This window comes from Primulina tabacum, chromosome 1, assembly GCF_025594145.1.
Source record: "Primulina tabacum isolate GXHZ01 chromosome 1, ASM2559414v2, whole genome shotgun sequence".
In the NCBI taxonomy this organism is placed as follows: domain Eukaryota; kingdom Viridiplantae; phylum Streptophyta; class Magnoliopsida; order Lamiales; family Gesneriaceae; genus Primulina; species Primulina tabacum.
This window is the reverse complement of record NC_134550.1, coordinates 34,248,756-34,320,844: the sequence shown is the minus strand read 5'-3', so window position 1 is coordinate 34,320,844 and position 72,089 is coordinate 34,248,756. Positions and strand designations below refer to the sequence as shown.

At 38.3% G+C, this 72,089-nt stretch overlaps 1 protein-coding gene and 1 pseudogene across 3 annotated transcripts; one reads left to right on the top strand and one right to left on the bottom strand.

Moving 5' to 3' along the window:
- The first annotated feature begins 47,036 nt into the window (after positions 1–47,036).
- LOC142543837 (uncharacterized) lies at positions 47,037–56,348 on the top strand. 3 transcript variants are annotated; one of them, XM_075651158.1, is made up of 11 exons: positions 47,037–47,439; positions 47,862–48,055; positions 48,151–48,333; positions 48,402–48,501; positions 48,587–48,608; positions 49,103–49,133; positions 50,460–50,612; positions 50,861–52,937; positions 53,058–54,441; positions 55,102–55,185; positions 55,937–56,348. In XM_075651158.1, the coding sequence occupies exons 2-11, from the start codon at positions 47,988–47,990 to the stop codon at positions 56,002–56,004; spliced, it is 4,170 nt and encodes a 1,389-aa protein (XP_075507273.1). In that variant the 5' UTR covers positions 47,037–47,439; positions 47,862–47,987; the 3' UTR covers positions 56,005–56,348. The 3 variants fall into 3 exon arrangements, with proteins under 3 accessions (XP_075507273.1, XP_075507274.1, XP_075507275.1); XM_075651159.1 differs by having other exon boundaries at positions 47,845–48,055; XM_075651160.1 differs by lacking the exons at positions 47,037–47,439; positions 47,862–48,055; positions 48,151–48,333; positions 48,402–48,501; positions 48,587–48,608 and having other exon boundaries at positions 48,632–49,133; positions 50,866–52,937.
- A 555-nt stretch (positions 56,349–56,903) lies between these two features.
- On the bottom strand, positions 56,904–58,015 carry LOC142508282 (DNA N(6)-methyladenine demethylase ALKBH1C-like; annotated as a pseudogene).
- Positions 58,016–72,089: the final 14,074 nt, after the last annotated feature.

The window sequence follows — 72,089 nt, the reverse complement described above, 5'->3', positions numbered from 1 at the left end:
GACAATGAAATGCATGAAGAACTTGAACAATTTGTGTGCAATGATGTATGAGATTTAGTTCCTAGACCAAATGAATTTTCAAAAATAAATAAGATGAATCCGGTAACATAATTAGAAACAAGGCTCGGCTGGTAGCTCAATGCCATACACAGGTAGAGGGGGTGGATTTTGATGAAACCTTTGCTCCTGTAGCTAGAATTGAGTCAGTCCGACTGCTTCTTGCTATATTCTGCAACATGCGCATCAAACTATATCAAATGGACGTTAAAAGTGCTTTTGTAAATGTGATCTTGAATGAAGAAGCCTATGTTTGCCAACCGAAAGGATTTGAAGATCCACAACACATGGACCATGTCTATAAGCTCAAGAAGCCCCTTTATGGATTGAAACGGGCTCCTCAGGCATGGTACGGTAGGCTGACTGAATATTTACTTGACTTGGGATTTAATCGAGGTGAAGATGAAAAAACTCTTTCCATTCAAAAATCATCTCATGATATTCTATTTGTCAAGTATATGTTGATGACATTATATTTGGTGCTTTTTCTCAAAAACTTGTTGATAAATTTGTTGGTAACATGTCCCCCCAATTCGAAATGAGCATGGTATGTGAGTTATCTTTTTTCTTTGGATTGCAGATTAAACAATTGCATGATGATATATTCTTGTATCAATCCAAGTATGCTAAGAATCTGATAAAAAAGTTCTCAAATGATAGTTCCAAGCATATGAAAACTCTCATGGGGTCAATTGAAAAGATGTCTAAAGATGATGTTGCCGACAGTGTTGACAACACCATGTACCACATCATCATCGATAATCTTTTTTACTTAAATGCTAGACGTCCCTATATTATGTTTAATGTCTGTTTATGTGCTAGGTTCCAAGCAAATCCAAAAATATCACACTTAAAAGCTGTGAAACGCATTCTTAGACACATTGTACGTACACTAGAGTTAGAGTTATGGTACACACAAGAGACAAACACAAATTTGGTAAATTTTTCTGATGCTGGCTGGGCTGGAAACCTAGATGATAGGAAGAGCACATCGGGTCGGTGTTTCTACCTAGGGAATAATCTTGTGTCTTGGTACAGTAAGAAGAAAAATTGTGTGTCCCTATCCACAACCGAGTCTGAGTATATAGCAGCTGTGAGTTTCTGCTCACAACTTGTCTGGATGAATCAGATGATTGAGGATTATGGTTCTCACAGTGAGGCCTTGACTGTTTATTTTGACAAATCCATTGCTATAGAAATTTCTAAGAATCTTGTTCAATACTCTCGAACAAAACACATAGACATAAGATATCACTTTATTCAATATTTTGTTTAAAAAGCATAATTCGACTGGAATTTGTTAGGACTGAAAACCAGCTGGCTGATATATTCACGAAACCATTGGATTTTGAGAGACTTTCCAACCTTCGAAAGTTTCTCAGCATGTGCTTACAATAATCATGCTCCCATGTTGTCATTGGTGTTGCCAACACCGATGACAACACCACTCATGCATGTCTATTTTTAAGATGCTAGGCATACTGCATAATCATATTCATCATATTTTAGTGTGTAATATGTACAGTGATGGAAATCTCCTAGTGTGGACCCTGACAGAGATCAATCTTCAAATCAAGTTTTGTAGGTGTTTTATGCTCAATATCAATCATCAAGTAATTGAAGAATCTCAAAATCTTCTTGATCGTGTCCAATATGAAAATGATTAATTAAAAACTCGAGCACTTTGGTGAAAAATAGAAAAATGAAGAAAATAAAAATAATCAGATTAGAAGAAATTGAAAAAAGCTACATAGAAAAGTCCAATGAATATCGTTCTTCTAGCGTGAGAGCTACTACTTCTAAGTCAAAATAAAGACGGAAAAAGCTATCTAGAGAAGTCTTTTGAAGACCGTTCTTCTAGTGTGGGAGCTACCATATCTAAACCAAAACTTTTTTGTGGAAGTATTGACTCATAACCAGTGGTGTTGCCAACACCAAGTTCAGACACAACACAATTTATACAATGCCTGACATTTCGATAATTCATCATATTGGAGGCATATTTAGGACATGCATATTTTTTTTGTTTCGTGAATTCATCATGCGAAATGACATATCAGTATTTGACCTATGACGGTTGATGAAAACCTTGATTACCCAGAATTTTAATTTATGTGACTACTTGTGTCAGTAGGTTATAATCGACGCGAGTTTTCACAGTATAATCTTCTGGAATCATCGGCACACGAGTTTGAATCAATTTTACTGTTGGATTTAGGGATAAAACCTTGATTGGTATTTTGGGTAAAAATTTCGGAAATAATTGTAGAGCACAAAATCAGCACACGTAAATCCATGCATTTATTTAGTTGTTAAATTATATAATCAAATTTAAAATGAATTTTGAGATGCATGATTTATGAAATTACATTATTTTAAATTATTTATGTTTATGTGATGCACGTTAAAATGTTTCTTGAGTTTCATGTTTCAAGCGATTATTCGATGCGAGACCGAGGAAAAGAGACTGGCGACGATTTTGACAATTTTTAAAATGTGGTATTTTATTTTAAGTTGGGTTTGGGGCATTTTAAAAGGTTTATCTAATTTTTAGCATTTTAAAAGTCTAATTTAATTATTAGGTGATTTTATGACTTTAAAGTTTTAAAGATTTGTCATTTGTACATTTTATTTTAAATTAAGAGATGTTATTTAAAGTTAGAGGAAGGTTATTATTTTAATTAGTTTTTAATTATTATTTAAGCACAATTTTATCCCTTAATTATTAAAAAAACACGCACACACACTTACACACACATATACACGTTAAAACATACACACACATTTCCTTGCCTCTTCATTTCCATTTGTATTGAAGAAAAGCTAGGGTTCTAAGAACCAAGTGCAGCCGCCCCTCCCTATCCAATTTTCCAGCAATTTTTCGTCATTTTTTTCAAGTTAATCGAGCCACAAATCGTTCCGGATCAACCCTCGCATCTCTCTCGCTTCGGTATTGTCGGTTCGGTAATTTCAATTATCAAAAGGCATGTATAATCATTTGTTTCTGCATCGATCTTGTTATATTATATGTTCTTATGATTATTATGCATAAAAATCCATATATGTTGTAAAAGGTTTGAGCAAAAATTTGTTGGATCGGTTTTGAAACGATTTTAAATCTGAAAACTCAAAATTTGCTGTCATTTTTTATACTGTGACTTTTTGGTCGATTTTCTGGAAAGACTTTCAACATATAAAACGTAAGACTTTTTGTTACCTTTGATTTGATAGTAAATTCGAAATATTTGGATAAGAAATGATTAAGTTATGATTGTTTTTGTGGGACTGCTCAAACTGCGTTTTCTTTTTAAATGCGTTCTTGAAGTTTTTGAGTTGCAGGCTTTGTTGGGCACCGTCAAGCTTGTGCTACTGCATTTAGATATGTTATGGGATGTATTTAGGTGTTATTTGGTGGTTCGTTTGGGTCGGGAATGACTTGGGATGTAATAGAAGTCGTAGGAAGCGAAATGATGTCGAATTACGGGTTATTGTTATATTGAAGTTGCTTGTCGATGCTTGGGGACGTTTGGGGTGTTTGTACGGGTTTGAATCAATGTAATAGCATCCTAGAATGAGTCTCGAGGTGTTAGTTCATGGTCCCTAGGCTTGGATTGGAAGAAGGAATCAATAAGTTAGTGAATGTTCGCGAGTTTGCAAGTCCAGAGGCTACCCGGACCCCGATACGGAGTCAGTGTCCATTTTTCCTTCAAAATGTGAATTTCCAGCATCTCCACGGACCCCAACACAGACCCTTACACAGGGTTCATGTTCTTTTAAAAAAATTTAAAATTTTTTTTTTTAGGGATTGTTTTGGGGTTTTGATGTCATTATTTAGTACGATGATTAAACGAGGTCGAGTCCCGAGAGATTTAGAATGTCATAAGGAAATTTATCATTTTTGGGTGTGAACATGACTATACGTCTAAGTTATGCAAGGTAGGTATTCGAACTCATGTTAGTATGTGCAGCAGTGGCCCCAAGCGAGATCCAACGAATCCCTCAACGTCATGTAAGTATGTTCGACGTGCAAAAAGAAAATATTTTTAAAATTTTGAGGTATGCTAAATGTCTTGTGACCAAATTATTAATGGGTTTGGAAGTCGGTGAACGTGGCCTATGACCTCTCCACCCCGGTAAAGCATGACCGGGTTTAGATCAGGATTGGAAAGCGGTAAAGCATGACCAGGGACCAATCCACCCGTTAAAGCATGAACGGGGGTCTCATGTATATGGTAGTGGACTTTCCCTGCCAGCCCAGTACTGTGATTTGTCTGATCAGGCACTCTTATTAGGGGTCACTTGCTTTGAAACATATCTCTACGCAAAATGATGTTATGTATGCTCAAGTATGTATGATGCAAGTATGTTTAAGAAAAGTCTTATGATGATGGCACGTATAAGTTTATGCTACTACGTTCAAATTTCAAGTATGTTTATGCTATTACGTTCAAGTTTAAAGTATGTATGCCCTATTTTAAAGATGCATGTGGTTTTATTATGTAGTACTTGCTATCTCCAGTTTATACATGTTGAGTGCTTAGACTCACTAGACTTGATCAATGCAGGTGACGATGACTTTGAGGAGACGTGGGGTGGGGACCAATGAGCCAGCTTAGACTGCGCAGGAGGCTAAACCCGAGGACCGCCCATGTTTTAAGATTTTATGCATGACGATTTTTAATACTCTGATTTCATGAAGTGGTTTATGTTGTTTAAACGATTATTACTTTTGGCAAACTTGGTTTTGGTTGTTTTTATTGCAAATGTTTTTAGACGAGCAAGTTATTTTAATGCAAATTTGAAAGTTTATTTTGTATTTAAGAAAATTTTTATTTTTTCGCAAATTTTAAATAGTTTAAAAGTACGGTACGTTACAGTTGGTATCAAAGCGGTGTTCTTGTAAAGTGTTATGCCTACTGCCAGTTGCGAGAAGCTCACGAAGTCACACCTCAAGTCTGTAAGTTTTAAAGTTTTAAATTATTTCATGTAGTAAGCACCAAGTCATTATTTCAGCAAGTACATGTTTTAAGTTTAAATTACATGCATCTTAAGATATTGATATGATGGTCATGCATATTGGGTTTACTTGGTAGGGAAATTTTGGAACAGTATGCCTCCCAGACGTTTGGTTAACCGTGGAGCAGGCGTTGAGAATAGGGAAGCCCAGGATGGGGAGAGGGTCACTCCCCCTCGTCCAACCCCAGATATGCAGGCTCAGATGCTTGCAGGGATGACCTAGTTCTTCGCACAATTTGCGAGGAACCAGACTGCAGTAGACACATGGGCGAGACCCATACCGGAGGCAGTTTACGAGAGGTTTAGGAGGATGGATCCGAAGGAGTTTTCGGAGACTAATGACCCGATGGTAGCTGAAGGATAGATTAAGTCCATTGAATTAATTTTTGTGTTTATGGAGCTGCAAGATGCAGACAGAATTAGATGTGCCACCTTCTTGTTGACTAGAGACGCCAGACTGTGGTGAGAAAGTGCGTCTGTGTCAGTTAATTTGCAGACTTTGACTTGGAACGGTTTCAATGAGGTCTTTTACTCCAAGTACTTCACTGGGGAAGTACGCTCCAGATTGACTAGGGAGTTCATGACACTGCGACAGGGAGACAGCAGCGTGGCAGACTTCGTCAGGAAGTTCGAGAGGGGGTGTCAATTTGTACCCCTGATTGCGAATGATGCCCGGCAGAAGCTGAGGTATTTTTTGGATGGGTTGCGGCCGATCTTGCGTCGTGATGTCAGGGTTACTGGTCCTACTACCTATGCCATTGCCATATCTAGAGCCTTGGCGGCAGAGCAGGACCGAATGGATATCGAGAGTGATAGGCAGGGCAAGAGGCCCTATCAGGCACCTCAGCAGCAGTAGCAGCAAACCCAGTTTAAGAGGCCTTTCCAGGGGCAGCTGGGGAAGAGGCCATTTCAAGGACCGCCGAAAGGTAATGGTCCTATTCCTCAGATGAAGGCTTCTCAGAGACCCGTTGAGTACCCAGTGTGCCCGAAGTGCAACCGCTAGCATCCGGGACAATGTTTATATGGATCGGGCAAGTGCTTTAAATGCGGAGCCAGCAGTCATATGTTGAAGGATTGCCCACAGTGGAGGCATCCAACCCAGGGTAGAGTTTTCGCCATGCAGGCAGAGGAGGTGAACCCAAACACGACCCTTTTGACTGGTAACTAATTTAATTCAGCGCCACATTATTCTTGTTTTGCATGTTTTGAATTTCATTTGGATTTATTAGTGTGCTAGTTAATATTTTGGTGACTTGGGATATAAATTTCTACTATGTTTGAGGTTAATATTAGAATTTTTGGGATATAAGTTTTTGTGCTGTACCCATGTCTCTCAGGAAATATTTTCATAAAGAGAGTAGCCACGAAGGCCTTGATAGATTCAGAGGCCACTCACTCTTTTATTTCGGAGACGTTCTCTAATCATCTGGACGTCAAGTCTATTGAACTCGACGTGAGCTATTCAGTGACAGTCCCATAAGGGGAAGAATTATCAGCTACTAGCGTGGTCAGAGACATCGATCTCGAGCTGCAAGGCCACCTAGTGTATGCCGATCTAATCGTGTTGCCGATGCCAGAATTTGACATTATCTTGGAAATGGACTGGCTAACAAAGAACATAGTTTTTATTGATTTCCAGAAAAGGTCAGTGTTGTTAAGACCTTTGGGCATGGAGCAGTTTCTCTTTGAGCCAGATAGATGGAGAAGTTTCCCTCGCATGATCTCTTGTATGCAGGCACAGAGACTTATTCATTAGGGTGTGAGGCTTTCTTGGCCAGTATTATTTCCGCACCTGATGTACCCACTCCATCGATATCTGATGTGCCAGTGGTCAGAGATTTTCCTCACGTTTTTCCAGATGACGTCACAGGCCTTCCACCAGAGAGAGAGGTGGAGTTCGCTATCGATCTTGTTCCAGGCACTGTGCCAATTTCTAAGGCACCGTATCGACTAGCTCCAGCTGAGATGTTAGAGCTCAAACAGCAAATTCAGGAGCTTCTTGACAAGGAATTCATTTGCCCTAGTTTCTCAACATGGGGCGCACCAGTACTCTTCGTAAAGAAAAAGGATGGGAGCATGAGATTGTGTATCGATTATCGAGAACTGAACAAGGTAACGATCAAGAATAAATACCCACTTTCAAGAATTGATGATTTGTTTGATCAGTTGTAGGGAGCTACAGTGTTCTCTAAGATAGATCTTCGATCAGGGTATCATTAGCTGAAGGTAAATGATGCAGATGTTCATAAGACAGCCTTCAGGACTAGATATGGGCATTACGAGTTCTTAGTGATGTCATTCGGACTGACGAATGCTCCAGCGATTTTTATGGACTTGATGAACCGAGTATTCCGGCCCTACCTAGATCAGTTCGTCATAGTATTCATTGACGACATTCTCATTTACTCAAAGAGCCATGAGGAGCACAGTCAGCATTTGGGTACAGTTTTGCAGGTCTTGCAGAGTCACAAGCTGTTTGCCAAATTCAATAAATGTGAATTTTGGTTGGAGAAGGTAGCGTTTTTGGGTCATGTAATTTCTAGCAGTGGCATTGAGGTGGATCCAGCTAAGGTAGCAGCAGTTAAGGAATGGGTTGAACCGAAGAATGCTTCAGAGTTCCGCAGTTTACTAGGCTATTACAGGAAATTTATTCAGGGATTTTCTTCGATAGCAGTGCCACTCACTTCATTGACTAAGAAAAATGATAAATTCGTATAGAGTGTTGAGTGCCAGAAGATTTTTGATACTTTGAAGCAAGCTCTTATTACAGCACCAGTGTTAGCCATGCCAGCAGGTCAAGGCAATTTTTTGTTGTACACCGATGCTTCTAAGCTCGGGTTAGGCGCAGTTTTGATGTAGCATGGTTGGGTTATAGCTTATGCCTCCAGACAGTTGAAAGTGCATGAGAAGAATTATCTGTATCATGATCTTGAGTTAGTTGCCGTTGTCTTTGTGTTGAAGATATGGAGACATTATTTGCATGGCGAGAAATGCCAGATATTCACTGATCACAAGAGTCTCAAGTGTTTCTTCACGCAGAAGGAGTTGAACATGAGACAAAGACGGTGGTTAGAGTTAGTTAAAGACTAAGATTGTGAGATTTGCTACCATCCAGGGAAAGCTAATGTTGTGGCAGATACTTTACAGATTATGATCTATCTCTTTCTCCACCGCTTTTTGCACTGAGGATGCAGTTTCTAGATGATATCTCTATGCACATAGAGAGTTTATCGAAGAGAGGAATGTCGATATCGAATCCTATGAAAAGCAAAATTTGGTCTTGTTCCTCAGAACTCGAGGTTTACTCGCGACTGTGACTTGTGTCTTGTCCTATCCAAAAGGCCTGTGTGAGAGTTTTACAGCAACCTCACTGCTGATGTTGGAGATGTCAACTCTTTCCGGTTTGGTCGAGTGTTTGTTCGGAATGCTATTTATCAGTTTTCCCCTGACACTATCAATGCATACTACAGAACTCCTTCGGATGCCGAGGAGATTACCCCTGCTGATATTGATGCCATCATGACCGTGCTAACTAGTGATGTCATCACCAAATTTCCAGTTCGACTTCATTGATTGGCTGCTGCAAATATGATGTCCTTCTAATCTGTGCTGCAAAAATCAACCATTCAAAATTGGACTCCCTTTTCCAGCACCACAGTTGTAACTAGGCCGCATGCCTTCATTTAGTTTGATATTGGTGCGGGTCGCTCCTTCGACTTTGGACAGTTGATGTTTAGAAATGTCCTTCAATTTTCTGAAGGTGGATTGAAGTCCACACGACTACCATTTCCATCCCTGATCTACGGGATTTTAGAGTCTCAGGGATTTGCCAGAGAATATGAAGACCTTCTGACAAATGTAGGCGAGTCTCTGAAAATTGCCCCGGCCAATTTCAAGGGAAGCCGCAGATTGGATCTCCCTTGGTCTACAGCTGGTGTTGCCGTTGATGTTGGCAACATCGCTTCCTCCTCCACCACAACATCGCATGATTATGTTCTGTTGTCTCCTTCTGTTTTGCAGGCTCAAATAGATTTTGGATTGAAGCAGATCTAGAACTCTAAGGACTTGATTGCACACTATGAAGACCAGATACCTGAGTATTGGTTGCTCCTAGATGTCGCAGTACATTTTGGACACAAAGAGGGAGTAACAAAAAATGATGACGCAGAAGATGCAGCTGTTACGACTAGTGATTAAAAATGCTATTTTTTTTATAAGATCAACTTTCGAAAATGACTAACTCATGCATGCACGCAATACCATTGAAAATTTTGCCTTTCAAAATAATAGCAATCATTTAACCGATAACATATTGCAATTTAAATAAAAGACAAGTCGACAAACCTAGACTTATGTTTCAAAGTCATGCAAATAATAAACAAGTAAAAATCTTGAGAAAATCCTCAACATGTAAAAACAAGTGTATACAATATTCATGTCCACTCCTAACTCAAAAACATGATGTGCGGAAAATGTGGTCCTCGGGTTCATGTGCGCACATCCAGCCCTGCTTACTCATACTTCGGCACGTCTAGCCTCTTCATCAACATGCTCACCTGCATCATTCACGCCTAGTGAGTCTAAAGACTCAAAATACTTGTATCTGTATAACAACTACATATACATAGCACACAGTAATGAAAAATAACGTAATAAAATGCATGTCATGAACTTAAAAGCATAAACGTAAATGTGTCGTAAAATATCATAACGTGTGAAAACATGTCTCATCATATCATCATATACGTATAAATTTTTTTTAATTGAATTCAGTTTATTAGTTGTGACTTTCGTATCAACTCTATCGTATGAGCTCTATTCGATGGATTCATCTATGTATAACCGCGGTACCCGGCGGCGGGGACATCAGCGACATCATTACCCGTCCACCGAGCCTTGGTCTCATCTCATAATATCTCATACATATATCGTATTAGTTACAACCAACTCCAATATTTCAAAACGTGTCATCATATTCATCACTTAATAAAATCATGCATATACGTAAATTTTTCTTAAAATCAAGTATGCAACGTATTTTCATAATTACGTAAAAATGCATGTACTAAATAAGATAAACATTTAAAACCATGTCAAATTGTGCTCAGGACGCTTCCAGGAGTAAAAACTCGACCCGCATGCAAAATGACCATTTTGCCCCTGGAAACCCAAAATGACCATTTTACCGCTGGACCTCAAAAATTCGACCCAAAGCTTACCAAACTCCTTAAAACACCCCAAAACATATTTAATAATATTTATTAGACGTAAAATCGAGCTCGTTACAAACCTTAATTGTTTCGTTTTAAAACTTGGACCGGGGTCTCGGTTTTTACCCGAATCAACCCGAAACTTAACCAAATTTTTCCCAACTTAAACCGTGACTTAATTCTACATGACCAGCCTAAAAACCACTTATTACAAACCACTTATGACACCCGAAATGTGCCCAAAGGCTGCTGTAATTTTCTGCACATTCTAGCCGAAACCCTACTCGGGACTTTGGACCAAACCACCGACCCTACACCCAACCAGCTTGGAACGGCGTTGAACCAACTCTCCCTTGCCCACCTAGGGACCCTCCTGGACCGACCTAACCCTCGACCTTGGCACCATGCAAGCGGATGTGCACAAAACCCGATAGCACCCAAGAAAGCAAACTCGCGGCACACCTCGACTCCAAGCTTCGACCGGCCCTAAAGACATGACCAGCAGCGTGCGGTCCACTATAGGCCATGTATCAGACCCACCAGGGTCTGGTCCATGACTTGTAACTGCCCCTCATGCCGCCGGCTTCACCCAATCTCTCGATCTACACCAAACGGTGCCAACACTTCAACAAAACACCGGTCGGCCCTCAACTTATCCCCACTAAACCTTGACTCCAGCATATTGACACCATCTTACCACCGTGTACAGCCCTTAGAAACACAAAATAAGCAGCCCCGTGCACATGCACATGAAAACATGAGATTTAAACAAAAAGGATGCACTTTCATGTCAAAGTTTTACATAAAAACGAAACCACAAGTTAGCTGAATAATTTCTCATGCATTCACATATATTTCAGCATAATATTGTCCTGAATGAAGAGAAAAATGGTTACATACATACCTTCGTGTATATACGCTCGAAAACTTGAAGATATTTGCGTAGAACGTGCACGGAAGACGCGGAGAAGATTTTCTTGAAAGAAGCTTGAGGAACTTGAGAGAAAAGCTGCTGTTTTTTTTTTTTTTTTGAAAGTGTGCTGCTGAAGGTTGGGGTGGGACGGCCATGTTGAAGGGGTGGGGTGTTTAGGGTTTTGAAAGTAGGTTTATGTATGATATAATTAGTATAATGGGGCTTTAATTAAAATAAACGACATTAAATAGAATTTTAGGCCCATTATGGATAAAATAATCCCATTAAGCCCAAAAACACTCCCGAAAAATATTTCGTTTAAGTACGTTGTTGAAAATACTGCCCGAGCCCTCAAAAAGTCCCCCAATTCGCTAAAATTTGCATACCGATTAAAAATACGACCCGATGAGTAAAAATATCCACCAAGGACAAATATTCGAAATTCTCCCTTAAACACTTCATATTAATTAATAAAAATTAATTATTCAATACAAAATATTTTTCCTAATTATCCCCGGTCTCCGTTACTCGTTCGAGCGTGAAATGCAACTTGAAACCCTAATACATGAAACTTTAACAAACCAATAATTAAAACTACATATTTATGTCTCAATCATGCATTTAACGCATTAAAATAATTTAATTAAAATACAAAAGAAATTGATAACTTGCATGCATGTGGTTTACGTGGACCTTTAAATTTTTGGGATGTTACAATCTACCCTCCTTAAATTAAATTTCGTCCCCGAAATTCGCTTATCCTCGATCATCAAAAGTTTAGACTCTTAATCCTAATATCCCAATAATCCACGCTTCCGCTGCGCCACTCCGATAATATAAGTTTTAGGTTGTCCTTAAATCTCTTCATTCCTAATTAAATTTGTCTTCAAAATCCTCGTTTGCGAATCACAACTTATAACGACTTATGGTGACTTATTTCTATTTTACTATGACCTCGAATTTTGACTTTTCACGTAATTCCTAGTACTAGAAATGGAGGTTCAAACTTATGGCATCTTACTTTCCTTATACTATACACAAAATGTTCATCGACCTATTATATTTAAATATTAAAATCCTAACAGAATTCTTTCTTAAATTTATTGAACTCAAGATATGCTAATGCTTTAAATCCGAATATCGACATTCATGCAGTTCGAGTTAGGAGATCTTAGCACCAAATGGACTTCTACCCTGGGTAAAACACTTAAAAGTTAAACCTTATCTCAACTCTTTAATAATATTAGCCTAAGATCCTTGAATCAAATCTTTATCTTACGGTACCAAACTAATGTAACTTAACTATTTACAAGCATATCTCAAATATCAAATTGTTGCAAACCTTAAATTCGAGTAGCGTTAATCCATAAAACCCAATTTGTACAACACTGAACTTCTACCTAAATAATAAATCGTTCTAGCATCAATTACATGCTTAAATTATTTTCTTCCCAATAACAATATAGTTGAGGCCTATAACTTTGGAGTTTTCTCATTGAAAAGAATGTCGTATTCTTATGTATCCTTAATGCTTAATTAATACTAGCGTATAAAACTTAATAAGTTATCTCATGGTAGCATTAGGCTAACTCCAGTAATTCAACTTCACTTATAATCTGTAAAATTCTAGAATCCTCATATCAAGATTTTATATTACTTACTCGACTAAAACCTTAATATTTGTTCATTGGTAACTTATGTTGGACACAACTACTTCCTTTTTTTATTTCACCCAAAATTTTTGTATGAATACCTATTTCATAAATTTGAAATTCAAGCTTACGCAACCCAAATTGTAACGTACGAAAAACCAATCTACATAAATCACATGCATGCAAATTATTTGAATTGATTAATTGTTTTATTTAATTGATTTTAAATGCTTGGATGATATTTATTTAATGATTAAAGGCATGATTAAATGATTATATGACATGATTGCATGAGAATTGTAGATTTCATCCGAATATTCGATAATAGGCCGGGGAAAGGAAACCGAGGACGACGAAGATAAAATAATATTTTTCAATAAATATTATCAAGGCTTTTAACTATGATTAAAAATGATTTAATTTTTCTAAAAATGATAGAGTTCATATTATTTTACAAGACGAGCTCGATTTTACCCGCGAAGCCGGTTTTGGGCAAACGAGGAGTTTTTAAAAGATCAAATGTATTATTTATGAAAACTAGATTTAACAAACTTTTATTTTACAATTAAATAAATATTATTGGGCCCAATTTAATTAATTTAAATAGGCCCAATTTCTCCTACACTTAAGCCCAAAACCTAAGCTCATTAACATGTTAATTAAAAATTATAAATAAGTAAACATAGGCTTCTAAACACCATTCAGCAGCCAAAAATCAAACACTTTACACACACTAAATTTGAAAAAAAAGGAGGAGAAGAAAAGCTAGGGTTCTTCGTCGTCCGTTTGTCCATCTTCGCACCCTCGTCGACGATTGAATATTCGAGCGTTTTAAACGCAAAGACATGTTTTCTAAGCTCTTTTAAGCAACATTCAAATCTTAATATGCATGCTTTAATTTTTTTTGCATGAAAAAATTTTTCGTTCGATGGTTTCACATTTTGTCGATTGTTTTCAAAAGTTTTCAACATTTTTACGTATATATGATCGTATTATGATTTCCAACGAGTACACTGCCGACGTAGGATGAAATATGAATAGAACATGAATTATTCAAGGGGAAGACACATGCTGGAATCACGCATAATCAATGGAAGAGGGACCTAGAGTTTTCGCATGGAACCATGGCTTGTAGGGGACGGCTAGCTTGCATGGCTGGGCAGGGCTCGGCTAAGTGGTTGGGCTGGTCGTGGTCAAGGGTGTGGAAGAGTCCTAGGAGGGCTAGGGCTCGATTCTTAGGCTGGGGAAGAGTCCACGTGAAGAGGGACTCCTCCCCATGCTCGCTCAAGGAGGCTGCAGCCAAGGGGGACCGCGACTAGGGCTGGCTGGTGCAGGGTTGGTCCAATAGGGTCTAGGGAGGTTGAACAAGGGTCGGGTCAGGGGCTGGTGTAGTTTGGTTTGCTGATGGCTCGACCACAGCGTGAGGAAGCATCATGCGCGCGACTGATTTTTTTTTTTTTTGAGCAGGTGGTCAAAAATGCTAATTAAATGAGTAAAATTCGAACCAAGGGTCCACGGGGGTGGTTCAAGGCTCGCAAGGGTATTTTAGGTAATAAAAAGTATATGTTTAAAATATGGGAAGAAAATATTAAGTTTTGAATTAATTCAGGAATTAAACGCCTCACGAATTAGTAATTAAGAAATTAAATCTAAGGCCTCCAATTTAAGCTAAATAAAATTATGAAAATTAGATTTAAGCTTAAATAATTATTTGGGATAAGCCCATGTCATTAAAAGTAAGAAAAAGTCAAAATCGAGAAATATTACATCTAGGGGCAAAACAATCATTTTACACTTGGGTAATACGTAAAAAGTTGGTAGCGTCCCAAGGGTTGTAACGCATGTTAAATGATTTATTATGATATTTTGATGAAAATATGATATTTTATGATTTGTGGTAAAGCTGTGCAATTTTATTGTTAAAATACTATTTTTAAAAGTCATGATATTTTATGTTTTAAAAGAAAAAGAAAAATATTTTGAGAAATGTGAATTGACTGTGGCAAATGATAGAGGATATGTGGGGGATCCGTTTTAAGAAAGAACGATGAACTTACAATTTTGTGGGAATGTCGTGAGGAAAAATACCTCAGAGGGAGCCCGTTTAAGGGAAAAGGCCCCAGAGGGAGTATGACGATCGTATTTCCACGGCGGAGCCTAGTGCCCGCCCCCATGGGCTATGTGGAGCTGAAGACTGATCAGTCGACTAGAGGATAAATGATAGCCACTTTCAAGGATAAAACTTTACCTAAAATGATTAAGGATTGAAAGCTTTACGATTAAATTATTTTTCAATTTACGATTTATTTATGCTTAAAATTACTTTACATAAAAGTATGATTTTAATGCTTGTGATTGTTTACATATTATTTTCTACTCATGTTTAGAACGTGCTGAGTGATAAGACTCACTAGGTTTGAATGTTTCAGGATTTGATGATATGAGAAGGCGCTGACGCTTGAGTGGATCGAGTGCGGCAGTGTCCTCCCGATGGAAATTTATTTTCCGCATTAGCTTGATAGACAACAGATTTAAGGGATTATTGTTAATGATTTTACTAGAGATTTTTATGCTTTATTTTGATGTTAGTGGATCTTTTAAAGGTCGAGTAGGATTTTTGGATAGTCGACGATTTAGGGATTTTTATGCACTTGAGATTTTAAATGTTAAATTAGTTTGATTAATGAAAAAGTTAAGTGTGTATATTAGTTAATTTTTGAGTTAAGGATTTAAAAAAAATATTAGTATTGGACGTTTCAGTTGGTGTTTGAGCCAAGGATCCCCAAAAGGTTATGTACTGTCACTCCTGGAAGCTCAAGAAGTCACGCTTCAAGTATGTGAGTTTTTACTGCCTTATATCTTTTAAATGCTTTTATGATACATGATATAAATGTTAGTTGCATGTTGCATGTAAAACGTTAAATGCATGTTGGTTACGTGGTTTGGACGACATGTACAGAGATGCTTCCTAGAAGGATTTTACGTAGGAATGATGAGGATAGACATGAGGAGATTCCACAGCCTATACCTAATCAGGATGCTAGTGCCCGTGTACTAGCCGGTATGGCTCGTTTACTAGAGCAACACGTAGGAAATGGTGCAAGGGTCCAACCGGAGGCTGCATATGAGCGTTTTATGAGGATGAGCCCCCAGGATTTTCATGGCACTACTGATCTATTTGTGGCTGAGGGATGAATTAGATCTTTAGAGGTGATCTTTTGTTATATGGATATGGCGGACGCTGACCGAGTTCGTTGTACCATCTACCTGCTGAAGGGCGACGCTTCCTTATGGTGGGAGGGAGCGGAGCGAGGGGTGAATTTAGCGACACTGACTTGGGAAGATTTCAAGAAGGTATTCTAAGATAAATACTTCACTTCTGATGTCTGTTCTAGGCTTAAGAGAGAGTTTATGAGTTTCCGCCAGGGGGATTGGTCTGTTGCTAAGTTTGTGCAGAAGTTTGATAGGGGCTGTCATTTTGTGCCCTTGATTGCGAATGATTCGGCGGAAAAATTACGACACTTCCTAGATGGTTTGAGACCGTCTATTCGTCGTGATGCTCGGCGATCCTACTGATTATACTACTGCCGTTGCCAAAGCTTTTAGAGTCGAGCAGTCACTCAAAGACATTGATTGGGAGATGCAGTGAAAGAGGAATCGTGCTTAGCAAGCTAGTCAGCAAAATAAGAAACCTTATACGGGACCACCTAGGCAACCAGAACCACCAAAACCACAAGGACAACCACCTAAAGAGAACATTCCAAAGACTACTGAGAAACCACTGTGCAAGGAGTGCAATCATCCACACTATGTCAAGTGCATGTGGGGCACCTACAAGTGATTCAAGTGCGGAGATTTGGGACACAAGGCTGAGGATTACCCAAAGCTCAAGCAACCCTCTGCTGGAAGGGTCTATGTGATGCAAGCTGAGGAGGCTGAGGCAGAGCCGACACAACACAACACTAATTACCGGTAACTTAGTTGTTTAACATTTTTACGATGCTTTACTACATGAAATGGTAAAGGGGATAGATGGGAATTGCTAGGAATAATGAAGAACTTAGAGGATAATAGGTTGCATGCTCTACCAGAACTGGATTTAGGAGTCCACATTGAAAATTTTGGGTACAAACACAATTTTTGAGATTGTGAGGACCGAAATGAAGAGAAAAATTTAAGTTAGAGGGTAAAGTTTGAAGTGGATGAGGGAGCCTAAGCTTTACAATCATCAAGAATAGGCAAATTTCGAGGACGATATTCTATTTAAGGGTGGTGGAGATTTGTAACGTCCGAAAAACCAACCTACGTAAACCACATGCATGCAAATTATTTGAATTGCTTAATTGTTTTATTTAATTAATTTTAAATGCTTGCATGATATTTATTAAATGATTAAAGGTATGATTGCATGATAATGATTATATGGCATGATTGCATGAGAATTGTAGATTTCATCCAAATATTCGATAATAGGTTGGGGAAAAGGGACCGCTGACGATGAAGATAAAATAAATATTTTCAAGGCTTATAAATATGATTAAAAATGATTTATTTTTTTCTAAAAATGGTAGAGTTCGAATTATTTTATGAAACGAGCTCGATTTTACCTGGGAAGCCGGTTTTGGGCAAACGATGAGTTTTTTAAAAGATCAAATGTATTATTTTTGAAAACTAAATTTTATATAATTTTATTTTAGAATTACATAAGTATTATTTGGTCCAATTTAATTATTTTAAGTAGGCCCAATTTCTCCTACACTTGAAGCCCAAAACCTAAGCCCATTAACATGTTAATTAAAAATTATAAATAAGTAAACATAGGCTTCTGAACACCATTCAGTAGCCGAAAATCACATACTTTACACACACTAAATGTCACACCCCGTGTCCGAAGCGTCGGTAACATCCGGCATTGTTTAACAATTTCTTGAAAACAATTAAGCCTCGTATCGAAATGCCAAAAACCAGTCTTTTTCATAAATTAAACATTGTCTTTACATTGACAATAGAAATAAAAATATATCAGAGTAGCAATTGCGGAAACTAAACAAAAGAGAAATAAAGTCTTGATTTCTTGTATACTGCTCGTCGACTACCATCCCCAGAAGGCTTCTTGTTCCTCCTAATTCAGCTGTTCTTCATTTTTATCTGAAATTTGTAAGGGGTGACTGTTTTGGGAAACACTCAACAAGTGGGGGTCGATCGATTCCAAAGATACATATAGAACTTAGTTTTCTTAAAACGTTCTTTTAACAAACTTTCAAAACTTAATATCCTTAACTTATCAGGACAGAGACAAATCGAATAAATGACATAATTCATCAGATGATTCAGAACAATTCAGAAATTGATTAACTCAATTCAGAACAGAACATATCAGAACAGACAGAACACTGTTACTCATCTCATTTCCATGGTCAAATTGTCCCCAATAAGTTTGTCCTCTAAGGGGTGAGGCCAGAACATGGTTTTATACCCACCCACCATTGGGGGCCAGACAGAAATGGTTTTATACCCACCATTGGGGGCCACACAAAAATGGTTTTATACCCACCATTGGGGGCCAGACAGAATCACAATTCTCGTCTCATTTCAAATCAATTTGTAATAGTGCAACACGAAATTCAGATTTACCAGACAGAACGTATCAGAGTTTTCAGATATCAGAGTTTCAGACGGATTCAGCGGAACCAAAGAATTTCGAACAACAAACAGAGCACATAATCGATCGAAATTTTAAAACAGAACATACTGAATTTTCGAAAAAAGGACACAAATAAACGCATGTCATAGCTTATATATTCAAGTTTTAAAATACAAAAAGTATACGTAACAAAAAGCCCGCTTACAGTATTTGCAGATTTTGATACAACACGTCTTCTCAAAAATCGGGCAGCACTTCGGCGCAACTTTGGAAAATGCAGTCTTCAATCACACAGCACCTCGACGTAGGAATTCCGCTCTGGACTGTACGAGCTTTCCTTTCTTCTTTTTCCTTGCTTGAATCGGCCGAAGGCTTGAAGGTGAGGAGAGGGCCAAAATTTTGTAGCTTTTTGAGGGATTATTTGAAGTGCATTTGGCATGAGGATTGTGGTACTATTTATAGAGAAATGCTAGCCCTTTCATCTAGCCCTTGGTCGACCACTTGGGCTCCAAGAAAAGGTTTAATTGTGTTTCAATTCTCCATGCATTCCTCAAGCTCAAGGCTATCCATAATTGTGGTCCAAAATCCCATGCACCCTTAATTGTCATCTTGATTTTCTAAAGGGTCATTCCTTGCATCAATAATGTGTCCTAACCCTTAGCTTAATCCCTTAGCTCCTTTATGGGTTTACTTAAAAGTCTTTTCTTGCATATTTAATTTGTTCAAACCTTTAGCTTAACTTTTAGCTCCCTTTTTGGCCTTGTTAGGACAAGCTTGGTTGAGCTTCTTCGAGCTGAAGGTTCGCGTTCTTGAGCTGGGGTTTCACTCCTCTCGTTAAAATTCTTTGATGGATATGGTTATTTGCAGCTCGGCTTCCGGTTGAGCTCATTCCCGAGCTTTGAAGTTACTTCCACGAGTTACTAGCTGAAAATCTTAGTTCATAATTAAGTTTATAATTAGAATGAAAGTATTTTGATCTTAGATTAAGCTAAGTTTTAAGCTCGTATATTTCTTACCTTATTTACTTGGGATCGTAAAATCTCGGGTTCTCACATCCCTCCTTCCTTATTAAAAGTTTCGTCCTCGAAACTTGCATTAGCTTGATCTTTCGAACAGATGAGGGTATTGTGATCGCATTTTCTCTTCGAGTTCCCAAATTGCTTCCCTTTCGGTATGATTTGACCACTGTACTTTGACATAAGGTATTGTCCTGTGCCTCAATATTTGGTCTTTTGTGTCCACTATTCGAATAGGGACTTCTTCGTATTTGAGTTCTTCGTTGAGGTTTCCTTCAATCATCAGTGGTGCAACTTTGAGTACATGACTCGGGTCTGGGACATACTTCCTCAGTTGTGAGATGTGGAAAACGTTATGTATTCTGGCCATGTCCGGTGGTAACGCTAATCGGTAGGCTAAGGTTCCTACCTTTTCCAGTATCTCGAACGGTCCCACATATCTCGGATTCAACTTTCCGGATTTACTGAATCGAACTACTCCTTTCATAGGGGAGACCTTGACATAAGCTTTCTCATCAATTTCCAACTGTAAGGGTCTTCTCTTCAGGTCGGCCCAGCTCTTTTGCTTATCCTGGGCTGCCTTGAGTCCTTCCTTGATTATTACTACTTTATCAACGGCTAGCTGAATGAGTTCTGGTCCGGTAACAGCTTTTTCTCCGACCTCGTCCCAATATAGGGGCGACCTACACTTTCTTCCATACAAAGCCTCATACGGAGCCATCTCAATGCTACTATGATAGCTGTTGTTATAAGCGAATTCGATCAGGGGTAACTGTTCACTCCAATTTCCAGAAAAGTCCAGTGCACATGCCCTCAGCATATCTTCGAGGGTTTGAATTGGCCTTTCGGTTTGGCCATCAGTCTGGGGATGATAGGCCGTACTGAGAGTGACATTGGTTCCCATAGCCTTTTGGAAACTTTTCCAAAATCTTGATACAAATCTTGGATCTCTGTCACACAGTATACTTGCTGGAACTCCATGTAGCCTCACTATGTTGTCCATATACAAATTTATCCAAATTATAATTCATTTGTACTGGCAAGAAATGGGCGGACTTGGTCAATCTGTCAATGATCACCCAGATCCCATCGTGACCCAGTCTTGATCGTGGTAGTCCTATTACGAAATCCATGGAGATGTTATCCCACTTCCATTCTGGTATCTCCAATGGCTGTAAAAGTACTCCAGGCCTTTGATGTTCCGCCTTGACTTGTTGACAGACTAAACACTTAGCAACAAAGACAACTACATCTTTCTTCATACCGTTCCACCAGTAATTATTTTTCAAATCCCGGTACATCTTGGTGCTTCGTGGATGTACCGAAAATCTCGATTTATGTGCCTCGGCCATCACTTCTTCTCGAATTCCATCGACGTTTGGCACATACAATCGTCCTTTCATCCAGAGTATTCCATTTTCATCAATTTGAAATTCTGGAGCTTTTCTTTCTTGGATTTGTTCTTTAATTTTAAGGATGGAGGTGTCTTGACTCTGCTTCAATTTGATGGTCTCTCGGAGATTTGGTTGCACTGATAGGGAATTTAAGTTCACCTTCCCAGGGTTCCTTCGACTCAACGCATCTGCCACCTTATTTGCCTTACCCGGATGGTAATTAATTGACATGTCATAGTCCTTGAGAAGTTCCATCCACCTTCTTTGCCCCATGTTTAATTCTTTTTGAGTGAAAATGTACTTGAGGCTCTGGTGATCAGTAAAAACTTCGCATTTTACTCCATAAAGGTAGTGCCTCCAGATTTTAAGCGCGAATACTACTGCGGCTAATTCCAAATCATGAGTGGGGTAATTCTGCCCATATGGTTTCAATTGCCGTTAGGCATAAGCGATTACCTGACCCTCTTGCATAAGCACACACCCCAATCCTTCCTTTGAGGCGTCACTGTATACAGTGAAATTCTTACCATCCTCGGGAAGAATGAGTACTGGTGTGGATGCGAGTTTTGTCTTCAGGGTTTCGAAACTCTTTTCACAAGCTTCATTCCAAATGAATTTCGAATTTTTCTGAGTAAGTTTGGTGAGTGGAATGGCTATTGAAGAAAATCCTTCCACAAATTTTCTATAGTAGCCTGCTAATCCCAGAAAACTTCTTACTTCAGTCACTGTCTTTGGTTGTGGCCAATCCTTGATTGCCTCTACCTTCTTAGGATCTAATGACACTCCTAATTCAGAAATTATATGCCCTAAGAACGCCACACTTTTTAACCAAAATTCACATTTCTTGAATTTGGCGTATAGTTCCTTTTCTCGAAGTGTCTGCAAAGTGAGACGCAGATGCTCTTTGTGTTCTTCTTCACTTTGTGAGTACACAAGGATATCATCTATGAAGACAACTACAAACTTATCGAGATATGGTTTGAATACCCAATTCATAAGGTCCATGAATGCTGCAGGAGCATTTGTTAGACCAAAAGGCATTACCGTGAATTCGTAATGTCCATATCTTGTCCTAAAAGCAGTTTTAAGGATGTCTTCCTCTTTGACCTTTAACTGATGGTAACCAGATCTCAGATCTAGTTTTGAGAAGACCTTGGCTCCCTTTAACTGATCGAAAAGATCATCTATTCTTGGGAGTGGGTACTTATTTTTTATGGTGATCTTGTTCAACTCCCGGTAGTCAATACATAGCCTCATGCTTCCGTCTTTTTTCTTTACAAAAAGCACTGGGGCTCCCCACGGGGATGCACTGGGGCGAATCTGCTTCTTGTCTAATAATTCCTGCAGTTGCTCCTTTAGCTCCTTTAATTTAGCTAGAGCCATTCGGTATGGTGCCTTTGATATTGGTGAAGCACCAGGGACCAAATTGATTTCAAACTCTACTTCCCTATCTGGTATCTCTCCCGGTAGTTTCTCTGGGAAAACGTCTGGAAATTCTTGAACAATCGGTATAGCTTCCATCTTTGGAATTTCTTCTCCCTTGACTTCATTGATCATTGCCAGATAAATCTCTTCTCCTCCTTTTATGGCTTTCCAAGCTTGTGAGGCAGATAACAGAGATTTCCTTTCTTTGGACTTCCCATTGTATATGACTTCCTCCTTAGTCGAAGTCTGAAGTCTAATATCTTTCTTTTGACAGTCTACCATGGCATGGTTTTTAGCTAACCAGTCCATTCCAAGGATGATGTCAAACTCAACCATATTGAGTTGAATTAATTCCACTTCAAAAGTTTGATTGCTGATACAAATTTTACAGTTTCGATACACTTTGTGTGTTTCAATTGTTTTGCTGGCAGGTGTTGCTACTCTTAACGGTTCACTAAGAATATCATGCTCAAGTTTAAGCTTTTTAGCAAATCTTCTAGACACAAATGAATGTGTGGCACCACAATCAAACAAAGCATATGCAGGCATTTTATTGAGTAAGATGGTACCTGCCACCACTTCGTTGGTGTTATCAGCTTCTTCTTGGGTTATTGCATAAACCCGAGCATTAGTCTTGTTTTCATGTTGCTTGCTGGGCCCCATCCCTTTGTCCTTGTTGTCAAGACAATCTTTAATTCTATGACCCACCTTTCCGCACTTAAAACAAGCACCTGTCTTCCGATAACATTCTCCAACATGTTTCTGTCGAAATGTATCACACCACTTTCCTTCGGTGTTACCAGCACTGCCAGAATTTCCTTTGAAAAACCCACCTGAATAGTTTGGTTTCTTAAACTTGAGACCATTCTGAGTAGATTGACTGCTCATCGGTCTTTTGTTCTTGATTTCTTCCTCGCGTCGCTTGATATCAGTTTCTGCGCTCATTGCAGCGCCCATCAAATCCGCAAAGTTGTTTGGCTTGAATACTGCCAATGCTGACTGAATTCGACTGTTGAGTCCCTTTTTGAAACGATGCATTTTTAACGTCTCATCCGACATGATCGTTGGGACATAGGTTCCTAGATTGTTGAACCGGGAAGTGTATTCCATTACTGACATGTCCGGAGCCTGTTTGAAATTCTCGAACTCACTCAACTTCTGTAGTCGAAACTCAGCTGGATAATATTGTTTCAAAAATTCTCTCTTAAAAATCTGTCATGTGATTGCTTCCACTTCTGCCAAGGATGGCGACACAGTTTCCCACCATTTCCTAGCTCGGTCTTCAGAAAACGGTGTTACAACCTCCACTCTCAGTTCTTCAGGTATCTCCAGTAAATGTAGTTGTGTTTCGACGTTCTTGAGCCAGTTGTGGCTGACTTCTGGGTCTGGGTTCCTATCGAAAGTTGGAACTCGATTCCTTCTGAGAGATTCGTAATGGTACTTAATCCCACGCGGTTGCGGTTCAGGTGGTGGTTGGATGGCGTTAGCCAATGGGTTGACGAATCCTTGTAACGTTGCAGCTACGATAGAAGCTATTGCCATCATATCCTCTTGACTGAGATTCACTCTGGGTGGTGGTGCATTTTCGTTTTGGTTGGCACCACGGGGGTTACGGTTGTTTCGGGGTGGTCTGCCTGTCATTTCCTATAAACATGTATTTTATTAATTCGTTTGCCACAATATTTAATCAAAGGAATAATTTCATTAAATTGTAAAATTTTTTCTTACAACCAAATATTTTTCAAAACAAATGATTAGTCAAATATTTCTAGGTACAATCGAAGCCTATTCTAGGACTCTCTCTCTCTCTACTCGTCTATTACTTCTCCGTCTCCTACTGCCTCGTTAATTTATTCCTCCACAGGGTCCTCTTCCAGTTTTTCTATGAGTTCTTCCATATTGACCATCTCATTTTGTAGGTGCTCAATGTAATTCTGCAGTTGTGTGTTGTGGTGATCGAGATTGTTTACTTGATCCTGTAGTTCTTGTATTGTTGATTGGCTTACTTTTTCATCGACTTCTTGCTCTTCAATCCGCTCCTGAAGACGACGTTGGGTTTTGAGAAGACTATTATCCCGAATTTCGAGTGTAAAAATCCTATCTTGCGCTTTCTTCAACTCTTGCTTGGTGATCTCGTGCTGACGCTCTGACTCTAGATGATAAGCTGCGTAACGTCTAACGTCTTCGCGTAGTTTCTTCTCTTCCACTCTGGCCTCACGAAGATCCTCCATCATGCACACGTTATTTCCGTCCAACTGATAGTTATCTCTCTCAAGTTTATCATTTTTTTTCTTTCAGTGTTTTAATTTTTGACTCCTTTTCCTGAAGTTGTTTCTGAAGTTCATTTATAATGCTTTGAAAGTCCATGTTGGTTTCCTATAAAAACATTTAAATAAGATACTCATCCATTCTTAAATATGCAATAAGATAATAGAAAGTTTAAAAATAGTTTGGTACACATATTATTTTCTTAGTCACAAGTTTACTACGATCCAGATACTTTATTATAATGCTAATCTAATCGATCATCTCTCCGCCGTCGCTGTCGCTGGCACTGTCGTCTCCGGCCACCTCCATCGGTGCTACCTCCTCTTCCTCCATGTTCTCTATCACCAAATGTAGGTAGTTATTCTGATCCTGAAGTCTGTCCATAGCGCTGTGGAGCTTCGAAATGTACCGATTCTGCCTGGTGTTGTACTCCTCCTTGCGCTGACGGGCCTGAGCAGCACGTCCGCGCTCTATCTCCACTCTCTCCAATAAATCCTTGTTAAGTGCAACTAAGCGTGTGATGCGAACGGAATCGGTCAGTATCTGCAACAGCTGGCTCTCCGCCAAGTCCAGATGATGAGTCAATCGCTGTACATCAGTCTCAAGTATGTGGCTAACCTCGCTAAGCTCTTGTTTCTCCAATCTTTCCTTGGCTAGTTGCGCTTTCAAAGTCGCGATTTCCCTAGTCTGATTATCAATCGTGAGCTGACGCATGCGAAGGGTAGCCTGAGCGCGAGTACGTGGAGCAGCCATTTCCTAGGATAAAAATCGAAAGCAAAGCATCAGAATCGTATCAAGGATAGAAAGGCACAAATAGTAGAAACAAAGTTGTTGTGGAAAATTTTCGATACTCAGAGTTTGTGGAATGATCGAAGGGATAGATTTTTTTGAAGTCTATTCGAAATTTAGGAAACAGATGAAAGTTAGACTTCAAGAACGGGTGAAAGTTGGACTCAAATTGGGATACACTAGGCTTTTGCCAAAAATTGACTTCGCCAAATTTTGTCTATCAAAATCCCAGCGGGATTATGAACCTGGAGACTCTGATATCACTTAAATGTCAAGCCCCATGTCCGAAGCGTCGGTGACATCCGGCATTGTTTAACAATTTCTTGAAAACAATTAAGCCTCGTATCGAAATGCCAAAAACCAGTCTTTTCATAAATTAAACATTGTCTTTACATTGACAATAGAAATAAAAATACATCAGAGTAGCAATTGCGGAAAATAAACAAAAGAGAAATAAAGTCTTGATTTCTTGTATACCGCTCGTCGACTACCATCCCCAGAAGGCTTTTTGTTCCTCCTCATTCAGATGTTCTTCATTTTTATCTGAAATTTGTAAGGTGTGAGTGTTTTGGGAAACACTCAGCAAGTGGGGGTCGATCGATTCCAAAGATACATATAGAACTTAGTTTTCTTAAAACTTTCTTTTAACAGACTTTCAAAACTTAATATTCTTAACTTATCAGGACAGAGACAAATCGAATAAATGACAGAATTCATCAGATGATTCAGAACAATTCAGAAACCGATTAACTCAATTCAGAACAGAACATATCAGAACAAACAAAACAGTGTTACTCATCTCATTTCCATGGTCAAATTGTCCCCAATATGTTAGTCCTCTAAGGGGTGAGGCCAGAACATGGTTTTATACCCACCAATGGGGGCCAGATAGAAATGGTTTTATACCCACCATTGGGGGCCAGACAAAAATAGTTTTATACCCACCATTGGGGGCCAGACAGAATCACAATTCTCGTCTCATTTCAAATCAATTTGTAACAGTGCAACACGAAATTCAGATTTACCAGACAGAACGTATCAGAGTTTTCAGATATCAGAGTTTCAGACGGATTCAGCGGAACCAAAGAATTTCGAACAACAAACAGAGCACATAATCGATCGAAATTTTAAAACAGAACATACTGAATTTTCGAAAAAAGGACACAAATAAACGCATGTCATAGCTTATATATTCAAGTTTTAAAATACAAAAAGTATACGTAACAAAAGCCCACTTACAGTATTTGCAGATTTTGATACAACACGTCTTCTCAAAAATCGGGCAGCACTTCGGCGCAACTTTGGAAAATGCAGTCTTCAATCACACAGCACCTCGACGTAGGAATTCCGCTCTGGACTGTACGAGCTTTCCTTTCTTCTTTTTCCTTGCTTGAATCGGCCGAAGGCTTGAAGGTGAGGAGAGGGCCGAAATTTTGTAGCTTTTTGAGGGATTATTTGAAGTGCATTTGACATGAGGATTGTGAAACTATTTATAGAGAAATGCTAGCCCTTTCATCTAGCCCGTGGTCGACCACTTGGGCTCCAAGAAAAGGTTTAATTGTGTTTCAATTCTCCATGCATTCCTCAAGTTCAAGGCTATCCATAATTGTGGTCCAAAATCCCTTGCACCCTTAATTGTCATCTTGATTTTCTAAAGGGTCATTCCTTGCATCAATAATGTGTCCTAACCCTTAGCTTAATCCCTTAGCTCCTTTATGGGTTTACTTAAAAGTCTTTTCTTGCATATTTAATTTGTTCAAACCTTTAGCTTAACTTTTAGCTCCCTTTTTGGCCTTGTTAGGACAAGCTTGGTTGAGCTTCTTCGAGCTGAAGGTTCGCGTTCTTGAGCTGGGGTTTCACTCCTCTCGTAAAAATTCTTCGATGGATATGGTTATTTGCAGCTCGGCTACCGGTTGAGCTCATTCCCGAGCTTTGAAGTTACTTCCACGAGTTACTAGCTGAAAATCTAAGTTCATAATTAAGTTTATAATTAAAATGAAAGTATTTTGATCTTAGATTAAGCTAAGTTTTAAGCTCGTATATTTCTTACCTTATTTACTTGGGATCGTAAAATCTCGGGTTCTCACACTAAATTCGAAAATAAGGAGGAGAAGAAAAGCTAGGATTCTTCGTCACCCGTTCGTCCATCTTCGCATCCTCGTCGACAATTGAATATTCGAGCACTTTAAATGCAAAGACACGTTTCTAAACCATTTTAGACAACATTCAAATCATAATACGTATGTTTTAATTATTTTTTCATGAAAAATATTTACATTCAATGGTTTAATGTTTTGTTGATTATTTTCAAAAAATTTCAACGTTTTTATGTATATATGATCGTATTATGATTTTCAAAGAGTACGCTGCCAACGTAGGATGAAATATGAATAGAACATGAATTATTCAAGAGGAAAACACATGCTGGAATCACGCAAATCAATGGAAGAGGGACCTAAGGTTTTCGCATGGAACCATGGCTTGTAGGGGACGGCTAGCTTGCATGGGTGGGCAGGGCTCGGCTAGGTGGCTGGGCTGGTCGTGGTCAAAAATGGAGAAGAGCCCTAGGAGGGCTAGGGCTCGAGTCTTAGGCAGGGGAAGAGTCCATGTGAAGAGGGACTCCTCCCCATGCTCGCGCAAGGAGGCTGCAACCAAGGTGGCTCGCGGCTAGGGATGGCTGGTGCAGGGTTAGTTCAATAGGGTCTAGCGAGGTTGACCAAGGGTCGGGTCAGGGGTTGGTGCGGTTTGGTTCACTGATGGCTGGACCACAGTGTGAGGAAGCATCATGCGCGCAACTGCTTTTTTTTTTTGGGCAGGTGGCTCGCGGCTCTGGTTCAGGGCTTGGGCTGGATATGGTTGAGTCTGGGCATGGTCCAGGGTCGGTGATGGTCATGTGTGCTTGGTGGTGGCTCGATCAGGAGAGTCCTAGAGTGACGAGGAGTCCTAGTGAAGGTAGGAAGCTCATGCGTGAACTCATGTCAGATTTGCAGTGCTCGTATGTGAGCCAGGGGCTGATTCAATGAGTCTAGGATGGTCACCAGGGTCTGTAAGCAAGTTGGCTAGGGTCTGGCTTGAAGTGGCTCGGCCGTGGCTCGATAAAATTATAAGTTAGCTCGGTAGGTTCTTGCATGGGTCAAAAATGCTAATTAAATGAGTAAAATTTGAACCATGGGTCCACGAGGGTGGTTCATGGCTCACAAGCGTATTTTAGGATAAAAAGTTTATGTTTAAAATATGGGAAGAAAATATTAATTTTTGAATTAATTCAGAAATTAAACGCCTCACGAATTAGTAATTAAGGAATTAAATTGAAGACCTCAAATTTAAGCTAAATAAAATTATGAAAAATTAGATTTAAACTTAAATAATTATTTGGGATAAGCTCATGTCATTAAAAGTAAGAAAAAATCAAAATCGAGAAATATTTCGTATAGGGGCAAAACGGTGATTTTACAATTGGGTAATACGTAAAAGGTTGGCAGCGTCTTGAAGGGTCATAACACATGTTAAATGGTTTATTATGTTGATTTTGATGAAAATATGATATTTTATGATTTATGGTAAACCTGTGCAATTTTTACTGTTAAAATGTTATTTTTAAAAGTCATGATATTTTATGTTTTAAAAGTAGAGGAAAAATATTTTGAGGGATGTGAATTGACTGTGACAAATGATAGAGGGTATGTGGGGGATCTGTTTTAAAAAGTAACGGTGAACTTACAATTTTGTGGAAATGTCGTGAGGGAAAAGGCCCCAAAGGGAGCCCGACGATCGTATTTTCATGGCAGAGCCTAGTGCCCGCACCCCCCCCCCCCCATGGGCCATGTGGAGCTGAAGACTAATCAGTCGATCAGAGGATAAATGGTAGACATTTTGAAGGATCAACGTTCACCAAAAATGATAAAGGATTTAAAGCTTTACGATTAAATGATTTTACGATTTATTTATGCTTAAAATTACTTTAAATAAAAGTATGATTTTAATGCTTGTGATTGTATACGTATTATTTGCTACTCATGTTTAGAACGTGCTGAGTCATTAGACTCACTAGGTTTGAATGTTGCAGGATTTGATCATATGAGGAGGCGCTGACGCTTGAGTGGATCGAGTGCGGCAGTACCCTCCTGAGGGACATTTATTTTCCGCATTAGCTTGACAAACAAAAGATTTAAAGGATTATTGTTAATGATTTTATTAGAGATTTTATGCTTTATTTTGATGTTAGTGGATCTTTTAAAGGTCAAAGTAGGATTTTTGGATAGTCGACGATTTAGGGATTTTTGTGCACTTGAGATTTTAAATGTTAAATTAATTTGATTAATGGAAAGGTTAAGTGGTTTTATTTGTTACTTTTCGAGTTTAGGATTTATAAAAAAAATAAAAATCAGTAGTTGACATTCCACAAATAGTCTTAGATAACATAATTCCAACACACATATCCACTTATTTTCAAGTTTCTTAATGACTTTAAAAAATTCCTCCAAGACAAGATGTGTAACGACCATGGGCTATCCCGATCTTGGGCTCCCTCCGGGGCCTTGCCCCATCTTGGGTTCCCACTGAGGCATTTTTCCTCACGGGCTTTCCAATGTGTCATTACTCATAGAACTTCTCCAGCCCAGCACTGGAGCTTTTACCTTCCCAAGATTAGAACCCAAGACCTCATGAACTTATATAGGTCTTGGCAGCAATCTTGGTACCAGTTGAGCATTCGTCCTAACAACATGAGCTAGGGGAACATATAGCATGAGTGATTTCTGTTCCCCTAGCTCCTGTTGTTAGGACGAATGAATGAACTAAGTATTTCAGCGCACTAAAATCTAGTGGTTCATGAAAAGACGGGGGTGAACCAGCGGAAAGGTGAAGACTTTTTCGAGGTTTTTTGCATGCTTCCGAAAAGTTATTTAAATGCGATCTTTCTCGTTAAGTTTCCGTTTTCGTCTTTCCATCGTCTTTTTTCTAAGTGGAAACTAGCCCAACTGGTACAGGATTGCTGCCAAGACCTATATAAGTCCAGGAGGTCTTGGATTCTAATCCTGGGAAGGTAAAAGCTCCAGTGCCTGGGCTGCAGAAGTTCTATGAGTAATGACGCATGGGAAAGCCCGTGAGGGAAAATGCCCAGTGGGAACCCAAGATGGGACAAGGTTCCCGAGGGAGCCTAAGATCGGGATAGCCCATGGTCGTTTTAAGGTGTTGGAATCTTAATTTCGGAGTTTGACAAATTGAACGTAAAAAGGTTGCAGAACTGATCAAGTCAACTGAAGATAACTGAACTGAAAAAACGTAACTGATAATTGTCCGAACTGATAATTAAATACGTATATACTCGAAGGCAACTAAACTGATCAAAGCTAACTGAATCTGTGTAGTCAACTGGACAATCAGTTAAGACTGATAAATTACACAATCAGTTAATCCTATCGGTTATAAAGAGTCAATTGATAAATCAGCTTGACACGTCGAAGCCAACAACCGAAAGTTTGTTGTCTTGTTTGATATATACTTTATTACTAGGTAAACTAAATCGTTTCCTTATTTATGAATTTTTAGTAGTTAAGTAAAGTCAATCGTTTAAGATTTTTTGTTCTAATAGCATAATATTGTTATAACAGCTCGTTTATTAATATTTCAAAAAGTTTATTTACCTCTTTTGAAACTCTATTCCGATCTCAACAAATTAAAGAAGAAATCTCTTAAATGTTTAATGAATATTGAGTTGACAAATGTATCTTGATTTTGTGTTTCCTGAAATTTTGAGTTAATATTGTCTATTCTTGGTGAACCATTTGATTTTTGTTGCCAACCTCTTACAGGGTCACTAGCTTCTTATGCACTAAGGCATAAAAAAACAACAAGTATATTATAAACCTACCCAAACATCCAAAATATATAGATAGCGTTACATTACAAAAGTCATATCAAATCCAAAAGTGAGGTTCGAAACAGTAATACATACTTAGTTTACGACAACTTTTGCCTACCAAATTTAATAGGGGATGAAGATGACTGGGAGCCACCCAGCTGAAATGAAGGGTTGTCATAGTATGGAATTTGAAGCCGCTTCTTTTTTTTGGTGAGTGAACCATTCAACTTGCATTTCATTGTCTTTGAAGAGTGAACATTCATAATATCCACCTTCCCTATACCACTGCCTAACATAATAGGGCCAGAATGATGATATGCACAAGCAAATACAGTACATTTCCCAAGTGGGCATCCTGCCACTTTATTTGCCACCGCACTGTCAGCCTCTTCATTATCCAATGTGAGGTCTATCGACTTGTTATTGGCCACACTGTCACTTAAAATAACGTAATACTTTCTTGTAATAGTAGCCTCAGAAGAACTATCCAGGTTCTTAGACATTGTTGAACCATAAACAACTGAATAAATATTTTTGGTCTTTGTGGAAGGGTATGATGTGTACGGTCTCAGTAAAGAGAATGCAAAGTTTTCTTTAAATAGAACAATTTTGCAAGTGAAAAAAATTGTATCGGTGTAAACATTAAAGTCTTATACATCAACCACATTTATGCATAACCACAAAGATATGATCGATAAATATGCCAAAGTGTAATTAATTGATTATGATAGAGTTCACTTATCTACAGTGGGAGTCATGTATACATAATTTGCAATAAGAGATTATAATATAGACTCTAGCCTCTTCAGAATATTAAAAATGAAGGATATGCATATTATCAAATGAAATTATACATCATTCGATAGTAATAAAAACCAGATAGCAACAAAATCAGATAACAACCCAAATTATATTAAAATTATGTCTCATGTAAGCAAGAAAAAACAAAACACCTACATAATACCCAAATTATACATAGCAATTATACTACAATAAACTATATTATACCAACTGATGATCATATAAGACATAAACCTCTGATATACATGTTATTTTGATGCAACTATGCACAAAATTAAAAATAGTAATAGGCAGAGAAAGAAACATTTACAACCAAAACAACAACAAATTTGTTATGTGGAAAGCCTTTGGGAATTTTGTCATGCAAGGGTAATTTTCATGATGAGAGTGATATTTCATCGCATTATATCAACAATTATACTAAACACGGTATATTTCATCACATTATATCAACTATCTTTATATTTTTATAAATCATTATTCAAATATTTTATTACTCGGTTATCTCATCACACGAATCAAACAATACTTAAATATATATTCATCATACAACCTTCACATAGTCAAATCAACCAATTTTACCAACTCATGATCTTTTCTTTATCAAAATGACTCAAGCCATATATAACAAACTTTAATTTATAACTTGCACCAAATACAATGGCACGAAAGAACAAGGAGTTTGTCTTATCGATATTTTCCAGCTATTTGTTTAACTTACTTTTCAAATTTTTTCATATATACTAAAACGATATTCATTCTTCGTCTTATGTTAATTAATCGTATTCTCGATCAAACCAAGTTTATGAAAATATTGATTTGATGTGATTACCAATGACCTAGAGGTACATAACATTATTTCATAAAAAACTTAACCAAACTTCTTTCAATTTCATCTTCTTTTAGATAATGAAATATGTTAAGAAATTATTATTACCCAAGAATTTTAGTGTATTAAAAAATCAAGACAGCACTTCACTGTTTCAGGAAACAGCTGTATTTCATATATATAACAGGTATCAGTTCAATCGCCCAGCTCAGCATCAGGAATATATTTCAACCAGCTAAAGCACAAGAAGTCTAACCGCTTGAATTTCAGACCGCTAGCAAATTCAACCGTCTGGATAAAAAATAATTTTGGACTTAAATGATCTTCCTCAGAACCGGATCATTAAAGAGAGCTATTTATTTCTCATTTATTCAAAGACATTCTCTGACCGGCTCTAGACATTCAAAGTATTAAACCGCCTCAAAATCAACTTATCTTTACACCAGTCCCAAGATGATCTGCATTTATGTCTATATCGCAGAAAAGGAAGATCAAATATGGACTACAAAGTTCTGATGCTGAAAAAAGTTACCATAAAAGGAACTCCTCAAGAAAAGTGTTTCAGAACTACGCTGAGCAAAAAGAACATTAAATGCGTCGATTGAAGAACGATTAATGCTCATAAAGACGACATCGACACATCCGTTCAGGGGCTCAGGTTAACGTTGCTTGTCCTTCCCGACCGTAAGGAAAATCGGCTATATTAACAGAGAAGTATGAAAGATGAAAACACCGAAAAATATCACTCTAATCACAGTTGAAAAATCATCATTAGCTTGCATACACTAAAGATCCAGAGCGTTATCAAAAGTCTACATACTTCATCACTCAATCAACACGCTTTGAACAGAAATACACTCGATCATCTAAGGATCATCTTCGTGCTACATATACCAAATTGTTTATTTATATCAGTAACCTTTTGGATATTCGATTAAGTCTTGGTGTCTAGTGAACTAAGTGTTCTTAAAATTCAGAAGCGTAAAGTGATCACTAAAAGTTCCAGAATAGGCAGTGTGATAAGTACTGATTGGAGTGGGCTGTTGCAAAAAGTTTGTAAAGCCAAAGTCTTTTAGTGGAATCCTACCTGAAGAGGAAGAAGGGGTGACGTAGGAGTATTCAATCTCCGAACATCCATAAAAAACCTTGTGTCGTTTTATTTCTCGCAAGCACTTACTTTTTCATCCTCAATTTGTTGTTAAGCCTATTAACGTGTTTAAGCTATCATTGGAAATTTTGAACCGTTTCCGCACTTAATAGTGGCTCACATTTCCAACCGTTTGAGAAAAATTTTCTACCGCCTCAAAAATGGTCGAAATCAACATTTTAGAAGAGAAGATTTTGAAAGAGTTCATTCACCCCCCTCTAAACTCTTTCCCGATCCCAACAAGTGGTATCAGAGCGGGATTTTTTCAAACACTGATATCTTTTAAATACTTATGGCATCTTTCAATAAAATTCCTATGTTTTCTAAAGAAGATTATGATGATTGAAAAATTCGTATGCAGGCATATCTGGCAGCCCAAGATGACGATATATGGTATGTTATCACTGATGGGCCGATGAAAATCTTGAAAGTAAATACAGCTGCCACCACAATCGAAGGTGCTCATCAGATGGTAGAAAAACACTGATCAGAATGGACATCTGAAGATAAAAATAAGGCAAATCTGGACAACATTGCAAAGGACATCCTCTACAAGACACTGGACGAAAATATGTTCGTCAAAATCAAGACTTGCACTACTGCAAAGGAAATATGGGAAAAACTCACTCAACTATGCGAAGGCAACGATCAGAGAAAAGAATACAAGTTGACAGTTGCTATCCAAAAGTTTGACAATGCAAAGATGAAGCCAGGAGAAACTCTTGCAAAATTTGATGAACGGTTCACAGGTATTAACATCGAATTCATTTCATTAGGAAAAGAATATTCTAACCGCGAAATTGCTTTAAGGGTTATGCGAGCTCTTCCCAGAGAATAGGACGTAAAGACTATAGTAATGCGAGAATACAAAGATCTGAACAAGCTGGAACTTCATGATCTCTTCGCCGACCTTAAAGCCTATGAGTTCGAGCTTGGAATACAAACTGAAGAAGAACCATCCAACTCTCAACAAACAAAGGCCTTGGCAGCTACCACAGTAACTCTTTCGATCGAAGAGTCCACAAGTAAGAAATCGGCCGAGCAATTAAGCAATGAAGCCATGTCTCTATTTGTTAAAAAAATCAGCAAGTTCATGCGTAAAAATCAATCACAAATGAGTAAACCTCACTTCAAAAAGGACCATACTAATGATGGTCAAGCTTGCTTTAACTGTGGAAAGAAATGACATTTTATTGCAGAATGCAACATGCCAAGAAAAGATGAAAAGAAATCAGGTGACAGAAGACAGGTTAAAGACAACAAAAAATTCAACAAAAAGAAGAATCAGCGAGTCTTAGTTGCAGAAGAAGATAAAGGCAAATGGGCTGAATCAGAGTCAGAAAGATCCATCTCTGAAGAATCCTCAAGTGAAAGCGAAGATGAGACAGTAGAATGTCTCATGGCCAATGAAGATCAAGAATCTACAGATGAGATGGTATTTGATTTTAACTCTGATGAATTTACACGAGAAGATCTTGTCACCGCACTACATGATAAATGAGTTTAAAGGGATATCACAGCAGTTCAATGAAGCTAAAGCAGAAAAACAAAACTTGAAAAACAAGTTGACTCTCTCTAACTGCTCGCAGCAAAAGGAGGTTGACAGTTTAAAAGTAAAGCTAAGTCTGCTAATAGCTGAGAATGATGACCTGCGAAGATTGTTCCATGTCACGTTAAAATAAAATAAACGGTTGATAAACACAATCAACACTTGGAACAAGTCCTCTGTTTTTCTTAACAGGATGCATGAGATGCAGAAATCAGTTGAAAACAGAACCGGACTAGGTTATAGCATTAATGAATGCAGCACCTCTGGAGCACCAACTCAACCGCTACTAGAAAAAAACAGTTTAAAACCAATTAAATTTGTCAGATCTAGTATGGTATATGAACATGATAAGCCCGAAGATCAAGGCACTCAGAATGTAAATCTTGAAAATAACAGAAGGCGATGTGGTTTAGGATACGTTGAAATCGAGAATGCTAAATTCAATCGATCATGGCTCAGATGCGCCAAATACAACGGTTCAGGTTGGGCCAGCAGAAATTCAGGTTCAACTGGATATCATTCAAAAACTAGACCTAACCATTACCACAACAGCCGATCTATTCAAAATAGGTACATGTTGAGTGACAATGATAGATGGTCAAAACAACATACTGGAAAAGAAAAGACACTGCACACACCACCTGATTATGCACATAACATCACTCACCTTAGGACTCATCATGAAAAATCCTTCAGGATAATTCAAGTGTGGATTCCTAAGGGTCTAATAAGCTCAGGACCCAAATAGGAAGGAGTACCAATCTCTTATTTCAATAATGTTAGGCATCAAAGAAGAAGGACTTGGAGGAATTCATCTGGTTCCTGGATAGTGGTTGTTCCATACACGACTGGAAGCAAAAATATTTTATCAGAAGTAGTCAACTACAGAGGTCCAACAATCACCTTCGGTGATAATTCTAAAGATAGAGCTGTGGGAAAAGGTAAACAAGTCCGTTCAACATTCAAGAGCAAATGAAGAAACTCATCAGCAAGATGTCTGGGACTTCTTCATATTGATTTGTTTTGACCGATACCAGTGATGAGCTTAGGGGGAAAGAAATATACTCTTGTAGTAAGTGATGAATTCTCCATATTTACATGGGTGACATTTCTAAACTCCAAAGATCAAACCGCGACCCAACTAATCAAGCTGCTCAAAAGACTTCAAAATGAGAAAAGTGAAGCAGTTGACAGGATCAGTAGTGACAGAGGAACTGAATTTCTAAACCAATTCATGTCATCTTATTTTGAAGATCATGTCGTAAAACATGAACTCTCAGCTACAAGATCACCTCAACAGAACGGAATAGCTGAAAGGAGAAACCGTACATTGAAGGAAGCAGCTAGAACCATGCTGACCGAATCCAGTATTTCACAAAGGTTTTGGGCAGAAGCCATTAACACAGCCTGTTATACTTAAAACCGGTCCATGATCAATAAGAAACATGAAAAGACTCCATATGAAATCTGGACCGGCAAACATCCAGAAGTTGGATACTTTCGCATTTTCGGTTGTAAGTGTTTCATTCATATTAATGGCAAGACACATCTCACCACATTTGATGTAAGAGCTGATAATGATATCTTTTTAGGATATTTAGCAGTGAGCAAAGCATACAGAGTTTAGAACCAAAGAACTCTCACTGTTGAAGAATCCATACATATTGTATTTGATGAATCATCTATATGTCATGACAATAGTAGTAGCAACATAAATGATTTAATAAATAATCTTGACGCTACTAACCTTGAAGCCAGCGGTGATGATGAGATAAATATGAGAAAAACAGGTGAAATCATTTCAAAGGAAAACCCAACCGTTCAAGAACAAACTCAACAAATGAATGAACCAAAGGACAACCAACAACCGCAAAATATACAAATAGAAGAAGGGGCACTGGAGCAAGAAGATGATATCATTCAACCAATCGAGCCAAATCCATATGGACCATGTCTCCAGTGGAAAAAAGATCATCCACTCGAGCTGGCCATCAATAACCCTACTGCTCCTCTTAGAACTAGAAATCAAATTATCAATGAATTTATGCATGCTCAATTGTTTCTTAAATAGAACCTAAGAAAATCGGTGATGCATTACTCGACACAAATTGGATAGAGGCCATGCAAAAGGAACTTAATCAGTTTGAAAGAAGTAAAGTTTGGCATCTAGTCCCTCGGCCTGATAATACACATTTGATTGGAACTAGATGGGTATTTAGAAACAAAATGAATGAAAAACGGTTTAATCATAAGAAACAAGGCTAGACTAGTAGCTCAAGGTTATAGACAGGATGAAGGTATAGACTTTGATGAATCATTTGCCCCTGTAGCCAGGTTAGAAGCTATTAGAATATTTCTGGCATTTGCGGTATTTAAGGATTTCAAAGTATATCAAATGGATGTTAAATCTGCATTCTTGAATGGGTTGTTAAATGAGGAAGTTCATGTAGAACAACCACCTGGCTTTGTTAATCACACTCACCTTGATTATGTTTACAAACTTGACAAAGCACTGTATGGACTAAAGCAAGCCCCGATAGCATGGTATGACAAATTAACTAAATTCTTGCTTGAGCATGATTTCTCAATTGGAATGGTCGATAAAACCTTGTTTAAATTTTCAAAAAATGATCACTCACTATTTGTACAAATATATGTGTACGATATTATTTTCAGATCAACTAACTCTAAACTATGTGAGAGATTCTCTGAGATGATGTACGAGCAGTTTGAAATGAGCATGATGGGCGAATTAAATTACTTTTTAGGATTGCAAGTCAAGCAGACCGAAAATGGTATATTTATCAATCAAGCGAAATACACTCGAGATATGCTAAAGAAATTTGGCATGAAAAATTGCTCTCAAGCCACAAACCCGATGAGTTCATCAATCAAACTGGATAAAGATGAAGGGGGAATTTCTGTGGATACAAAAATGTACAGAGGGTTAATTGGTTCTTTACTATATTTGACTGCAAGTCGACCATATATTATGTTTGTTGTATGTTTATGTGCACAGTTTCAAGCTAAACCTACACAATCTCATTTTATTGCTGCTAAACGCATACTTAAATATCTTAAAGGTACTACTAATGTAGGTCTTTGGTATCCCAAATATTCAAATCTTAATCTTGTAGGCTATCCAGACGCAGATTATGCTGGATGCAAATCGACAGAAAAAGTACGAGCGGTTCATGTCAGTTCTTAGGCGAAAGACTAATATCATGGCTTAGTAAGAAACAGACGTCAATCGCTACATCAACCGCCAAAGCAGAATACCTTGCGGCTGGAAGTTGTTGTGCTCAGTGCTGTGGATACAACAACAATTGAAAGACTATGGCATCCAAGCTAGTGAATCTCCTATCTTCTGCGACAACACCAGTGCAATAGCAATCACATACAACCTTGTTATGCAATCTCGGACAAAACACGTTGATATCAGACAGCATTTCATCCGAGAACATGTCATGAAGAAAGAGATTCGGCTTGAATATGTTCATACGGATAAACAAACAACCGATATTTTCACGAAACCATTACCAGAGGCTAAGTTTTCACATTTTCGAAATATGCTTGGATTAATCGATTTATCTTGATATGATTATTTCTTGTGTGTGTTCAGTTTGTAATGCATGAAATAAAAGAGATAGACAAAAAGACAACTTGTAATACATATTAAGAAATTTTATTAATTCAGGCGGACGCGTACAACAGAGATTTATTTTTTAATCGGCCTTCTCCAGAAGGCCAACCAGGTGGTCAATCCTCCGATGGATGTGCGCATAAAGTCCTCTGAGAGGGCAATCCCTCTCAGAGCCTTCTGCTTCTTTAGGAGCATGAGGAGGTAGACGTCGTCCTCAGAGAAGACGTTCGCAGCATTATCAATGCGGAGGCGTCGTTGATACTTCTTCAGAGTTGCCACCCCTTTGGGGGTAGAAACCAGCCCTTCCCCGAGGGAGGACTGAAGCTCCTGGACCTTAGTTCAGGTTGACAGCGTCTTCTCCAAGACGTTGTCCTCCAGAGCTGCTGTAATGCCCGAGATTTTGATTATTGTAATCGGAAATGATTTGTTGATAATTGAGGTGGTTATAGACGGAACGGATCGGACCGGGAAAGCCGGAAAGAAGATTGAAAATATGTGCGAGGATGAGCCCTCGCGCATATGCGTGACCCAGCCGGGCGCATATGCGCATACGCGCCGAGACATAGTGTCTCGCGCATATGCGCCGAGGGAAGTCGCGCATATGCGCGAGACGTGCAGTGCAAAGAGTTGTGCCACATTTTCTTGAGCATGCATGGTATATATATATGTATCAATTCCATTTATTCTTCATATTCCAGTAGAAAGATGAACCGAGAGATCTCCTTGAAGAATTCTATAACTTTCATATTCGAGATTTGTGATTTGTTTAAAATCCGCCCGTCCGATTTTTGATCTGAGTTTATTTTTGTCATCCTCGTATCAACTGCTTCACATGGACATTGAGTATGGACAGATTTGAATTCGAGACTTCGACTTCGTCAGACCGAGAAGAGAAAGGTATAAATCAATGTTGGTCCGGGATTGCACAACTCGAGTTATATTTAACTTGAGTTTCCCAAAATCACATACTTAATTGTCATTACCTCGATATGTTGCAATGTCTGAGATTGATATTATTATTCTATTGATTTATAGTTAATCATATGTTATGTGAAGAGTCATGGGCGGATGTGCCTAGTCATTGGCGGAAGTGCCAAGGCGGATGTGCCTAGTATTTGGCGGAGATGCCAACTTGGCGGAGTTGCCAAGTCTTCGGCGGAACCGCCAAGACATTAGACTTTTGGTGTATCGATGTTGCGTAGGAGTGGATCGACTTCTATTGCAGAGATTCGATACAGAATACCAAAGTCTGTGGACTGATGTGCCTTATTATTGGATGAGTTGCCAATGGGCTGATGTGCCTTATTATTGGCCAAGTTGCCAAGTCTTCGGCGGAACCGCCAAGACATCAGAATTTTGGTGTACCGATGTTGCGTAGGAGTGGATCAACTTCTATTGCGGAGATTCAATACAGAACGCCAAAGTCTAAATTAGATCGGGATCCCTAGGTTAGGAAAGAGTCAAGTCTGAGATGACGAGTCTAGAGTTTATTTACAGCTTCATATCGATTCATGTCTTTCAGATTTGATACATGTTATTGATATTTGTTTCATGCTTTTATATCTATTTATATGATTGCATGTATACATGATTTATACTGGGAATGTATTTCTCACCGGAGTTATCCGGCTGTTGTTGTGTTTGTATGTGTGCATGACAACAGGTGGGACATGATCAGGGTCAAGAAGAGGATGAGAGATTACAGTTAGCGTGGAGATTCGGACCCAGAAGTAGAATATGCTTCAGCACTGGACATATAGTAGCTGAACCCTAGTTTGATTTTAATGTAATTGTACAAGATATGTATTTTTATGTTGATGTTTATATCAGATTGATTTTATTATGTTCCGCACTTGTATTTTAAAAAAAAAATTAGACCCAGTTTAATTAGATTGATCCAATTATTCCCAAGAACGATTAAGAAATGAATTAGCGTCCGGGTCCCCACAGCTGCTTTGCGGGAGGCCACAATAGAATCCATGAACGTATTTGCTAAGTGTGGCTTGCTTGAACTGTTTTCTTTATCCATCCTGCTCTTATCTGCTTTGTATTTCAAGTTTGTGTAGCTAACCCTTCTACCTGTATTTATATATAAGAACCATACGAATGGTCTCTCTCATTATGACTGACACGGGGATTTGAAGAGTTTTCTGTCAAGCTACCGCCAGTTCATCTCCCAAGAATATCTTTAATCCACACGTTTAGGGGGAATATCAGTTAAGTCAATAATTAAATAGACTTCTCAACCGCTTCCTCTCTAACCACATTATTTATCCGGTTTATTTTTTTTGGAAGCACGATACTCCCATGTCATTTCGTAAAAATAACTCAAACTTTTCGTCTGCCCCTGATTGACGTGACAGTTATCTTTCTGAAATTTGAAATTAATCATTTTACCGCCGTCCAATTTTCAAAAAATTCCTCCACTAACAGTCCTCCAGGTGGACTGATTTGTGATTCTCTTAACCAAAAATACATACTCAAAATTTGTAGCATTCTCAGTCTTACCTCGCTATTATCATACAAGATTGCACTTAAGCTCATCTTGCAGGTGTTTATCTCGATCTTTCTCCTTCAATCAAGATTATGGCTGCCTCCATTGCTCAAAACACAGTTGATGTCAACTTCGCATCAGTATTTGCCATGCCCAACAAGCCTATGCAAGCCATATTTCGTATGATAGAATCTTCTGGGCTTCGATCCTTTCTGGGTTGCAGTAACAAATGTTCCGACACCTTATTGAAGGAATTCTTCGATTCTGCTTACATGAAGAACGGAGAAATTGTTTGTGTTGTTCAAGACAAAAACCTCCAATTCACCCAGAAGATGTTTGTTGATTTGTTCAGCTTACCCGCGGCTGGAATTACTGATTTCTCCACACTTTCAGAAGGAAATATTGAAATTTGGTGAAGTATTTTCTCAATCACAGACTCTCCGATTTCATCTCCAACCTGTCAAAAACGCGATTTAAAGATCGAATTCAGACTGTTGGCTGATATTATAGCAAAAGGAGTTCTTGCCAAGGCTGGTGCCTATGACAAGATAACTTCAGAGAAATTTCTTGTTATGGCCACCATCTCATCTAATCTGCAGATCAACTGGTCTGATGTTCTATTCAAGACACTATTAGCTATGGTCAAGAAAGAAAACCAATCGCAAGGCTTTGCGGTTCAAATATGTCACATGCTTATTGATGCAGGGGTTCAACCGGTTGATATGACCGAAATTGGAAAGACCAAGTTGTTCAACTGGGTAACGGTTGAAAAATTCATCAAGAAAAATCGACCGGCTGATGAGGAGATAGTCTCCATCAAAACAGAGATTGAGATAGAATTTTTGAAACAAAAGAAGCAATCAAAGACTGTTTCCACTCCCAAAGAAACCAAGAGGAAGCTTTTCTTAAAATCCAGCTCCGATGATGAATCCAGAGACGTCATTCCCATCTCCCAAGTCTTCAACAAGAAACGGACTGACAAACCAAAACCGACTAAGATCAAGATAATTAAGCATCTCTCTGCATCATTTGTTCCTCCACCAATACCTGAGATCCCCACCATCAAGCTCAAAGGCATTCAGATTGCTGAACCCAACATTGAATCATCCTTCTCTAGAGTTCCAATCCTGCATACCACAGACAAGGGAAAGAATATTCTAATTGAAGAACCGCCAAAGACTAACTCAATTCATATCGCTATCGTTCTCACCAGTGAACGAGTTAATGAAATTGTTCAGAAGAAAATGGAGATGTTCGATCAATGGGTTGAATTTCGTACAACCACCACCTTTGACTCATTAATTCAAACTGGTAAGATCAAAGCTACTGCTAAGCTTGAGCTGTCCATCTTGGAATGAACAGAAACATCTTAAATACCAACCGCTTTGGGCCGTCGTGATTTTTTAGAGATTCAGATGAAAGAAAGTGTTCTCCGAGCATTGATCCAGTAAAGACGAAACAACTTTGTTCCTACTTGTCCAACTGCAAAAGATGACTCAGCTGTCATCTCCCAGCTTGAAATGGATGCTCTCTCGCTATCAATGATAGTTGCTCAGCTGAGGCAAGATCTTAAACTTCCAGTCGATGAAGCACAAAGTAAGCAGAACTCCAAACTCAAGCTGTACGAAGAATTAAGTTCTACAACGTTGGAAGCACAATCCAAAGATCAGACTCACCCAACTTCTTCCTCTGGCGAGCAGACTAAATCAACCTCATCAGAAGTTCCGATTGAAACCATTTCGATAAGGGATGAGGAGAACACTTTACCTCCTTCTGAAAGGATCACGATGGAGGACATTCCCAATGCTGAACAACAATGCCATCAGAATGCTCCAGACCTCCTATCTGTTTCGCACACAATCTCTGGCACTAATGCATATGTTCAACCGCCTCTGGTTGGTTCTTTAGAAGCTCAAACTCTTTCTGTTGACGAAGCAGTAAAATTTTTATCTGACTTTGATGAAGTTGCCACATTTAAAGAGAATCGGTTTCCCCAAAAACCCCTTTTATTGATGATAATCATCAAGCTGCTCTCCAAGAACCGTTGATGACCTCTCCCAAAGAGTTACAGGAAGCCGAGTTGACCACTTCATCAATGCCTACTCATTCTCCTCCATCAGCAAAACCAGATGAACCAGAAGTCACCGGCTCTAAAACCTCTGCTTCGACTGAAGATATTAATGAAATCATTGAGAACATAACAACTGAACTCCATGAGCCCGAGCCGTCAAAATGTGCTGGTAAAGCATCCTCTTCTCAACTGATCTCTTTTAAGAACAGGTTATTATCTGATCAAGGTGAACTTGAAGAACGAGAATTCCTAGAAGAAAACAGCCAACATGAGATTCTGACTAGACTTATCACTATGGATCAATCCATTCTGGCTCTAAATCGAAAAAAATTTGATCTAAATGAGGCCTTTCAAACACTGAAGTTTGATCTCCGCAAAGATTTTTCCACTATGGAAAAAAGTGTTTCCCTCCGGCAGGTAATACATAATTCTGCACACCTTAACATGTGCCTTGGCCTATCTGAACAAATTACTCGTCTTCAAACAGACGTTGAACAACGTATCGATGCCCAAGATGCTCAGCTTGCAGAGATTATGGTGTTCCTTGTTCATGGTGATGTCAAAAAGGGGGAAATAGAGCGACAAAGGATAATTCAAGAAGCATAATTATCTGTAATGAAAGAATTGCATGAGTTGAAAGTAAAGGAAGACATGGCCAAAGCAGCAGAACAAAGTTTAGGTCAAAAGAAACATTAAGTTGCTTATTTTGAAGATTGTAATTTCATTTACTTAATGAAATACAATATTTCTTTTTGCTCTTATATATCTCTTTAAAGAACATTGTGTTGTATAGTCTTCCAGCTGAGTTTTGTCATCACCAAAAGGGGGAAATTGTTAAGAAATTATTATTACCCAAGAATTTTGGTGTATGACAAAATCAAGACAGCGCTACACTGTTTCAGGAAACAGCTGTATTTCATATATATAACAGGTATCAGTTCAACCGCCCAACTCAGCATCAGGAATATATTTCAACCGGTTAAAGTACAAGAAGTCTAACCACTTGAATTTCAGACCGCTGGCAAATTCAATCGTCTGGATAAAAAAAATTTGGACTTAAATGATCTTCCTCAGAACCAGATCATTAAAGAGAGCTGTTTATTGCTCATTTATTCAAAGACATTCTCTAACCAGCTCTAGACATTCAAAGAATTACACCGCCTCAAAATCAACTTATCTTTACACCAGTCCCAAGAATGCTATGCATTTATGTCTATATCCCAGAAAGGAAGATCAAATATGGACTACAAAGTTCTGATGCTGAAAACAGTTACCCTAAAAGGAACTCCTCAAGAAAAGTGTTTCAGAACTAGGCTGAGCAAAAAGAACATTAAATGCGTCGATTGAGGAACAATTAATGCTCCTAAAGACGACAGCGACACATCCGTTCAGGGGCTCAGGTTAACGTTGCTTGTCATTCCCGACCGTTAGGAAAATCGGCTATATTAACAGAGAAGTATGAAAGATGAAAACACCGAAAAATATCACTCTATTCACAGCTGAAAAATCATCATTAGCTTGCATACTCTAAAGATCCAGAGCGCTATCAAAGTCTACATACTTCATCGCTCAATCAACACGCTTTGAACAGAAATACACTTGATCATCTAAGGATCATCTTCTTGCTACATAAACCAAATTGTTTATTTATATCAATAACCTTTTGGTTATTCGATTAAGTCTTGGTGTCTAGTGAACTAAGTGTTCTTAAAATCCAGAAGTGTAAAGTGATCACTAAGAGTTTCAAAATAGGCAGTGTGATAAGTCCTGATTGGAGTGGACTGTTGCAAAAAGTTTGTAAAGCCAAAGTTTTTTAGTGGAATCCTACCTGAAGAGGAAGAAGGGGTGACGTATGAGTATTCAATCTCCGAACATCCATAAAAAACCTTGTGTCGTTTTATTTCTCGCAAGCACTTACTTTTTCAACCTCAATTTGTTGTTAAACCTGTTAACGTGTTTAAGCTGTCATTGAAAATTGTGAACCGTTTTCTGCACTTAATAGTGGCTTACATTTCCAATCGTTTGAGAAGAATTTTCAACCGCCTCAAAAACGGTTGAATCAACATTTTAAAAGAGAAGATTTTGAAAGAGTTCATTCACACCCCATCTAGATCTTTCCCGATTTCAACAAAATATTTATCATCTCCTCCAAAATTCTGAACATATTCCTTTTATTTTGATTCTCCAATATATTAAAAACATTTTTGGTTGTATTTGGATGGATGAATTTGAAATATATGGATTTTAATTATATTTTTATAGTTAACAATTAAACAATAATTGAAATATTGAATCTATATCATACTAATTATTTACACAATTGTAACACATTAAAATGAATTTCAAATGCATCAATTATTGGGTGAACATAAAATCCATCACAACTAACATGAAATATTATATAAAAATAGAAGATGTGGATTTGAAGTTTATGATATTCTTTCTCTAAACTACAAAAAATACTTTTGAATATATTTGAATTCTATGAATTTGAAATCAATCAATTATTAGATTTAGGATATGACCTGAACAAGAGTAGGTCTCTTGTGAGACGGTCTCACGAATTTTTATCTGTGAGACAGGTCAATCCTACCGATATTCACTATAAAAAATAATACTTTTAGCATAAAAAGTAATACTTTTTCATAGATGACTCAAATAAGAGATCCGTCTCACAAAATACGATCCGTGAGACTGTCTCACACAAGTTTTTGCCACTGAACAAACACATCACTCTGTTATCTTGCCTATTTTTGTCCCCTTTACGATTATCTAATAAATTTAAGTTTAAGTAAGTCTCTTGTGAGACGGTCTCACGAATATTTATCTGTGAGACAGATCAACCCTACCGATATTCACAATAAAAAGTAATACTTTTAGTATAAGAAGTAATACTTTTTAATGGATGACCCAAATAAGATATCCGTCTCACAAAATACGACCCGTAAAACCATCTCACACAAATTTTTGTCCTTAAATTTATAATTATTTTTTGCAAACGCCAATTGCAATAAAAAAAATGTAGAGTAGAAATATATATAATGTTCCCTTTCATGGGTTAGTGTTCCGTAATCAGAAATCCGATGGGGAATCAGACTCACCATCGGGGCATCTTCGTCTTTTCACAAGACGAATAACGAAACAGTCCCACGTGACTGTCTCTTCTCGCTTCCAAACATGGTCGGTGTGTGTCCATTTTTCACACCTGAAAAATATCCAATTTCACACTGTAACAACAAAAACACCATCAAGTAAAACAAAGAACAAAAAAACGTTTTTTTCTTTTGTAATCCAAATTAATCTTTTCGGAGAAAAGTAGAAATCTACTCTAATCATTCTCTCATCCCCACAAGCTCCTCCTTTTTCACTCTCTGTACACGCAGTGTGTGTATTTACAGCGAAGGAAAGTGGGAGATACACTGCAATTCACTTCTACTAAATATTGAAAGGATGGAGTAAAGCGAAAACCAACTCTGCTCCCACATTTGTGGTTTTTCTATCTAAATTGGGGGCAAAAAACCACCTAAACCCTTCTGTTTTTTGAACCCAAATGGGTCGAATTTGTGGGCATTTTATCTGCAGCTGGAAATGTTGAGTTGGGTCTGCACTTGAATCTGACTATCGGGGCTGAGACTTGAAGATCTCCCCCTCTACAACGGTGAGGTCTGCTTTTAAGTTAGCTCGATTGTCTCGCATTGTATGCGACTTTAAGTTAGTTTTAGTTGATGGGTTTTTACGTTAATCGAGTTTGTTGTCGTAGAATGTGTTCGATTCTTGCTACATTGCTTTAGATTGAGCTTGTTCTGGGTCGGGATAGAGCCGCGTTGGAGGATGAATCTGACAAATGAATTTGGTTTTTCGGCATAATCAGATCTGAGTGAATTTTGATTTTACGCTTGGTTTGTTGTTGATTTAATACTGATGTAGGTGAATGTGAGGTAAATTAGAAGAGATGAGAACTCTTGTGTGTACTGCTTTTCACCTCATCGAGAATCTTTTTCTTGTTCTTCTTTGTCTGGATTTCTGCATGCGCATTTAATGGATTTTCCATCTTTGGGTGTAGTCTGACTTTAAATGCAGGCTCCTCAGGCTGTGCTAAATGTGATCGGTTTTAAAAAATAGTTAGAAATCATCAAATGTCAAAATTTTTGGGATGGAGTTCGGTATATAAAGGAAGAATAAGGTGAATACATTGTAATCTCCTTGATGGCAAAAATGAAGTCGGATGCACCTCTAGATTATGCTTTATTTCAGCTGTCTCCAAAGCGTTCCAGGTGAGGATTGTGGTTCCTATATTTAATCTCATTATCAAGTTAAAAGGGTAGTTTCTATTCTTAGTTTTGTTTACTTTGAGCTCTCCTTTGGCCAGATGCGAATTGTTTGTTTCAAGCAATGGCAGCACAGAAAAGATCGCATCAGGATTACTCAAACCCTTTGTTGCACATTTGAAGATTGCAGAGGATCAAGTCGCTTCTGCTGCACAGTCAGTTAAGCTTGAAGTTGGACGACGGAAAAATGCTGAAATGTGGTTCACAAAGGGAACACTTGAGAGGTATTGCCATTTGCTACTTGGAAAATTGTTTAATTCATGCTCAGTATCTATGATTGTTAATCTTTCAGGTTCGTGCGATTTGTAAGTACGCCAGAGGTTTTGGAACTGGTTGTAACATTTGATTCTGAGATGTCACAATTGGAAGCAGCGCGAAAAATATATTCGCAGGTATTTATTTATGCATGATCAGATGATTTAACTGGTACTTCTCTGACTATAGCATAACTAAAAAATTTCCCCTGTTTAATATCAGGGAGCTGGAGATCAACTTTCTGGTATGAATTTCATTACTAATTCTTGATGTATTTTATCCAATATTTTTCTTTTTCTTGATTGTACCTGAAATCTAGACGTGGATAAACCAAAAGAATAAGTGAAAAGCACTTGTGTTGTGTTATTTAATCTTTCACGGCACCTTGAGGTATGTTTTTGAAGTTTTATCCAAAACAAAACACTTTTTTTCTTGTATAGGTTACATAAACCACGAGCATATGATACCTGTTGCATGGAATACCGTACCAGTAACTATATTCTGAAATTATTTTGCTGCACTTCAATAAAGTGGACCCATTTGAATGGCTCATCTAGCTGATTCTAGAGTTTTCGGGAATTGGGGTCCAATATTTTGAATTTTTTAGTCAGATAGATACATTTGAAACAAGTAACATATCTTTAGTTTCATAATTGTTTTGTTCCTTTCTTTTTTTCTTGGTGAAATGATAATAGTTTGTTACTCTGAATCAATGACTTGATCTGTTAAATGCTCCAGGTGGCACAACGGACGCAGAGGATGCTACAAAGTATCAACTCTTTACTCTGTTTCACATTTTAATATCATCATTTTTTTTTCATTTGGCTGGATTTATTTTTATGATTCGATCCTAATGTGTGAGATCACTTTCTATCAATGGATGTGATTAATCTGTCTGTACCTCTCTAGTTTCTATCACTTCATGTCAGCTTAGAGTATTTTCTTTATAAGTCAACCTTTATGGCCATTAACTCAGCGCACAGAAGTTGTGGTTATAATGAACTCCATAAGGTGTCAGGTCTATTGCATCAATCAGTTAACAATTAATAGTTGCTTGAAAAGTTCGTAAATGTGAGTTTACAATCTAATTATAATTTGAAGGTTTAAGCTATCTTGGTTGTAGTGGCCTGCTAGAATTCATTACATTCTTTATTAGTTAGCTTGTGATACAGGAAGTTAAACTAATGTTTGATGTGGATTTCGTTTCATGGTGCACTACACGTAAGTAATTTCGTTTAGGTATGCTGCTTACAGATGAAACACATTTATTACTTGTCTTTTCTTGTAAATGGCGTTTGGTTGTTCTCAACCATAGTTGTCAAAGGCGAGCGAAGGCGAGAGGCGCCACCAGGCGAGGAACGATTCACTAAGGCGAGCCTAGGCGCTCGCCTGGACTACCCTTGGAAGTTCACTCAAGAGCTCTTAAAGCGCGTATGAGTGAATTTTTTTTAATTACTTGTTTAAAACAAAAAGTCCAAACCCTAGCAACCCAACGCTCCAACACTGGAATCAAAAGAAGAGAGCTCTGATTAGAAGAACGAGGTGAGGACATCTGCATCTAAAACAACCAGAAAAAGACTGATTTCACATCTTTTGGATGAAGAGGAAGAAGCATTTGATGTTGATCAAAAAAATTATAAAGACCAAAGAAGAATACAAATCTGAAAGTTCTGGGGACTCCGATAATTAGATGGAAGGAGATGAATTTGATTTAGATAATTGAAGAATTTAATCATGTTACTAATTACTATGAAGTTATTAATTATTTTTTTGTTTTGAATGATATTGTGACTTAATTATTTCATATTTTAATATATTTATTCTAACATAAATATGTATTTTTAAAAATTTAAGAATGTGCGACTTGCTTCGGTAAGGTGCGCGCCTTGCCTTGTGTCTTAGGCTCCATGGCTCTTGTGCATCTTGCGCCCTTGACAACTATGTTCTCAACACTTTTGATCAAAGTCCTTATAATAAAAAATATAGTCGACGTGTCAAATGTCCATCAAGAAGGTTTATCTACTTCATCTTTCTCTGTGTACGTATGTGCACGTAATTGTCCTGTGCATATTATGATTATTTACCATCCTCGCAGAAAGGAGCTTTTGAGAGCTATCGATGTAAGGCTTGTCGCAGTTCAGGAGGACTTGTCAACGGCCTGTGCTCGTGCTGCTGCTGCTGGTTTTAATATTGACACAGTCTCTGAACTTCAAATGTTTGCAGATAAATTTGGTGCTCATTGTTTAAAGTAAGTACTTGGAAAAATACTGGTATCAAATTGAACGAATAATGAAGAACCCACATAGATTAAATATGGTCTGCTTTCGGAGTTTTGATGTAGTTTTATGTGACTTGAATTATATATCTATGGTCATAACATGAAATCGATTCTAACCTAGATCACAAGGGTAAAATGATACCTTATTTGAACAAAATTATTGGTGAAAAAATCTTTATTCTAATTTTGAACTAAATTTAAGTTGTATTTGTGCGTAGTGAAGCATGCTGTAAGTTGATATCACTATGTGAGAGGCAACCGGATTTAATGAATCAGTGGAGACCTGTGTCTGATGATCGAATAATTCGTTCTTCGTGCGGGTCGGACATGTCAATTGATGTCGACGATCTCCCATCATCACCACCACCCAATCAAGAACAAACTGCCACATTTCAGCAGCCCAATGCCCTTCCTTCCCTTTCCAGCAATCGCACCATCAACAGGGAATCAAGCGTCGAGAGGGAAGGTGTCGAGAAGAAAGAGAAGAGCCCATCGAATTCTGATCAGAATCCTGAGCCATCAATTCAGGCAAGTCAGCCTACCAGACGTCTTAGTGTGCAGGATAGGATAAACATGTTTGAAAACAAGCAGAAGGAGACATCTGGAGGAAAGCCAACTGTAGGGAAGTCTTCTGAACTGAGGCGGATGTCATCTGACATGTCGTCCTCTGGAACTTCGCTTTTGAGGAGATGGAGTGGTGCTAGTGAAATGAGCATTGACCTAAGTGCTGAAAAGAAAGATACTGAAAGTCCCTCTTATTCCCAGTCAACTGCCTTAGTTTCTCTGAGCAAGCAGTCTGAGGAGAAAAAAGTTTTGGCCGTGGGTTCTGATTCTGTTACACCAGAGATAAAAGTTTTGCCTAATCTGGGTAGGGTTGGTGATACCAGTGAGTCGAAAGGGAGTTCTTTTAACAAGTTAGGTTCCAATTCTAACTTGGGTCTTGTTGAAAATGTTCCCTTGAAAAAACAAGTGTGTGACCCAACTCAGTCAATATCATTTAATAGCAAGCATCATGATAATTCAGAAGAGAAGAGGTCTTTGCTTGGAGTTAAAAACGTGGTTTTGGGGTTGGGGGATCAAGGGGAGTTGGAGGATTCTCAGAATAGTGAAGAGCTTAGTGATACTATAGAGGGAGTGACTTTGCAGACAGAGTTTGCTAGAGTGAAGGATTCATCTTCTTTGACTCGATTTAAACCTTCTGCAAGCAAAGGCGGTGGGCAGTCTAAAAATTTAAATAGGGAAGATTCTGAAATAAGAGATCAGGCTGTTAGGCAATCACGATCGAAGGTTACCCACAAGACACTGGGAGAATCTGGACTTTCTGATGGCGGTCCTGGTTCAAGAATTCGAGAGGCTTTTGCTTCTCGCTATAAAGGGAATGGAGGGGATTCCTCGTTCGCGCATCCAGATGTAAAATCTGTTGCAGAATTTATAGGAGTTGAAAAGAAAGAATCAAATTCATCCGAGAAGGTAACCGAGAGTTCTGTGCCAAGTATTGAAAATTCAGGCCCTCAGAGAACGAAGTTCAACAAACAAGGCTTGGCAGCTGACCAGAGTCGAAAGGCAGAAATTCAAAGAAATAAAAGCTTTTCTGCCAGAATCATTGGGGGGGCCTTCTCTGGTAAGTTCCCAACAGACACTGAAGAAAGCTTTGATTCGTTTAAAACACCACCGCTTGAGCAAGCTGAAAGAAAAAGACAGTCAAAAGGTAATCAGGAACTTAATGATGAGTTGAAGATTAAAGCAAATGAGCTTGAGAAGCTTTTTGCTGAGCATAAGCTACGAATCCCTGGTGATCAATCTCACTCTGGCTCTAGAGGCAGGCCAGCTAAAATGCAACATGAGTCAACAACTAGTTTATACCATTCAAAACCAGTAGTCAATATTAGTTCCCAAGTGTCTGGCTATTACCCGGCAAGAGAACCTAACAGGAATTCCAAAAGCGTAGCCAAGCTTGATGGAACCTCCATTCCCAAAATTATTGATTATCAGAATTATGGTGATGCTTTAAGTAAAGAGTTTTCTGAGCTTTCTGTTTCAGATAGTTCTCGAGGGAAATTCTATGACAGGTATACCGAAAAAAGAGATGCAAAGCTAAGGGAAGATTGGAGTTCCAACAGACCAGAGAAAGAAGCTAGATTGAAGTGCATGCAGGATAGTCTTGAGAGGAGTAAATCTGATTTGAAGGCCAAATTTTCAGCTACTGAAGATAGACTGGATTCAGTATCCAATACTCGTCGACGTGCTGAGAGACTCAGGTCATTTAATAGCAGGTCAATTATGAAAAGAAAGCAGGTAGATTTGTTATATTCTACTGATATATGCCCCTAATGTGTGCCCATGCAATTTTAAGAGTTTAATGGAGTTGATCTTCTGTTTCTGTTTAACCGACTTTGTAAAAGTTTTATTTGTCAGCAACTTTTAGATTTTGGTGACGGTGAGGATGACGAAGAAGCATTAAATTTTGGGGAGCAGAATCATCTTCAGGAAGATGTTCCTTTAGATCACGCCACTTTCGTTGATGGTGTCTCTTCAGGTGCACAGGATAAGAAGCTTTTACCCAACAATAGGAGTCTGTCATCATCAACCGGTACCTCAGCTACTCCTGGTCCAAGATCTGCTATAAGAACTTCCAGTATAAATTCTAGGAGGCGAAGGACGCAACCAGAAAATCCACTCATACAATCTGTACCCAACTTCTCTGAACTGAGAAAAGAAAACACCAAGCCATCTTCTGGAGCCAGTAAGACGACTCGTTCACAAGTAAGAAGCTATTCCCGTAGCAAGAGCAGTAGTGAAGAAGCAGCGGCTGTGAAGGATGGGAAGTCACACCAATCACAATTATTGAGGAAAAGCTCAGTAAATCATAACGAGTTAAGGGATGTGTCCCCTTTGGAATCTGATGGTGCTGTTTTGACACCGATGAAATTTGATGAGGAAGTTCCCAAGAATGTTGCAGCTAAGCCTTTTCTCAGAAAGGGTAGTCGTATAAGCTATGTTGCAAGAGCAAGTAATACAAAACATATGGCCTCTGTGCGATCTGAGCCTATAAAGAATGATGAAGGAAATAATGACTTGGCCTCTGGAACAGATGACTTTGAGAATACTGGTAAAGATGAAGTAGAGGAGGAATTTGAAACCTCGAATGCTGAAGGTCACGAGGTTTTGGACAATGAAGAACCAAGATTGGTGATGGAAACTGAGAAGTTCTTTGATTCAGGATCAGAAAATGGTGATAACAAGATGGCATTTTCTCTACTTGACCAAGCTTTGGGTTCTCAGTTATCTACAGTTGTACCCTCTGACTTCCACCCTGTTGAATCTATGCAAGATTGGCCTGGGGAAAGTCCTATGTTATGGAATTCACGCATTCAACATTCATTTTCTTATCCTCGCGATTTGTCTGATGTTGATGCATCTGTGGACTCCCCAGTTGGAAGTCCTGCTTCATGGAACTCACAGTCGTTAAGTCAAGCTGAGTCTGATGCAGCTCGAATGAGGAAAAAATGGGGAACAGCTCAGAAGCCAATGTCGGTGGCCAATTCATCCAATAATTTATCCCGTAAAGATATGACTAGGGGATTTAAAAGGTTTCTGAAATTCGGAAGAAAAAATCGTGGCTCGGAGAGTTTGGTTGACTGGTTATCAGCAACCACATCAGAAGGAGATGATGATACTGAAGATGGACGTGATCCTGCTAACCGGTCATCAGAAGATCTGAGAAAGTCAAGAATGGGATTTTCTCAAGCTCAACCCACTGATGATAGCTTCAATGAAAGCGAATTTTTCAATGAACAAGGTGATTCATGATAACTCATTGCATATTGGTGTTTCTTTTATTGTGGTTCCTTCTTTCCAGTTTTTGCTGTTCTGATTAAAGAGTAAAGTTTGAGAAAGTAACTTTAATATCTTTGAAGTTATGGACCTGAATGTTAATGGATGACACTTGTGTACTGAGTGAGATATATGTTAAAAACCTTTTGGCATTATGTTATAAAATTATGTCCTACATCTGGGAGATCCCAAATAATAATTCATTTTATGATTTATTTCTTGATTTTTTAATCATCATCATGTTAATCCGCAGTTATATGCTCGTCTCACTGTATAAGTTTGCATTATGATCTTCTCTGTCTCTCTCTCTTGATTTGTATGTATATATTATACGGACACACTTGGTTAAAGAGGATCTATGCAGTGTATTTCCTAACAGGCTAACATAAGGGGATACAGCTTTGGTGAATTATGCAAGCCAAGTAAATTCAAATTTTTCTCATTTTTGAGGTGTCTGTGTGTGCACGAACAAATTAAAGAACGTTTGATTGTGGTTTTATGTGATCGAATATCGTTTCAACGTGTTATTTTTCCAATTCTCTCCCTTTATTTTTTGTTATTGAACAGTTTTTTCATTCAATACTCCATTTGTAGATTTCAAGTTGACTTTATTCCCTTCTTACAGTTCAACCTTCACAGAGCTCTATCCCAGCACCTTCGGCCAACCTTAAACTGAGGGACGATCAAATGTCTGGAAGCTCAATTAAAGGTGACTTGTATGATTATATGTATGTGTGTATATTTTTATATGTATTATATATATTTGAACATGACCCGAAGAAATACACTCTTGACTGAACATTATATGCTCGTGCTTCTAATTTACAACCTATGGTACTGTTCATCTGACCCATTATTATTTATTTTCATTGGCTGTTTGAACTTCGTTTTGGCTGCAAATTCATTGTTTTGAAGCCTATAGAAAATAGATACACTGTGCCTCGGCAAACACTCCTTCTCAAGATTAGAAGATAAGTGTAAGACTGGAGGCTTTATATCCGAGGGAGTTACTTCGTGGATAATGTTGCTTTGCACGATAAATATTTTATCTTGATAGTTGGTTTAAGTCTCGGGTTTGTTTATGTGGAGCCTCTGTTCCCTTGAAGAACTACCTGCCGTCAATGCAGAAACACATTTAAGATTACACCCGTGAGATAATTTTCAATGCATACAACAAACTTTTGCTAATTTGGGAATCTATGTTCTTTATTACGTGTGTGCACATATTATATGTGACTGTGATACAGAATCTAAGCTCTGTGAACCAAAAGGTAGTTGGTTGGTCTCATGAATGGGTTTCGTTTCCAAGGATAGCTCAGCGGTGCAATTGTAGCAGTTTTGGTCACTCACTGTTCTGTTTATTATTTTGAAATTTTAATAAACGTGGAAGTACGTTTTACTTGTTTGTTCAGTGGAACAAAGAAAGCTTGTATGTTTAACGATTAGGTTTGATTTTACAGCTCAAAGACCATCGTTTTTCTCACTGTCTTCGTTTCGGAGCAAGGGAGTTGACACAAAGCATAGATAATCGTCTGAAACAGGGAAGGTAACCTCACAAATGCGCGGCTTTGCTGTTTTATCACTCCTATGTGAGAAATATGAGAGTATGCTGTATAGCTTCATGGATTAACGTTGCCTACGCCCGTGGATTTATTTGCATGTGTATGTTGTGATGGATGGACAGTTCCAATTGGTGGAACATTAAAGTGATTTTGGTAGTTAAATTATTCTTTTCTGAAACTGGGAGATGCACTGGATTCGTATGAATATCATTTTTAGTTTATTTTGAGTCACAATAGTTTGGATCACTCTCAACTAATTTTACCTTTGTGTGAAAAGGGATGTACGAGCGTGTGGAGTGGTGCTATAGTTTAGTGACATTTCCCAAGCTAGAGAAATTTGGTTGCGATTGTGTCGAGTTGAGTTGCTAAAACGTCAAATACTCGAATTTTTATTCCACAGTTGGGAATATAAGGCAATATTTGTTTATCTTTTCAAAATGTTTTTATTTCACAGAAACTATAATTTTTCATAATTTGTTGATCCGATTCTATTTGCCTATGTGATCATTATTTTATATTTTATTTTTCTTTACTACTAAAAATGATTATAATACCGTATCACATATTTTAATAGGCATACTATGTTCTCAAGTTTTTAAATAATTATATTATATATTATATATTGTTGGTCGTGGTTTAGACAATATTGGGTCCAGAAGAAAGATGAATAAAACATGATAGATTTTACAAAGAGGTAATATATCAAACAAAAAACATATCCCCCAGCCCCACAAAACCCCAGCTCCAACTCAAAATCTTCATAAATACTGAAAACATAACCAAATCACCTTAGATTGAGGTACACATACATTAAAACCCACTCTTGACCTCTATGTATTATCCAAAAAGCATTACATACACGGATAAATTTGTCAAGATGAACCAGAAGAGCAACATTACAATATAGATAGATGTCAATACTCTCTGAAAGTGAGATTTAGACGACCAGGTCTAAAATAAGTTTCCTCCAAAAGAGCTGCAGGAGCAGTGCCAGGATTTATGGTGGTCACTCCATGAAACATATGCCTTGACCCGCCACCAAAATTAAGACATCCCCTGATTTCAACACGGCCTTCTCTGCCTCCCCATATATAAAGTCGGCAGAAACACCGATGGAGAAAGAGACAACTTCCTTTCTGTAGACTCTCTCTACTTTCATCTTTATCCTGTACTAGGAAAGGACTCATCAGTTTTATTCATCCATGAACCACCGCATCATACAATTCATCGGAAATGGCGATAATGTTAATCATCCATTAAAAAACGTTTTTTTTAATCTCAGACGGATAATAATCTTTAGTTCCCAAATAATTGGGGTCTGATTTTCTGTTAACACAGTTTAGAAACACAGCATAGACTGTTATGCATCAGATGAGCAAACTCAAGTGAGAAATGAATTTTACGAGCCTGATGAAGACCAAGATTGGCACTCTTTGCATAAAAGTTGACAATGCAAATGTTTGGTGACATTATGCACATGATTCTAAATAAGCATGGCACTCCTGAATTGCTCTTTTGACCAACTGGTGAAACACATCAAGAAGGTTTTGCTCCATCAATGGGCCTTCCATCACTATACATACTTGTCTCAGGATCCCAATTTTTACCAAGGCACATCATCTTCAATTGTAGCTTGACTCCATCACGGTAACCAGGCTGGTAGAAACCGCCAGAACCAAGACCAAGATCTTGGTAGGTTTTTATAAATTTCACCTAAATCAATACCAAAAATAACATGAAGATCACCAAGGATAACAAGACAGGCTGCACATTTATACACAAGTCAATTATCAATAGAAAATTTTCATGGACGAAAAATGGCCTTGCTTAGGTTCTCAACAAGGCCGCAAAGGATACAAGTCAATCTTGTCAATGACGAGGGTAAAAAATGTCACCTGAGAGGAAACCCCTCAAGAGAACCATGCCAGGCTTCAGTATGTCGATGTTGTGTACTTCCCATATGGTTCTTCTTTTCATTCATCATTTCTCCATTTTTTTTAAAGCAGAGATCGTTTAAAGAGTATGGACTTTAAGGTTGCATTTGGACGAAAGGATTTGATTTCAATTACATATCTCAAATCCATTGCACATTTGATTTAAAATTAGAATGAAATATTTGAAATCCTTAGCAATTTATACTTTTTTACTTCAATTTCAAATCCACTACTCAACCTAGTAATTTCAAATATAAAGATTTCAAATTCTTTGATTTGAAATTCTCCCACAAATCCAAATCCATCGATCTAAACACAACCTAAAAGTTAATAGGTATTTAATTTAAACATTTATAATTTTATAGAAATTTATTGATATTTAAATAAACTTTTGTGGAGTTTTAAATAATTATGAAAATTTATTGATATTCAAAATAAACTTTGGTGGAAATTCATCTCTTTCCCTCTTTAAATCTTATTTCTGTATACAAATCTTTTTTTTCTTCTTCAATTTTTTTCCCTAGTTTTTAGCCGATTTAGGCAGAAATATTTTCTAAATTACTGATTAACTAATTTTTACAATTTGGAAGTGAAATAATTTTTTTAAATGCTATAGATTTCAAAGTTTTTGAATTTTTGCAGTTCAAATTTTGGAATTGATTTTGTTATTTTTAATACATAAGTTACAACATTAAATGTAATATTAAATTATAAATAAAAGATAGCCCAAAAAACTACATCATCATTTAATTCTAAAATGGTTGAACATTTGCGCCACAAAAATCGTACAAAAATTAACAACCATTGCACATATTTTTTTTAAAAATAATATTTTATGATATAATTGATAAAAAAAAACTTGTTTTTTTTTAAAATATATAAATATTATTATAAATATAGTAAATATTATTATATTTTATTTTATAACTTCTAATCTTGAAATTCTATTAAGTCTAAAATTATAATTATGAAACTCTTTAATAAAATTATCATGATATATATAAGAAAATCATAATATATATATATATATATATAAATATATATATATTTTGTGCATTAATTTAGTTACAACGTTAATATATTTTTGCTTTCAAAAAAAAAAACGTTAATATATTTTTAAAATTTTAAAAAGATACATACTCCGACACACACACAAACATATGTACATATAAGGATAATTGTGAGAACCCGAAATATCCGAAGCAAATCACGTAAGAAAAGCAAACTCGAAATTTAGCTTAAACTAAGCTCAACAAATTTCATTCTAACTATAAAACTTAAATATGAACTTAGATTTTCAGCTAACTTAACTCGAGGAAGCAGCTTTGAAGCTAGGAGATTAACTCAACATGAAGCCAAGCTGCAAGTAACCGCATCCATCGAAGAGTCGTCACTGTAGGAGTAAAACCCCAGCTCAAGGACTCGATATTTCAGCTCAAAGAAGCTCAACCATGCTTGTCCTAAAAGGACCAAATAGGGAGCTAAAAGAGGAGCTATGGGATTGGACAAGTTAATTGTGCAAGAAATGACATTTGAGTTTACCCATGAGGGAGCTAAAAGAGGAGCTAAGGGATTGGACAAGTTAATTGTGCAAGAAATGATCTTTGAGTTAAACCATGAAAGAGCTAAGAGGCTAGGACGCATTTATGGTGCAGGAAAAGACCTTTGGTGCTTGATATGGAGCTTGGCCACATTTATGGTTTCTTGGAGCACAAGGGGGAGTCAAAGGGGCAAAATTCTTCTATAAATATGAGACTTACATGCATGCAAAACCATTCCAAAAAGCCAAGAAAAATTCGGTTTCCCCTCACGCTAAAAAGCTCTCGGCCGAAATCAAGAAAGGAGAAGGAGAAGATGTGTGCTGTTTGAGTGCTAAAGTTCTGTGTCAAAGTGCTGCTGAATCGACGACGTTATTTATTCCAGCAATACGTCGAAGTGCTTCCAAATTTTCGGAAGGAAACTTCGTGCCAAAATCTGCAAATTTCGAGTCTACCTTCAAAATTCAGTAAGTGGGTTTTTGTTACATATATTTGTTTGTATTTTTAAACCTTGCATATAAATAATATGGCATGCTTGTACGTGTGTCCAATTTTCGAAAATGTCAGTCTATTCTTTTAAAATTCTCGATCGATGATATGCTATGTCTGTTCTTCGAAATTCTTTGACTCCGCTGTATCCGTCTGAATTTCTGATAAGTTCTATTCGATAGAGGTCTGCATTCTGTGATGCACTGTTACAAATTGATTGGAAATGGGACGATAATTGTGATTCTGTCTGGCTCCCATTGGTGGGTATAAAACCATGTTCTGTCTGGCCCCCATAGGTGGGTATAAAACCGTGTTCTGGCCTAATCCCTTAGAGAACTAACATATTGAGGACAATTTGACCATGGAAATGAGATTAGTAACAGTGTTGTGTCTATTTTTGAATTGTTCTGAAATGATCTGATTTGCTATGAATCATCTGTTAACTTCTGTCTCATATTCGATTTGTTCCTGTTGTGAAAAGTTAAAAATAATACGATTTGAAAGATTTTTAAAGAAATGCTTTAAAGGTTAAGTTCTATATGTATCATTGGAAATCGATCGACCCCCACTTGCTGAGTGTTTCCCAAAACACTCACCCCTTACAAATTTCAGATAAAAACGAAGAGCAAATGAATGAGGAGGAGCAAGATGCTTTCTGGGGATGGTGAATCGATGATTGAGATCAAGGCTCAAGACTTTTAATTTTCTTTTTTTTTCCGCTTCTGAAACTCTGATATAATTTCCATTTCATTGTCGTTATAAAGACAATATTGATTTTATGAAAAAGACTGGTTTGTTTTGATACGAGGCTTAATTGTTTTCAAGTAATTGTTAAACAATGCCGGATGTCATCGACGCTTCGGACACAGGGCATGACATTTAGGTGATATCAGAGCCGCCAGGTTCATAATCACGGAGATTTTGACAGAAAAATTTTGGCAAAAGCCTAGTACATTCTGAAACAAACTTTCATCCTTTCCAAAATTCTTCGAGAAATCCGAATTCTATTCCCTTCAATCGTTCCGCAAACTCTTAGTATCGAAATTTCCAAGACAACTTTGTTTCTATTTTTGTGCCTTTCTATCCTTTGTTGTTGTTCTGATATTCTACCTCGAATTATGTCAGGAAATGGCTGCTCCACGTACTCGTGCTCAGGCTGCCCTTCGTATGCGCCAGCTCACGAAAGACAATCAAGCTAGGGAGATTGCGACTTTGAAGGCGCAACTTGCCAGGGAGAAGCTAGAGAAACACGAGATTAGCGAGATTAGGGACATACTTGAGACAGACGTACAGCGACTCACTCACCACCTGGACTTGGCTGAGGGCCAACTTCTTTAGATACCTACTGATTCATCTCGCATTGCGCGTCTGGCTTCACTGAACAGAGAATTGCTAGAGAGAGTAGAGACAGAGAGAGGACGTGCTACTCGGGCTCGTCAGCGTCAGGAAGAGTTCAACACTAAGCAAGAACGGTACATTTCCAAGCTCCACGGCACCATGGATAGGCTTCAGGAGCAGAACAACTACTTTCATTTGGTAGTAGAAAACATGGAAGAAGAGGAGGCACCAATGGAGGTGGTTGGCAACGACAACGATAGCGACGACGGAGAGATAATAGATTAGAGTAGTATCATGATTGTAATAAAAATATGATTGAAAAAGTATTAAATGTATCAACTTAATTCTAAATAAAAATTCTATTACCTTTAAATTTTTGCATAATTAAAATTTGATGAGTATTTTTTCAATAAAAATGTTTTTTTATCTTTATAGGAAGCAAACATGTATCCTCAGAGCATTATAACCGAACTCCAAAAACAACTTCAGGAAAAGGAAGCAGAAATTAAAACATTGAAAAATAAAAATGAAAAGCTCGAGAGAGATAATTACCAACTAGATGGAAACAATCTATGCATGGATAATGACCTTTACGAGGCACGCGAAGAAATGAATAAATTACGAGATGATGTTAGACGGTATGCTGCTTATCACCTAGAATCTGAACGTCAACACGATATCACAAAAAGAGAGTTGAAAAAAGCACGAGATAGGATTCTTATGCTCCAAATCCGGGATGATAGCCTTCTCAAACCCCAACGTAGTCTTGAAGAACAGATCAAGGAACAGGAAATCAATGAGAACGTAAACCAGTCCACGATTCAAGAGCTTCAAGCGGAAGTAGAAACTCTGACGAATCAAAATGCTCTATTGGAACAACACATTGATCAGTTACAGAACGATATGATCAATTTAGAAGATCTCGAAGGTGAGATGGAAATAGACCCCGAGGAGTATCTGGAAGAAGAAGAAGCTATTGGAGACATGGGCGACGGAGAAGTCTTAGATGAATAGAATAGACTACTAAAATAAGATGCTAATGTATAAGAGTTGGATTAACAATTCCTTATGTAACAACTTTGAGATTTTTGAATTATTAATGAAAGATATATTTTGTTGTCCTTTACGTTATCAAAGTTATACAAACAACTTAGAAAACCTTTATGCTTATAGGAAATGGCAGGAAGACCACCAAGGAACAACCGTAATCGCCATGGAATCAATCAAAACAAGAACGAAAATCCACAGCCACCACCGAGGGTGAACCTCAGCCGAGGGGACATGATGGCAACTGCTACCATTGTAGCCGCCACATTGCAAGGAATTGTGAACCCTCTTGCCAACGCCATTCAGCCGCCACCGGAACCACAACCACGTGGAATCAAATATCATTATGAATCTCTGAGAAGGAATCGAGTCCCAACTTTTGATGGAAACCTAGATCCAGAAGTAAGTCATAACTAGCTTTAGAATGTTGAATTGCACCTGCATCTAATGGAAGTGCCTGAAGAGCTTAAAGTGGAGGTTGCGACACCGTTTCTGGAGGATCGAGCACAAAAGTGGTGGGAAAATGTGTCACCATCATTGGCTGAGGCAGAACAGATCACATGGCAGACTTTCAGAAGAGAATTTTTGAAACAATATTACCCAGCAGAGTTTCGTCTGAAAAAGTTGGGAGAGTTTGAAAACTTCAAACAAACACCAGACATGACATTAATGGAATACACCTCAAGGTTCAACGATCTGGGAACCTATGTTCCAACGATCATGTTCGATGAAACGTTGAAAATGCATCGTTTAAGAAGGGACTGAACAGCCGGATTCAATCGGCTTTGGCAGTATTCAAGCCAAACAATTTTGCGGATTTGATGGGCGCAGCAATGAGCGTGGAGACGGATATCAAACGCCGCGAAGAAGAGAACAAGAACAAGAGACCATTGGTCAGGCAATCTGCTCAAAATGGTCCCAAATTCAAAAAGACAAACTATTCAAATGACCATTCAAGAGGAACCTTTAATAGTGCTGGCAATATAGAAGGAAAGTGGTGCGATACTCGTCGACAAAAGCACATTAGGGAATGTTATTGGAAAACAAGTGCTTGTTTCAAATGCGGTAAAGTGGGTCATCGGATTAAGGATTATCCAGACAACAAAGACAAAGGGACGGGACCCAGCAAACCAAATGAAAAAAAGACTAATACTCGGGTGTATGCAATAACCCAGGAGGAAGCTGATAACACCAACGATGTGGTTGCAGGTACTATTTTACTCAATGAAATACCTGCATATACTTTGTTTGATTGTGGTGCTACGCACTCATTTGTGTCTATAAGATTTGCTAAGAAGCTCAAACTTGAGCATGATATTCTTAGTGAACTGTTAAGAGTGGCAACACCTGCGAGCAAAACAATTGAAACCCACAAGGTGTATCGAAACTATAAAATTTGTATCAGCAAACAAATTTCTGAAGCAGAATTAATTCAACTCAACATGATTGAGTTTGATATCATTCTTGAAATGGATTAGTTAGCTAAAAACCATGCCATATTAGACTGCCAAGAGAAAAATGTTAAACTCCAGACTCCGAGTAAAGAAGAGATCATATATCACGGAAAATCCAAAGAACGAAAATCCCTTCTATCTGCCTCACGATCCTGGAAGGCCATAAAAGGAGGTGGAGAAATTTATCTGGCAGTAATCAATTATGTCAAAGAAGAAGAAGTCCCAAAGTTGGAAGATATTGCAATTGTTTTTCCCGAGGAGTTACCGAGTGAGATACCCGATAGGGAAGTAGAATTTGAAATCAATTTGGTCCATGGTGCTGCACCAATTTCAAAGGCACCATACCAAATGTCTCCAGCTGAACTAAAGGAGTTAAAGGAGCAACTGCAAGAATTACTGGACAAGAAGCAGATCCTCCCTAGTGCATCTCCATGGGGAGCCCCATTGCTGTTCATAAAGAAAAAGGACGGAAGCATGATGCTATGCATTGACTATAGGGAGTTGAACAAGATCACCATAAAGAATAAGTACCCATTCCCGAGAATAGATGATCTTTTCGATCAGCTAAAACGAGCCAAAGTTTTCTCAAAGCTCGATCTAAGATCAGGTTATCATCAGTTGAAGGTCAAAGCAGATGATATCCCTAAGACTGCTTTTAGGACAAGATATGGACATTACGAATTCAAGGTAATACCTTTTGGTCTAACAAATGCTCCTGCAGCATTCATGGACCTTATGAACCGAGTATTCAAATCATATCTCGACAAGTTTGTGGTTGTTTTTATAGATGATATTTTGGTATACTCACCAAGTGAGGAAGAACATAGAGAACAACTGTGTCTCACTTTACAAACTCTGCGAGAAAAGGAACTTTATGCCAAATTCAAGAAGTGTGAATTCTGGCTGAAAAGTGTGGCGTTCCTAGGCCATATAATCTCTGAATTTGGGGTGTCGATAGATCCTAAGAAAGTAGAGGCAATTAAGGATTGGCCATAACCAAAAACAGTGACTGAAGTAAGAAGTTTTCTGGATTTAGCAGGCTACTATAGAAAATTTGTGGAAGGATTTTCTTCGATAGCCATTCCTCTCACCAAACTCACACAGAAAAATTCGAAGTTTATTTGGAATGAATCATGTGAGAGAAGTTTTGAAACCATTAAAACCAAGCTCGCATCTACACCAGTATAATTCTTCCCGAGGATGGTAAGAATTTCACTATATACAGTGACACTTCAAATGGAGGATTAGGGTGTGTGCTTATGCAAGAAGGTCAGGTAATTGCTTATGCCTCACAGCAATTAAAACCGTATGAGCAGAATTACCCCACTCATGACCTTGAGTTAGCCGTAGTAGTATTTGCGCTCAAAATCTGGAGGCACTACCTTTATGGAGTAAAATGCAAAGTGTTTACTGATCACCAGAGCCTCAAGTACATTTTCACCCAAAATGAATTAAACATGAGGCAAAGGAGGTGGATGGAACTGCTAAAGGATTATGATTTATCAATCAATTACCATCCGGGTAAGGCAAATAAGGTGGCAGATGCGTTGAGCCAAAGAAACCTTGGGAAAGTGAGCTTATCTTCACTATCAGTGCAACCAGACCTCCGAGAGACCATCAAATTGAAGCAAAGTCAAGATTCCTCTATCCTCAAAATTAAAGAGCAAATTCAAGAAGGAAAGATTCCAGAATTTCATATTGATGAAAATGATATACTTTGGATGAAAGGACGGTTGTATGTGCTAGACATCGATGGAATTCATGAAGAAGTAATGGCGGAGGCACATAAATCGAGATTTTCAGTACATCCGGGAAGCACCAAAATGTACTGGGATCTAAAAAATAATTACTGGTGGAATGGAATGAAGAAAGACGTGGTTGTCTTTGTTTCCAAGTGCCTAACCTGTCAACAAGTCAAGGCAGAACATCAACGGCCTGGAGGACTTCTACAGCCATTGGAAATACCGGAGTGGAAGTGTGATAAAATCTCCATGGATTTCATAGTAGGGCTACCGAAATCAAGGCAAGGGCACGATGGGATATGGGTAATCATTGATAGATTGACAAAGTATGCACATTTCTTGCCGGTGCAGATGAATTACAACCTGGATAAACTAGCCACCTTGTATATGGACAACATAGTGAGACTACACGGGGTCCCAGTGAGTATACTGTCTGGCAGAGATCCAAGATTCGTATCGAGATTTTGGAAAAGTTTCCAAAAGGCTATGGAACCAAAGTCACTCTCAGCACGGCCTATCATCCTCAGACTGATGGCCAAACTGAAAGAAAAATTCAAACCCTCGAGGACATGTTGAGGGCATGCGCGCTGGATTTTCATGGAACTTGGAGTGAGCAATTATCATTGATAGAGTTTGCTTATAATAACAGTTACCACAGCAGCATTGAAATGGCTCTGTATGAGGCTTTGTATGACCGAAAGTGTAGGTCGCCTCTATATTGGGATGAAGTCGGAGAAAAGGCTGTTACTGGACCAGAGCTTGTTCAAATAACAATTGACAAAGTCGCCATAATCAAAGAAAGACTCAAGACAGCTCAAGATAAATAAAATAGTTGGGCAGATTTGAAGAGAAGACGGTTGGAATTGGAGGTTGGTGAAAAACCTATGTCAAGGTCTCTCCTATGAAAGGAGTGGTTCGGTTCAGTAAATCCGGAAAGTTAAATCCAAGGTATGTGGGACCGTTCGAGATACTGGAGAAAATGGGAACCTTAGCCTACCGACTGGCTTTGCCACCTGATATGTCCCGGATACATAACGTTTTCCACATCTCACAACTGAGGAAATATGTCCCGGACCCGAGCCATGTGCTCAAAGTTGCACCGCTGATGATTGAAGGACAACTGAATGAAGAACTCAAATATGAAGAGGTCCCTATTCGAATAGTGGACACAAAAGATCAAGTGTTGAGACACCGTACAATATCACGTGTCAAGGTACAGTTGTCAAATCATACCGAACGGGAGGCCACTTCGGAATTAGAGGAGAAGATGCGCACACTATACCCTCATCTATTTAAAAGATCGAGCTGATCCAAGTTTCGAGCACGAAACTTTCAATAAGAAGGGAGGGATGTGAGAACTCGAAAATTCCGAAGCAAATCACGTAAGAAATGCAAACTCAAAATTTAGCTTAAACTAAGCTCAACAACTTTCATTCTAACTATAAAACTTAAATATGAACTTAGATTTTCGGCTAACTTAACTCGAGGAAGTAGCTTCAAAGCTAGGAGATTAACTCAACATGAAGCCAAGCTGCAAGTAACCGCATCCATCGAAGTGTCGTCACTGGAGGAGTAAAACCCCAGCTCAAGGACTCGATCTTTAAGCTCAAGGAAGCTCAACCATGCTTTTCCTAAAAGGACCAAAGAGGGAGCTAAAGGAGAAGCTAAGGGATTGGACAAGTTAATTGTGCAAGAAATGACCTTTGAGTTAAATCATGAAGGAGCTAAGGGAGGAGCTAAGAGGCTAGGACACATTTATGGCGCATGAAAAGACCTTTGGTGCTTGATATGGAGCTTGGCCACGTTTGTTGTTTCTTGGAGCACAAGGAGGAGGCCAAGGGGGAGACAAAGGGGCAAAATTCTTCTATAAATATGAGGCTTACATGCATGAAAAACCATTCCAAAAAGCCAAGAAAAATTCGGTTTCCCCTCACCCTAAAAAGCTCTCGACCGAAATCAAGAAAGGAGAAGGAGAAGCTGTGTTCTGTTCGAGTGCTAAAGTTCTGCGTCAAAGTGCTGCTGAATCAACGACATTATTTATTCCAGCAATAAGTCGAAGTGCTGCCAAATTTTCGGAAGGAAACTTCGTGCCAAAATCTGCAAATTTCGAGTCTACCTTCAAAATTCAGTAAGTGGGTTTTTGTTACGTATATTTGTTTGTATTTTTAAACCTTGCATATAAATAATCTGGCATGCTTGTACGTGTGTCCAATTTTCGAAAATGTCAGTCTATTCTTTTAAAATTCTTGATCGGTGATATGCTATGTCTGTTCTTCGAAATTATTTGACTCCGCTGTATCCGTCTGAATTTCTGATAAGTTCTGTTCGATAGAGGTCTGCATTCTATGATGCACTGTTACAAATTGATTGGAAATGGGACGATAATTGTGATTCTGTCTAGTCTCCATTGGTGGGTATAAAATCATGTTCTGTCTGGCCCCCATCGGTAGGTATAAAACCGTGTTCTTGCCTCACCCCTTAGAGAACTAACATATTGAGGACAATTTGACCATGGAAATAAGATTAGTAACAGTGTTGTGTCTGTTTTTGAATTGTTCTGAAATGATCTGATTTGCTATGAATCATCTGTTAACTTCTGTCTCATATTCGATTCGTTCCTGTTGTGATAAGTTAAAAATAATATGATTTGAAAGATTGTTAAAGAAATGCTTTAAAGGTTAAGTTCTATATGTATCATTGGAAATTGATCAACCCCCACTTACCGAGTGTTTCCAAAAACAATCACCATTTACAAATTTCAGATAAAAACGAAGAGCAAATGAATGAGGAGGAGCAAGATGCTTTCTGGGGATGGTGAATCGATGATTCAGATCAAGACTCAAGACTTTTACTTTTCTTTTGTTTCCGCTTTTGAAACTCTGATGTAATTTTCATTTCATTGTCATTATAGAGGCAATATTGATTTTATGAAAAAGATTTATTTGTTTTGATACGAGGCTTAATTGTTTTCAAGTAATTGTTAAACAATGCCGGATGTCATAGACGCTTCGGACATGGGACGTGACAATAATTATATGGAATAAACATATAATTTTTTATAAAATGATAATAATTAAATACATTTTAATGCACCTATTTAGTTAATTTATTTTTTATATACATATTCTATTGAAATATGTGGAAATATAAATGTCTTTAAAAATCTTCCAATGTAAGTTCAAAAATGTCTATGAAATTCTGTTACTATTCTATAAAATTTTATAGAAGTCGATAAAAATCTACCAACGTCACTGATGCAACCCGTGCAAAACTAACGAGTCGGGTCCGGTACTCTGCCGGGTTTGCTATCAAAATGTTAGAAATATGAGTTGGACGCTTGAATTGAATCTCGTGACTCCTCGATCCGATTGGAGAGATCTGTGAACAGGAAAGTAAACACGTGAATGGGCGCCAGAGGGGTGTCCGGCGTGACCACTCCGATGCTTAAGTCAGCAGGGTACTCAAGCAATAAAACCAATGTAGCCAAGGAATGGCTGTGTGATTGATGTGGAGAGTAAATGAGAGTATTAAATATGTGAGTTAATATCTGAATAGAGAGTAAATGCAAATAAAGAACCTGATATTTATAGTAGAGGATGCAATGATGACCTCGTTTTTTGTGTTTGAGCATTAATGATAGTAGGGTGGCTGATTATACCCTATTATTCTGACATGTCAAATCTTACACTAGTCACGTCCAGCCCACTTGATTTTATCAACAATTAATGTCGTTGTCAGAGATAGGTCGGCTGTGCATGCTCTATCAAGTTTGCGCCATTAAATGCTTCACTCATATCGAGGTGACCGAGCAGAATGCCTCCCGGGTAATTACAGAAGAGCTCGGGTATTCCACGTCTCGGGGGAATCATGTCCCGGGTGGTCCAATGGCTCAGGGCATTAATCCATTTTGTCATGCTACCGGCCTGAGAGCATCCCATCCTGGTCCGGGCACCAACCATGGATATGCTCCATGGCCCGGGAAGTCCCAGGGCCTATCCATGACCCGGTACATCCCGGGGCATCATCACTCCCTCCTTAATTAGTCGGGCTAGAGTCCACTCGCTGTCCCGATTGGTCTCGTGTGCCCGATCAGGAAAATCGCCTCCTTGTTATTTTTTGGGCTGGTTGTAGTGTATTGACACGTGGATATTGCTGACGTGAGCCCTAAACTTCAACCTTATCCAAAACATTTTGTATTCCCGAAGATGATCATTATGATACTCCGATATCTGTGCACGTCTTTTCAGCTACTTGGTGTAACTTCCAATACTCATCCTGACCGTTCATGCATTCAAAGATCAACAGTCGTGATCAACCCCTTCCTCCTATATATAGCAACCCACCTATTTTTTAATCGTATTAGCAAATTACCATCCGAAAAATCTAATGGCAGGTTCAAATAGCTTGAAGACTCCTGATATGGCGGAGGAATTCATGAAAATAGCTCTGGAAAGATGAAAGATGGAGCTGGAGGATGAATTCTTCCACAAAGTACTTCGATTTTGGGAGGAGCTGCAAGGACTGCATTTTCTCTACGAGTGCGGAGAAGCTACCACTCCCCGACTGGTGGCGAAGCTGGAGAAATATCGGGAACGCCTGCACGTTGCCGAGACAGTGGATCTCTTTGGAGATGACTACGTCTACCAGCTGATGCTTCACAAGGAGAGGAAGATTTTGACGAACATCACCGACTCCGATAACTTCCTCAAGACGTCCACTGGAGAAGTAAAAAACTGGATGACCATGTGGATGTTCTTTGTAGAGGAAGAGTATTTCGATGTAATCCGCAGAAATGCTCTTAAATAAATAAAATGCTTATCTAGTTTATCTCTGTTCTTTACTTTACTGCAAGGATTTAATTTCATCAGTTGATGCATATATCATGAATTGAATAACCGACAAAACTGACTAACCTCAGTCGGAGATAAATAATGGATAATCGACAAACCGAAATGTCTGGACCTCACATATCCCGGTCTTAGAATAAGGTTCCGGGGCCTCATATTCCCGGGCTTAAAATAGAATGCTGGGCTCTCTCACAACCCGGGCTAAGAATATGGTGCCGGGACCTTATATCTCCCGGGCTCAGAATAAGATGCCGGGGCTTTGTATCACCCGGGCTTTAGATTTTTCGTCGGTTAGGGTTTTCGGGTAGTCCATTGGGTGTCATTATGGCGCATGCTTTTAGCATTTATATTACCGAAAGTCGTTTCATATTCCGAGAACTCGATAAGTCTGGCACATTGATATTCGTGTGCATCCTTTCATCTGTTCGGCTCAACTTCCAAAATTAATCCTCAACGTTTACGTGTTCATAGATCAACGGTTGTGATTAGCTCCCCCCTGAGTAAATGAGAAACGTTCTGATTGGTTCGAGACCTTCCGCCTTCCTCAATATTAAATGCCACTTGCCTATAAATAAGATAGTAGAGACGAAAGGTGATCATCAATTCAGTATGTCAAGTTCAAGTGATTCCAGTGCTTGCAGTAGCACGCATGTTCTAGTAACAAACGAAATGCGTCCTCGTCTGGAGGATCTGAAGAGGACTATTGAAGAGTACATCTGGGTGAAGGTCATGTCTACCTGGTACAAGATTCAAGATCTCAACAACGCGCACCAAAATGGTTTGGTTCTTAATCGTGCCCAAAGAGCAAGGGCGAGGAAATATAAGCGAGAGTTTGAAGTAGATCGAGTTGCAGATCTTGCTACTGATCAAGTTCTGCTGCATGCGATGCTGTGGAAGGAATGGAATCAGCTGGACAAGATCTTGACTGCCGAGTCCTTTACCAATCTTCGGATTCATGAATTGACCGATTGGATAAATAGGTGGCAAGGCTCTGTATCTTCGATAATGGATGTCATAACATGGCATCGAATATTTTCCTAATAAAATTTCAATTATCGTACATTGTTTCTTTAATCTTCTGCAAATGAATCAATGCAAATTGGATAATATATAATTGGTAAGTAAAATTGACATGCCAAGACTTAATGCTTCCCGAGCTTAAAATAAAATGCCGGGGCCTCGTATCTCCCGAGCTTATAGATAAGATGTCGGGCTCTCACGCCACCCGAGATTGTAGATAAAATACCGGGCTCTCCCGCCACCCGGGCTGGTAGTATTTCGTCGTTTAGTTTTCTTGGGCAATTAATGCGATGTCAGAATGAAGCGTCCCCTTCTGACAAGTTGTCAGTATCTGTTCGTATTCCGAGCAAATAAATGATCATGATGCCTCAATTTATGCTCTTGTCTTTTCAAATATCCCGCCTAATCATGCCGCTCAATTTCCGAGGCTGATCTGATCCGTTCGATTTGTTTTAGATCAACGGTGTAGATCACCTTTTTCCCCTATATATAGTAGATGACCGATTTTCTAAAAATCATTTGCAAATTCAAACGTGTAGCGAAGCTCTGCCAAATTCCTCTCTCGAGCTTTTCTGTTGCGTAGATCTTATTCCGACGACCCTTTCGTTCATCGGCTACCGGTCATCATCTTCGTTTCTTCCT

Bases quoted from the DNA above. Each gene is read 5' to 3' on its own strand.
- LOC142543837 (XM_075651158.1), top strand. From the start codon at position 47,988: ATGGCAAAAATGAAGTCGGATGCACCTCTAGATTATGCTTTATTTCAG. The intron at 50,613-50,860 runs GTAAGTACTTGG...ATTTGTGCGTAG, and splicing joins TTTGGTGCTCATTGTTTAAA to TGAAGCATGCTGTAAGTTGA. The intron at 55,186-55,936 runs GTGACTTGTATG...TTGATTTTACAG, and splicing joins GTCTGGAAGCTCAATTAAAG to CTCAAAGACCATCGTTTTTC.